Consider the following 72,089-nt stretch of genomic DNA (forward strand, 5'->3'; position numbering starts at 1 on the left):
GTGTAATAGTGACGTAACAAACAAATAGCTGGTAGTTAGTCAGAAAGTCAGAATTTAGTCAATCCAATCACTGACGTCATGGATATTTCAGTGTTTTCATGTCAACAATTGATTTATTAAGTGAAAAGTTACACTCAGACTAACTTGATGACATTTATTCTTGTGCACATAGTAAAATTAAACAAAAAAGGCTTTCCATTCTAATCTAGATGAAATAACACCATTGTTCCCAGAAACTGCTCAGCCCAGGTCTAGAGATACCTGTCAGATCAGCTACTTCCACTGGAGCCGCAGGTTATGTTAAAGTAAGTCCGAATAGATTAAATGTTTGCAGCACAGTTTATAATGTGCTTTTACTGGCTTTACAGCTCTGCTGATTTCTTTTGTCTCTTACATTCCACAGGTGAAGAAAAGAGACCGAGGCGGACACAGACAAATGAACAACTGTTTATTATTTGCTCTTAATAAAAACCCGTCCGCTGAGGCCCACAGAGGACGTCATGCTGGACACGTGGCTGTGACTCCACAGTGTTCAAGGAAGCCAGGAGCAGAAAACAAAACACGGCTTCCTGATGCTCAAACCGCCACCTCGGTTACTGCATCGATCACCGCGGCCATTTTTCTTAATCAAAAACAATTTTGTATTCAGCCAGTGTTTTGGCGACTGATGAATACGTGCATCGTATTGTGTTGTGGGTGCATTTGTATACAACAGCGATCAAAATGTGATGTGAGGAACTAAAGAGGTTCCTTTAAATATCCAGGCACACAGACAGAGCTCCACTCATGTCAGGCATTCCAAACACTTCTGAGCCTTCAGGCTGCACACCCCAGTGGCCCCACACCTCCCAGTCTCTGTATACTGGGAATGTGTTGCTTGTGATAATAAATAATCATTTAACCAGTAAAATGCCCCATGTAAGCCTCATATAAACTGAAAATACTTAAAGGAACAAACATTAAGGTAAATCCCCTCTCCCTCCCTGAGAGAAAAACGTGTAGATTGATTCCAACCTAATGTCTCTTAAGCAGCAGGTTAGCTTAGCTTAGCATATAGACTGTGAAGAGGTGGACACAGCTATCCTAGCTTAGCATAAAGACTGGAAAGGAAGTTAGCTTAGCATGGATACGGGGCAAACTGCTATCTTAGCTAAGCATAAAGACTGGAAACAGAGAAGGAAGTTAGCTTAGCATGGATACGGGGCAAACTGCTAGCTTAGCTTAGCATAAAGAAACATATGGAAACATCTAACCCAGCTCAGTCCAAACGTAATACAATTCCACTGTAGGGTTGCAACCATTGATCATTTTCATTATCGATTAATCTGCTGATTATTTTTGATTCATCGATTGGTCTATAAAATGTGACAAACACGTTCTCTGTGTCTCGTTTAGTCAGATAATCCAGTTCACTATGATAACAGTTAAAAGGAGGGCATTTCCATATTTTAGAGGCAAAAATCAACATTTTCTGGTATTTTTGAAAAATGACTTTCATGATTCTGATTAATCATTGCGGCTCCAGCTCACTGATTAACATGTTATACATCTGTGTTGTTCCTGCTCATTCCAGTTTATAAGGTGCTTTAATGGCATTATCAAAATGATTAAATTACCACAACCTGCCATCGTTTGATTTGTCTATTCTCTGCTGTCTGTGATTGGTTTCCTCTGAACAGTGTCCTAAAATAAAACGGACAAAGATGTCGGGATTCCAAATGAGTTTGAACAGATCAAGAAAAGTTCTCAGCTTCCAGCTTCTCAGCCACGTTTGCAGAATAACACTTCACTGGGATCGATTCATTCATTGATCAAGTTAAAAATAAATTAATAATTGAATTCAAATTATGCATTTTGGAAACCCAAAGTTAAAACACAATAATTACATTTGCCAATTAATCATGTTTCCTTATTCTGGCTTAAAATTCATTTTTGATTTTACATATTTTTGTTCTTAGTTGACCTGATTTCCAGTCTCAAATCATTTGAGTTTGAATTTGAATAATCAAAGTGAGTCATGACTTAATATCCTCAGTCATTTTCTAACTCGCCACTAAAAAACAACATAAGGAAATGGAACGTTTAGCACAATGATGTTTTTATTTAACTTAGAGTTTGATCACACATCATTTAGATGCCAATACAATAAACCAATTATTGATCCAATTATCACTGGATTAAACACAGTAAGTGCTTCTATGAAACATGCCACGTCTGTCGGAGAGCTGCAGGTTTTCTTCTTGTAACTAACTCAAAGACAAAACTCTCACATGGGTGAAACAAATGGTTTAGTGCCTTAATGCGAAGGAATAGCTTCTACAACAGTGAGGAAACACTTTGATCAAGATTGTTAAAAGCCTCAAATGTCTCGTTTCCCATTTTACATTTCTCTCACCTCCAATGTGACGTCAGCCGTTATTCTCTAGCATTAAGGCGAATCAATAAAAATATATTTTCTCTACATTTCCTGAGCACAATTAAGTACTTAAAGGTAGCTTTGCATGTCAGGCTGACAACTTTTACAAGAAAATGGGGAGTTTGCCACCCTGGCGTCAAAGCCGTGAAGCAGACATCGTTTAGGAGCAACAGACCAGGGTGGAGATCGAACCTCGCTGAACTTTTGTTCATTTTTAAACCTCTTTAAACTGCTGCGCTGAGACGCTGAAGAACATCAGCTGGAAAGTAACGGAAACAGACTGAGCAGTCCGTTGGTAATCCTGAAGTGCATCTCCATTTACAAGTTTTAGCTTCAGTTGAATCTAAATACAATCTCAGGACAGACGAACAGAACACAGCATTAAAAGTGCAACTCTAAACACTTCCTGTCAAATCAGATCAAAGAAACCATCGAGTCTTCAAGTACTCAACCCCCGCCAGGCCATGATGGCGTCAGATTATGCACTCATCACACCCGATCCTTCGTCACCTCAAAGAATATTGCCAGAAAACTATGTTGCTACACGCAGACAGCTAACTTGTATTTCTAGTCTATTCATAGAGGACATTTCTTCCTGTAGCTTTTAGCGGACAGTCGACCACTGTGCAGTTCCGCGGGATAAAGTTAGTGGTATTCAAAATGAGTTGGGAGTTTTACTGTAACTGAGGCCCGTTTGTGGTGAAATATGCTAAATTTAGCAACGTATAAATTAGTGTTTCATGAAGACACAGCCCGACAAACACATCAGCATACGGACCGTACGGACGAGTCATACCAAACATACGTACTGTATTGACCAGAAATAACATTTAAACAGCTTCTTAGAAAAGTGCAAACAAGGAAGATTTTAAACGCCCAAATTAAAACAAATCTCTAACAAAGCCATGAAGTGAAATATAAGATCCATGACGTTATTTGTATTTCCTATATGCTTACATGTCATAATTCAATGAGAAACATGTTAAGATCAGTAATTTAGTGTCAATAATGGAAAGAATCACTATTCATTATGACAATACATTTTGGATTTTCTCAACAAAAGAAAAATCATTATTAAAAAGTTCTTTTAACATGTTTTTCATTTTATTATGACACATCATGCATACATAAAAAGGAAATGCAACATTTTAAATTTAATTTGTTTTACTTTAGGCACTTTAGAGCTTCCATATTTATCTGCTGGGAGGCTTTAAGTGAGTTAAGGTTGAGGGTTAGAGTCTTCGTCTGTGTGGATTACACTGCAGCTCTAACTAACTCACGCACCTCTTAGCACCAGCGACCCATAAACAAAGTCAATCAGAAAAATGAGTGGAAAATATGAAAAGAAAGTGATTGAAATTTGACCTATGATTCATCTGTGACCCAGTTAGGAAATAACAACTCCCACGAAAACCAGTCGATTACCTGTTTTATCTGTTGACTTCTACCGGCGGCTTCCTACTCCAACGTTAAAGGGACAGTTACTATGTTTAATATGAGGTGCTTTACCATAGTCAAGTGTATTACTACAGTAGTTGGTCACAAAGCAATGTACTGCTGTGGATGAATTTTAAAAACCTAAAACAATCAACATCAGTTGGACGCCATATTAGCCCGCCCTTTCTGACGGGAACTGAAGCGGTCATCTGTGCTCTCTTCGGACACACAAAACTCAATTGACAAAAACGGTAATTCTACTTCATAGAACACAGGAGCCTTGATCAGTGTTTTTGGTGAATCCAAACTAACCCTTTAAACCAACAAATTCACACTAACACAAACAAATTTATACTGTGTTTACACTATGGGTGACGTGATTTTTCAATGGCAGCCAGAGTGACTGCTGCCACCAGGCACCGTTTAACTGCTCTGATCACAGGGTTTGGTCTCAGCTGTTCTGCTTCGCCGGTTCCCAGTGTGATTTTAAGAAACAACGTCAATGAAGCGATGGAGGCCACAGTAGACGAGCAACTGCTGTGTTCCGAGACGTTAAATTACTGTTTTTGTCAATGGAGTCTGCTGTCTTTGAAAAGAGCAGAGAGAACAGCTTACAGTTAGATTGGTAGCGAGTGTTTTAGGTGTCTTTTGCTTCCCTCTGCTGTAGGTTATACAAAGACTATGGAGAAGTACCTCATACAACAATACTACAAAACCTCTCAACTGTCCCTCTCAGATGTGAAAAGTCTTTACACTGTAAATAGAAGGAAACGAAAAGAAAGCTGCAGACGTTTGGGTGAAAGAGGATGAGCACGACACCGAAGAGAGGCGTGAAGGTGAGGGCTGGCTGGATGGACGTCTATGTTAATAGTAGAAAAATACATGTTAGAAAGGTGTGACGTTTGGTGCCGAAGTAACAGGATGTGCTGCTGTACACCCCCCCTCCCTCCCCCCAAATAAAGCTATGTGTCAGTCAAACAACCCTTGACAGCTAACAAAACATTATCAAATACAGGTTGAGGAGAGGGGCAGAGGAAATCATTCATTGAAAAACAAAGAATTTACTGACATCATCCCTCTGAAATATGACATTTATACATAATTATTTCAGCCGCCTGGAAATTATTTTGAGATCTAAAAGTTTGTTTGTTGTTTTCAGATAAATTGTGTCGTCGTTTCCACCGTTGTGTTCAAGCCGTCTACCCCCAGTGCTGGTGACAAATATACAACTAGTAGACAATCTTCATTATTTTAGTCAACGAAAAACTATTTCTTTTCCTTTGAAGCGTGAAGAAGTTCCACCTTCCTCCCGTCGAGACTACGCAGCCACTTTGTTGTCCTTCTGGAACAAAAGGGGGGAGAGAAAAACACATTTTATGCAATACATCTTTATCATCAGGCAGAAACAGGGGAGATGGCTGACCGACTTAAAAAAAAGCTGTTTCGCTGGTAGAGTGGTGAAAAATAGAGCCTGATTTAAAAATACAGGATTCAAAACTACCAGTATATTTTAGTGTTATTTAAGGGGGTTTTAGGCATATTTTGTGATTATCAACAATATCTTGAATGGCAATAATTTCGTCAAGGATAATATATTGTCACATGCCAAGTAGGCATATCGGCCAGAACTGCAGTATAAGTACTTGTGGTACTTACACTGTTATCAGTGCCTCCAACGGTGATGTGAATATTTAATTTTATGATTGAGTCCATTACATTTAATTGCATATTAATGTAATAAAACGAGTGAATATATAAAGTGAGCGTTTACCCTGTATGCTGATAAGTCGGCGAATTCCCGGCCGGCCTGGTTTCCTCTGTATCCTCCCCTGAAGCCGCCGCCTCCTTGTGGCGGTCCGAAGGATCCTCGGCTGGCCGAACGACCCCGACCTCCACGGAAGCCCATGCCTCCACGTCCACGGTAACCTCCGCGGCCTCGGCCATGGCGAAGAGGGATGCCGAATGTCTCGGCATTTATCCTCCTCTCTTCCGCCCAGGTCTGCCTTCGCTCCCTGCAGGAAGAGGTGAAGAGGAGGTGATGAGGAGTGGCAATGGATGGGAGATGCTCTCATATTCTACATTATGTAGCGCTTTATAACAATGACACTTTTCAACAACATTCAACTTGCGGCCCGCGGGGCTACTCCAGCCCCCGAGGAAAAATTCAAATCCCAAACAAATCTTGCAAATAAGAGATTTTGACACAATAAATCTTTTGTTTTCTCGCACAGTGACATACAATGCATGACTGATAATGTTGCGGCGTGAAAAGAGGCTTATCTACATCTTTGCTTCATGCATTTTCAGTACGATGGCTCATACATGTAGAACATGACACAGACAGACAAGGCAGAGCAGCGGCAAGTTATTTAGACCATCAGTGAAAGTAAGATTTATACACTGATATATTGAAATTCATTCCCATGTTGATCAGACATCTCAGTCAGTGTCTCTACCTCTCGTCTTACACCATGCACACGCATGCAGGAGTGAAAGTGACAGTTGCTATGGTGCAACGACTTGTCAAGCTATGTAAGAACATTGACCACAAGATGGCGGTTAACAAAGTTAGCTTCAATATTTAAAGGTGAACTTTACAGCTAAGTTTAAAAGTCATCTTAGTAGCTAAGATGACCAGTAGTGAGAATGCAAGGTTGAAGGCACTGGAGTTTAGGATTCACTTTTCAGTGGAAGTTGCCGCCTGATATCAACTATCAAAACTAGTTACAGCAGCAACATAGATTCATTGTTCCACCTAAAGCAGCTATCAATCACCAGTCATGTGACCAGACAGACACTTGCCTTGGGAAACCCGAGACCAGTCCAGCCTTCTCATTAGCTTTCCTGGTGAAAGAAAACAGAAGACAACACAGTTGAGTTGGAGAGACAGAAACATCCGTCACTCGTTCTCACAGTGGAAGGCCATGGAACAGTGATGGAAACAACTGTGTACTTTCACATGTCGGGACACGGACCTGGTGTCGTCACAGGAGATGTTGTCGAAGAAAGACTTGGACTTGTCGTAGTAGCAGTTGGGTCCGAGCGGGTCGCCACCTCCACCTCCGCCTCCGCCTCCGCCTCCACCTCCACCTCCACCTCCACCACCGCCGCCTCCACCACCGCAGCCCTCTTCGTCAGCGTTCCCTTCGCTGTTCTGCGTCTCCACACCTGAGTCACCTTTATCCTCTCCATTCACTGCTTTCTCAGACTTCTCTGTCTTCTCCGTCTTTTCATCTGAGAGATGAGGGAAGGAACAACATGACATGGTAACAAGCTGAAGTCAGGATGAAATGGGAGGAAACTAGAGGATGATGTCTTCATTTACTAACAAATTAAACTAACAAAACAATGACCTCATTTCAAGTTTATAAATCTTCCACGCTGATTTTTCTTCTCTCATCCATGAACTTTATCTTCAGCTCACAGCATCAGGATAATTGTCTAATACATTCTCACATTCAGTGTTACTCATGCATTTGTTTTTCTCTTCAGCCAATATTTCAAGTTCAGAAATAGAAAACTGGACACGATAACATGTTGACCTGATGATGGCGCTAGATGAAAAGTTATTTCTGTTCATCTTGAAGGAACATGAATGATGAGTCATATTTCATTGCAATCATCTAATAGGTGTTGAGATGTTTCAGTGGGGGACAAACAGACATTGGGCTTGTTGGAGATATATAAGATTAAGATAATGTATATAGCACCTTTCAAAACAAGCATTTACAAAGTCTTTTACAAGGCTGGCATAAAAACACCAAATGATAAAAGACGATGACAGATACCAACATTCCCACATATATACAATTACAAACTATCTGAAGGTGGTTGATGAAACTACAGGTAGCCCACAGACCAGACCCAACAGGACGTAATTATTTGGAACTTCCTGCTGGAAACCGTCCAACTGGATCGCAGCTTTTGGTCTCATCTACTTTCCAAGCGAGATGCAGTTACTCTCCAACGAGCCCATCAGCATCCATAGCGCCGCTGCTAATATGGCTAAAAAATATTATATTTACAGTAAATACCTTTCAACTTCAGCTTGCTCTGAAACTCTCGGTCAATGTCCTCTTTGTTGAACTGGGCGTTGGCGCTCTCAAAGTCGAAGTCTTTCTCAAACTTCATGGGTCCGTCTCTGCGAACATTGAAGCGTCCTCTGCCGCGGTGTCCGCCGCCTCGACCACGCCGGTTAGCCGGTGCTCCAGCAGCCGCTGAACAACAGAGTGAAAAAACACATTAGAGAAGAGACAAAACAAAACCACCAACGCACTACATGGCAACACATGAGGCAGTAAACCAAGGCACACATCCACGATGAGAGAAGATTCTCAATGAGTTAGCAAACTAACAGCTGGGCTGCTGATGTTAGCTTTACAAATCAACTAGAGAAACAAAAGTCACATCAAACATGGAGGAAATGCAGTAAATAACTCAGGTTTTCACTGAGCATGAAAACGAGAAGACGCGTCTCATCGCCTCGAGTCCATTGACATGAAGAGCATGTCAATCTGCACACATGTTGACTAGCAAAGAAAAACGGGTCAAAGGGAGATGATGGGGGTCGAGTGGTCTTAGAGGATGAGTGTATGGGCTCCACTGTCCCAGAGGAGCGCTGGACGGGCATGCAGAGTCTCAATGGGCTGTTGAGGTTGATGGTGTCAGAGCAGAGGAGGGTTTAACCTGAGGAACGTTTACTGCTGCTTTCGCCTCGCGCCTGCTCAGACTCTGGTTTGGGGACTTTCTGGACGTCTGGGCCTGGAACAGCAGAGTCTTTTAGTCTCCAAGACAATGTCCACAGACATGAGAGAACAGTTGTGCTGCCGTTAGACTCCTACCTTCACATAGGCACAATGCTTTCAAATGTGGGACCTCTGGAACAAAACGTCACACAGAGATGAACTGTGGAGATTTATCTGTGCCCAACTGCTGAGGTATGTATTGAGGATAGGGCTGGCTATCGTTTGAAAATGTTCCAATACCACCGATTCGATACCACAGAGGTACGTTTCTCGATAATTTGTGTGAATGAAAACCTCACTCGCAAGACAATATGTCACTTTCAAAGCAGTTTGTTCACAAGCAGTCTAGGATACGAAACAAATTATTGTTTGAAAAAAAATTGTTGTAGTTTTAAATGGGGCATTGCTCTCTCCACATGAAACACATCAGGGCTACATTACATCACTTCATGCAAACATCACAGAGAACACTGAGGATCTGATTTTAACTGAATATTCTCTGGTCTAGCTCAGATTAAAAACAGCTGAATCTGTAGCCACGTTAGCGTGTTGTTCACTACTGCTCACTACCATCACTTCACCTGTCTGTTCTCTGCACACAGAAAGACAGACATTATTTGTTCAGTTTAACGATACCCAGCCCTTATCAAGCAGAAAATAGATTAAATTTAAATATCCACTGTGCACTCAGGACTGAGGCATAAATACATTTCATAGAAGACAGCAGCACAGATAATACAAGTGTGCTGGTCTCTGGTCTGAGGTCTCACCTGGGTGGCTAAAGATAGAGTGGGTAAGCCCTGCGGAGGGAGCCCTATCTACAGCAGTGATGGTTCGGGGTGCAGACCAGCCATGGCTGCTGCGGCCTCCCCTGACAGTCTCACCCCTCCTTGTGTCCATGCCGTCCTGGTGCTGGACCTTCTGGCTGCTCTGACCAGCGGTGGGAGGGGCTGTGCGACCGTGGGCGGGGCTCCTACGACCCAGGCCGGGAGCCGGAATTGTGGTTGCGGCAGTCGGGGCCGATGGGGCACTTTGGATCACCTGCTCCAGGGTGGGACTCTTCCTCAGTGGGTCCAGGCTGGGGCTGCTGCGGACTGGGGGATAGACCAGGGCAGTGATCAGGGTTAGTAGTTCAATGCTCTTCATTATCGAGCATTGATTGAACCAACAACAGACAGAGGTCAGTCATGCTGTCAAACATCACCAAGCAGGCGCTGAACCTCTAGAAACTCATCGCTCTCTGGTGTGGACCACATGAACAGAGTTACAGGTCTCAAAGTGACCCTACAGGAACACAACTGATTCAAAAGGACATGCAGGTAATTATGAAGAGCATGCGTCGATCATTATAATTTACTGCTGGAGGCATTTAGCAATGATTAATCTCAGTCATTACTGGGGTTGGCCATGTAAACTGGGGTCCAACAGGTTTGATATAAAGTTAAATAAAATTATTTTTAACCCTTTTAGATCACATCCCATTGCGACACCTATTCAACAATATATGAACCCCCCCCCAAAGAAAAAGCACTTAAAATCTCTGGAATGTTGTGCGTTTCTCTGTATTTTTTTCATAGCCATACCCAATATATTTTTCTTTGTGCAAAACAACCAATTTCAACTAATATTATTGTGACATCCATCCAATTAACTAATCTGAATCTGTTAGCAGCACAGAGATAGAGAAGGTCATGAGTTAATCTTTTCAACTATCAAATCAAACCAACGTGATGTCCCACCTGACTATCCTAATTAATTTAAAATAAATATGTCACCATACGGCAGATAGACATGCTGGAGATGACAAACACCCGACTGGCTTAAAGTCCACTAGGTGTCTCACTCCTGAGTGGAATATTATGAGGTTGAGAGTCCATGTATGAGGCCTTGTGTCCACATTGTGTCTTTTTCTGGCAGAAAAGGGTGCTGGGGAGCGCTTCATCTCAGAAGAGGGAAGAAGAAGAAGGAGGAAAAAAAAATCTTTCCAATCTTTCCCCAATCTAAATCTTTCCGTGACAACAAAATCTTGACAATCACAACTATAGCGACCATTGTATGATACACTACTATTGCCACTTTGCTTTTAGTATAGAAGACCATGTGACCTAAATCTGACAGATGTTACGTTAGAGCGTGGAGCACAAAACGTCTACGGTGGTAGACGCACAAAACTCACACAATCAGTGTCATTCAGTGTTCGATCTGCTCCCAGTAAAAAAAAAAGAAAAGATTGGAGATAGTTTCCCTCGGACAACACAGGCAGTGATGTAACCAGTGCTTTCCTGAAAGGTTTAGAGATTTTCAACTTGAAAGCTGAGCAGCAGCTGCAAAAAAAAAAAAAAAGCACTTTTTATTGAGGTGGCCACATACGCTTTTCTCACTGGGAACAATTAAACAAAGATGCTTTCTTTCAGAAAAGAAGCTATGTGGACACAGACCCTGAGGGTGGAGATAATCCTTCAGTATTTGCACGGTGCTTCATCTGTTTTTTGTTGGCTTTAGATCCAAAACGTTGCCATATTGCTGCAGCTTTAGTTTTTTTGAGACCAACTCTGCCATGTCTCGTCTCCTCATGAACTTTGAAGGAAACAAACCTCTACTGGCATGTGATCTCCTTCATGCTGGCGGCTCTGGCTCACGGCCTGCAGACAGTAGTGGCTACATTTATAAACACAATATCACGTTCATCATGTTGTCATATTGATTATTACTGATGCGATACAAGCTGGATTAGCACAGTGATGGCTCAGATCATTTGCATATAATCAAACAGGTTTACCAGACATTCAGCCAGCTCTAGACATTACTTTGTGTCATAATGGAAGTCTGTCTGCAGGCTCTAAACTGATTGAGCACTTCATTTATTATTATGATGCATTAGTACAGAGTAGGCACTCAAGTGGAAATTATTGGATCAGGTGTAATTTAGTACCACACGGCGTGGTGAGCAAATGCACTCCTCATCCTGCAGGTCTTTACCTTCGGTTACAAACGTGCCCAGAGACAGAGAGTCAGAGGACAGAGCGTCAGAGGACAGAGCAGAGCCAATAGCAGTGCTCCGAGACTGGGTCGAGGCTGTGCTTGTGTCGCTCACAAAGGAGGGCACTGATCGGCCTGTATGGGAGGAACAGCAGGAACATTATTGTATTGAGGGCAACAACACTCTTCATTCCTTTAAAAGCACTTTGCTTCTGTGCATCACTGTGGACCAACAGAAATGGTGTAGAGTAAACCACACCCGCTCTATCACGACATCACCAGACCGATGATGACCAATCACAAAATCCCCTTTTTCTGTCACAACTAGGGCTGGGATGACTCGTAAAGAATAATTTGCGTCGACGCGTCATCCCAAACACCTAGATTAACTCTCGTCCCCCACTCCAGTCCACCGGTGGCAGTAATCGGTCCCAGACAGGCCACCAGGAGCACCGGGAAGTTTCCACTGGCCTGAGTTTTTGATTTTTTAAAGTAATATCAACAGGCATTGGTAGACGCAAGACATGAGTGGCGCCAACAAGCAATCATTAAATCCACACCGACTCTGTTCCATAAGCGTCTCTGCCCGTCTGCCCGGGACAGCCCCCCTTCTCCCCTCTGTGAGGGACTCGTCATGTCTGAGCAGCAGAGATTTTTAAAGTCTGTGTTCCGCTCTCAGGACTTTTGTAGCTTCTAACGGGAACTCTGTGGTCGGAAGTTTAGTTTCTCTGCGAGTACTTTCACAAAATGTCTTGTTTTTTACCGTCCCGTGTTCTTTCAGCTGAATAGGACTCGTGTTAAGTTACTGCTCATGGAAACCCGACATTTACGGTTTCTGCCCCTTCACAATAAAAGCTTCAATATAACAATGTAAGGGATACTTTTATTGTGAACACTTTATAGGAAATTAATGTGTTTGTTCGTGGTAGACCCAATCCTTCATAGTCATATACCATACCTTTGATTAATAATAATAGACTAATATCAAATATAAGAAGTATCAGAAGAAAAAACTGTTGTGATGTCTCCCTCTTTAATATGTACCTGTTTTATTTGAGGTTCATAATAATACATTTTTACTGTCTGTTTAGGAATGGGAGGATAAAGGATTTTATTACGGATCGCATTAAAAAAATCACTCTCAATAAGTCAATCCTGGTAAATTTCTGTCATCAGGATAATTGTCAATATAATTTCGAGTGACTTCAAAAAGTGGTCTAGCCACTATCATGTGTATTATTTATATTTCTCTAATTTATATATGCTGAGTGACTTCATACAACGATCATATGATTATTGGTCATCTGATTATCATTAAAAATTATGTTCAGTGAAAAAATTATTAGAATTATATAGAATTAAAATATGTTTCTTAACTAAATGAAAAGTGAATCCAGTATGTTTTAGTGCAATTTGAAGAGTTTTAAGCATATTTTGATGGTTATCGGGATAATGTCATCAATCGCAATTATTTTGGCCACGATATGTTCATATCATCCCATGCCTAGTCTGCTGATTGTGAAGCAGCTCTAATGCACATTGTGCCCAGTAGTTCACAGTTGAAAATAGAATTAGTTGTTTTCTCTTTTGTGTCCTGTCATCCATGTATTTGTCCAATCATGTAAAAACTTAAAAACATTAAAATTCTTAACATATACATATATTGTTTAACAACTCTGCTACAGCTCAAATGTACTGGGAAAATAAATGTTTTCACCAATAAACTATTGTGTCTGGTTAAACTATTGGATTCATCTCCAAATAGACTAAATATATATCAACAGAAGAAACTTTAGTACCAGTTACATCACTGGAGTTCACAGTTGGTGTCTTCTTTATAAGTGAACGCTGACGCACCAAACACAGGATGTATATAAGTATAACATAACATCCATGTAACTGTTACTGTACATGTAGAGGAGGAATGTGAAGGCTCCAACTGTTTCAAGTCAGACCGGTACCATAAATCCTCCCACCTCAGTCACTATGGCATGCTTTACGTGGTCCAGGAGTCAGAGAGACCCTGGACCTTTGGATGTCATGCCCAGCTGAGTCGCTGCTGCAACACATGAGAAGAACTTACCGACACCAACCGGTCCAAACTGAGGGGAAACCAGGGGGCTGGTGCTGAACTGGTTATAGGCAGGAGCTGGAGCCCGGTTGAAGAGGCCATAGGAACCAGCAGACTGGAACGGGGTTGGAGCAGCAGCAGCAGAGGACGAGGAGCTGGAGCTCATGGATGACTAAGGAGGAAAGTGTTAATGTTACACTGTGAATACTAGAACACTGCGTTGGGATCCGGGTGTGCATGTAGATGTGTACCTGGACGATGGCGGGGTCCTGAGGAAGAGAGCATGTTGGTTTTGGCGGCTCACACACAGTCAGATCCTTGATGTCGCTGCCTCTGAAGATGATGTACTCGAAGGTGTCATCTCGAGGCGGGATGGGCCTGTCGGTGGGCCGGTCCTCTGTACCAAAGGAACGCACTGAAAAGGAGGAAAACAACTCATTCACTCAGCATCACAGGTGAAACATAATGTGCACTCTTTGAAATGTATCTATGATATAAAAACATCTAACACTACCATCTGTGACCAGTTCTTTAACATAAATGTTCAATTAATAGTGCGAGTAAAATAAATATGCTCTCGTTGTAGCAACTTCTATTTTCTGTTTTTTTTTTTTTGTTTTTTTTTGTGGCTTCTATGATATGATGATCTTTGGGTTTAGGACAAAGACATTTAAAGATGGGACCAGAGGGTACAGGTTGGAGAAATGATTGTTAGTAGGAGCAGCCCTGAGGTATCCATGTGGAAATATCAAAATAGCTGCTGAAACCATCAGCTCAGAGGGTCCCGGGTTCAGGTTCCTTCTGTGTGGAGTTTGCTTGTTCTCCCCGTGTCAGCGTGGGTTCTCCAGCTTCCTCCCACAGTCCAAAGACATGCAGGATGGACCTGTCTGTCTCTACATGTCGGCCCTGTGATAGACTGGTTACCTGTCTGTCTCTACATATCAGCCCTGTGATAGACTGGTTACCTGTCTGTCTCTACATGTCAGCCCTGTGATAGACTGGTTACCTGTCTGTCTCTACATGTCAGCCCTGTGATAGACTGGTTACCTGTCTGTCTCTACATGTCAGCCCTGTGATAGACTGGTTACCTGTCTGTCTCTACATGTCAGCCCTGTGATAGACTGGTTACCCGTCTGTCTCTACATGTCGGCCCTGTGATAGACTGGTTACCTGTCTGTCTCTACATGTCAGCCCTGTGATATACTGGTTACCTGTCCAGGTGTACCCTGCCTTCGCCCAATGTCAACTGAGATCAGCTCCAGCGCCCCCGTGACCGTGAATAGAGGATAGGCGGTAGATCCCAGTGTACTTTATAGGTCTACCATGAATATCTATTTTTTTTATTACCAAATTTCCTCTCTTATTTCTTTAAATATATTTTATATATAAGACTTCCACATCCAAAAACGTATTTTCTGTAACTGTTGTGCATATGACAATTAATAACTTGAATTACCACCCTTTAAGAATTCTAATATTAAATATAATAGTACCAAAGCCATATTCATTATATGTACTTCACTGTCAAAAGGTTGATCCTCTGGCAGTCCATTAGTGGGATAAAGGCTGAGATGAAAGTGTCACTTGTCAACGTCATAATCTGTTGTTGGTGAACCAGGTGAGGTGAGTGCACTGACTGACCGCAGGTGTTCTGGCAGGCATTTTAAGCCTCTTCATTAGCATATGAAAGTCATGTCAACATTGCACCAATATTTTCTTTTTAGGTTTGCATTATTGCAGCGATTCTCAAACTGGGGTTCATGGCACTCTGCCTGCCGGTCTGCAAAAGAAGGTTCCAGGTTCAGTTATTTAAATTTCTGTTCATAGTTTATGTTCTAATCTAACAAATTTCTAATTCTTGGAATTCTGGGAATGTATTTTACATACGTCTAATATATGTTTTTATTGTGTTGTTATATCAGTAACTAAGACTATATAAGTTTAAAATACAGGCTGTCATGATTCCATGGGAAATACACAAGATCTTGTAATGGGTCCTTAGCTGAAAACATATCGAGAACCACTGCATTGATGTGTCTGCAAAGCTGAGCAGGTCTCCACATCTGTCAAATCACACTCCTAGACTATTGTCTTTGTGCATTGCAGTCTATTTAGCCTAATACTGTGAATATTTGTGTATATATGTTAAATAGATGCATGTTTTTATTGTGATAATTTCACTTCTATATTTAGCTTCTTGTCTATGCACCAATACAATAGGGCACATTATTTGTATATCCACTTGGCAAACCTGACAACATGTAGCTGCACACATAAATGTGTGTATGTGTGGCTAGCAAACATGCTAATGCTAGCTGACGAGTTGGAAAGCTGACTCATGTTGCAAACACCGATTAAAATCTCATGTTCAAATCTTTACAGGAAATAACCCAATTAACGTTTAAGTAATCGTTTACTTAATGTGATTAAATATAAGTTACGTTACCATTAGCTATATAAGTTCGTCCTAGCGTACCACTTGATAATAGAGACGCTAATGGCATTAGCTCATTCTAAAGAGCTAACGCTAGACACCTGACTGTTAACGTAGCTAATTTATTAGTTGGCTCATGGTTTTAAACTAAGCAAGCTCCAGGGTGTTTAATGTCCATCTGGTACTTAATCGCATGTTAACCAGAATTTTAAAATATGAACACACACATTCAGACAACAACAGATGCTAATGCCAAATGGTGTTAGCCGCCGGATACCTTTAGCCAAAGCGACAGTGGAGTTCTCGGTGTCTATGGTGTAAAGGATTCCTTCGTAGCGGATCTCGGCCTTCGAGATCAGGCTGATCTTGCTGCCCAGGTAGGGGGTCCCGCCACTCATGGTGTCTGCAACAAGTCGGCAGCCAAAACAGGGAACGAAGTGGACGGCCCTTCCGAGACGTGTGGTCGACAATCACAGAGTCTACACAGAGTGTGTCTGATTTGTGCTTTTCTTTCCACCGTCACCGCTACCACAACATGGCTACCTCATCCTCCATCGAATGGATGTGAGCGCGGGGGCTAACGGGAATATCGTAATATCGCGCGTTTACGCTCCGCCATGAGATCTGGATCTGTGCGAGATAGAAGAGCAAACACGACCAGAGTATTAACATAAACGTATCCTATCTACAGGCTCTTAGCAGTGGTTCAGTGTAACTAAGTACATTTACTAAGTACTCTACGGTCAAATATTTTGATCATGATATTGCAAAGGATAGCCTACTTAATAAAGTAAAAGTTTTAACATGGAACAAGATGAATGCAGGCTTTTCCATGTTAGACAGATGGTTGGATAGAAATCGTTGTTGGTAGCATTTGACTACCCTCGGAAAAGAAAACCTAAATATTTGATCATGAAGATGTCGGTGTACAGGGCATTGACTTTGTGTATGAATGAACCCTTAAAAAAGTTAAGATCCTTTCTAGTAAATAACAACTGCCTTTGGTATTGTGTTTTAAAAGATTGGCGGTATTGATTTTCTATTTAGTTATGACTTTTATATATATATATATATATATATATATATATATATATATAGTTTTAAAATGTTATATTACTAAAGAAAGTTTTTCAAAACAGAGCCAATGTTTTGGCTTTTATTTGAGACTCCTGTGGATATTAATCTCACAATTCACAAAATTCAACTTTTTCATTTTTTTGTATTTCCAATACAAATATTTATTAAATTAGGTTTACCTGCAGTACACACACCTGAACGTAGCGCCACAACGAACACATCTCTTTCTTCTATTTCTATGCTCGAAAACAACTCGTATCCTCCGCGCATGCGTACATTCTAAAATACGATTTGCACAACGGTCCAACATCAAAGATGGCGGGAGCCTCCGACCCACTGGAGGACATGCTCTTCAATGAGGTGGATGAGAAAGCAGTTAGCGACTTAGTTGGCTCTCTGGAATCACAGCTCGGCGACAGAAAGGCTCCCGCCGCTTCGTTTTCCGAAGGGAAACGGGAGGGAGCTCCGCCGGCTGCAGGTCAGTTCTCAGGGAAAGTGCGCGATCAAGTGGGGTCTCTGGAGCAGCCGCAACAAGGGCATCCAAAAGCGGGGTTAAACCAGGAACCCGGCGCTAACGAGTCGCTGTCCGGCAAAGCCCTCACCTCCTCTACCTCCTCTGTCGCCGCCGGGGCCGTGGTCACTGCCGGAGCTAGTCTGCAAACAGTTGGAACATCTCCTCCCACTATCTCCCCGGTACCGGGACCCGTAACTTTGACCACCCGGTCCGCCGCTGCTAGCTTCCACCGGGGTGCTGTCCTGGGTCCGAGCGCGGCTCCAAGCACCAACATCGCCCCCGCGGCGGACGCGATCAGGACCGCTTCTCCCGGATTACAAAGTTTAAACGGCAGCGCTGGAGCGGTAAAGTTGGTGAACTCGGTCCCTCCAGCAGCCGGGGCCAGCACGGTTATAAGTGCTGTCAGTGGCGGGGGCTCCACGATCATCGCCTCCATGGCTTCACAACCTCACTTCCCTCAGTCCACCGTGGCGTCTCCCGCTGTAACCCTGCAGAGGCACCCCAGCCCGGTGGCCAGCGTCGCCCAGAACGGAGTAGACCCCAAGGGTGCCCAGCTGGTGACCCAGGGCACCCCTTCCCCGTCAGCATCAGGCTCTCAGGTCGTGAACCACAGCACCCCTCTGATGCACACCAAGATGTTGGTACCCAGCCAGCCTGTCTCTGGAAACTCTGTCATCCTGGCCAGTACTCCTCCGCCTGCTGCAGCCCAGTCCCCCATCGGCCAGACTGGGACCAGTCCGGTTGCTGTGACCCTGAAGCCAGCGGTGAACGGAGTGGGACAGCCTGCGGTGACTGTGGTGAGGCCGCCGGGCGCCCCTGTAGTGGCCACTTCCATCCAGCAGCAGAGACCAGGACTGGTGGCAAGCACTACCAGAGCGGCTACTCCTCTACAGCCCACACTGGCTGTAAGACCCCAGCAGCAGACCACCATCCAGCTGCCCCCCGGCTTCTCCATGCCTCCCGGTGAGCAAATACAAGCATCAGTCACCTGTTGTAAGGTGGTGATGTCTGTCAGGGAACTCTGCACCCAGTTTGTTCTCATCACCTCCCAGTCACTGAGAGAAACATGTGATGTTTGAGAAACCCCGAAGGTGTTTTGTAATTAGTCCTTAAAGGCTCTTCTACATATGGAGGAAACTATACTGTCTGCTGCAACATGAACAAGAGTTTCAACATGTTGTGACTTTGCTTTTTAAACTAAACAAAGATGGCGTTCACAAATGAATTATGTCTGTGCTAAATTGTTTTCAACAATTTGTCAGCTGCCACTTAAGCAAGAGTTGTGACACAAGCAAAATGTGTGTTTTGAATGAAAATATATTATGTAGAGGAAAGAAGCATCAGTATATACTGCTAATAGAGTTATAAAGACTTGTCATTTCTGGCTGCCATCTTTGTTTGATTTAGAAAACAAAATCACAACATGATTGTTTGTTACAGGCGACAGAATGTTTTCCTCCAGTTGTTGTCTTTGAGGATTTATGTTAAACATCTTCTGCGTTTCTTAGCTGTCACTCGTTCTATAAATCACATTTGATAGGAAGAATGTAAATAGAAAATATTTCATTGTCTACTTTTTACAGAAGGCAGAACTTTGTCTTTGGTTTGCAAAATCTGCTATAAAAATGGTTGAAAGTGATCACATCAACGTCAGAGTCATTCAAACAGTGACATAGAAGCTGCACTGAAGGAGCAGCAGGTAAACTGGTTAAATTAATGGAGATAAAAGTGTCTATCCTGACTGGTGAAGATATTTTATGCCAACAGGGAGAACAAACTGGCACTAAAGGGCCTTTTACTCTGTTGTTTGGAGAGTAATGAGGTAAACTATTTGGTTGTTTAGTGAAAATGACGTCCTAAATGTGACAACAACCCGCAGCAAAATTCTGTCACCACGCGACTACAGCTGAAACATACAGGCTCAAAAGGAATCACACAACAGCTCAAAGTCAACATGAGTTCAAACCAATGGATGTGATATTCCAGCCAATCAAACTTCAGTTTCAAGGAAATTAAAATAATCCTTCTTGGGTGGGTTTTTCAGCTCTAAAGCTCCCTGGCAGTCATGACCAAATACTTGTGATCTTTAAGAATAGTGGAGATATTCATTGTCAAAGAATGATTCTTTGTCTGGGTAATTAATGAATTCATATGACTGATTACTGTATAACGTTCGGCAACAGCTCTTTACATTAAATTAAAATGATCCCGATGTTTCTGTGACTTTCAAAGTTCAACACAATCCAGGAAAAAACGAGCAGCTGAGGTTTAGAATACGAACCTGAGCCTCCGATCTGAGGCGCCGGCACTGGAAACTGTTTGAAACAATATGTGGCAGGTGATTGGATGAGCCATCTGTCAATCAAACTCTTACAGAAGAGGGAAAACATGTTTTCCATGTTGATAAGCCTTCAGTGTCGTTCTTTGTCCTTCTTTCGATGAAGAAATACTCTCCAGGTCTTATTGCAGCATCTACGCTTACCTCTTTAGGAGCCGCCATTGTATTTCAGATCCAACAGTCTCCTCTCTGAGGACCAATCCCAATCCAAAATCATAGGAACGGTAAACATGGGGTTACCATGAGGGAAAGCCCAGTGGCATAAAAAAGGTAAACAAAGAGTACGGCACACGTGACTGGTTTATAACATTCACCCAGTAACATTAAGGATTTAAGAGGGAACATAAAACACATTAAATTAGAGGAATGGACTATATTAAACACCTGGTTTCTTCATCAAACATTTATATTCATTTTGCTTATTGAAGCTGTTTTGACAAAAACGAGTAAATAGATTATTTGACAATTACCTCTTATCTGGTAAGACAAGAACCTGGAAGATGTTCAAATCAGGCAATAAAATAAAAACCCACAACTGTAGATAACAGGTTTTTGTGTCATCAAAGTAACCTGACGTTTCCAGTTCTTTCCCACTCTTATTAATATAATTTCAAGCCCTCGCAGGCTTTCACACTCAAACATTAGCCAGATGATCACAGTTAGTCCCTGAGGGTTCAGGGTTTTAGGTCTAAAGGTACGTTCACACCAAACACCAAGCAAATTTTCGCCTTGTGTTACTCGTGCGTTTTTGATCACAGGATCAGTTGTGTATTTCATGTCACCCAGGCTAGACACGCCACTACCTCAATGTCCTCACCAAGAAGGTTTCGTCCAACATGTTGTGAAGTCCCAAATACGCCAAACGGCATCCTGTCTGAGTTCCTAACATCACCCAGAGGTGAACTTGGTGAAACTTACCAAGCTGTATTCACTGTATCTAGCAAGACACACGTCGACTGGTTTAGTACAGTGGTATGAACCCAAAATAGACTATTTTGTTGTGATTTAATAGCAATAAACACTAAAAAGAATGTAATAATGGGGATTTTGAAAATGTCCTAAGTCATGGTTTGTTAGGTCTTTCCACAAGACGATAAGCAAATAACTTTTAACTTGTTTTCTGAACAGTTTGGATGGATGGGAGGAACACTGTAGCTGCTTCACATACAATAATGTAGCATTGGCATAAATACGGCACAGACCTTGTTGTTTGAACCATAAAAGAGACAGTCTCTGTTTCTCAAATAGTTTAATTGATATGCAATAGTGCCTTGCTAACACACACACTGAAGCCCCGCGCCTAGCTGCCATTAGCTCCTCGCAGGACGCTGATTGGTCCCAACCACAAACCCACAAATTCACCTGTAGCCTGACAAAGTGGATGTGAAACTGATTCTCACATGATCTTGTAGCCGAGTGAGACTCAAATAACTGCAACATCCGTAAATAAAACCGGGTTTGGAGCAGAGAGTTTTAGTTCATCAAAGTTTTTACACAAATCCTTTTCAAGAAAATCAACTGCATGAACTTAGAGATACTTTTTTAGTTGGTGTGGAATGATCGATTTAATGATTAGTCATCAATAGTGAATTAATTGGTAACAATTTTTATAATCAAATAATTCCATTTTATATAATGAGATTATTTGTCCTTTATCTCAGTGAAGTGAATGTATACAAGTTTTGGACGGGTGGTCGGACAGAACAATATAATGATGCTAATAACAATAATAGTAATAGGCATAATAGCAATAATAATAATTATGGTTATTACTACTAATAATAATAATGTTTATTTATATAACATAATATAACAAGATATTTGAAAGTGTTGTCACATTGGCCATTGTAACTCTAGTTCTTCATAATTTTTTGCACATTTTGTTGACAAAACAATCAAACTATAAAGAAAGAAATTGACCAATGACTCAATAATTAATAATAATTGTGAGTTGCAGCCATGCTACGAGCCATGTCTACAAACCAACCAATCAGAGTAAGACAAGAAATGAATGGACACACACAAGCAGAAAAGATGGAGGTGAAGGTTAAAAGTAGTTTAGCTGCTGATGACGCCTCATCAGGGCCAGACACCAACCTGTCTGTTCTCTCGGTCTTTAGCAGCAACGGTTGTGAGAAGCTCTGTGGTTCAGGAGTGAAGGTTGAGCTGTTTATTCTGTAGTGAAACATGCTGGTTAATAACATGGACTACTGCTGGGACAGTTCACTGCTCCACTGGACTTAAAGTCCAGCTCAAACATCCTTTCCAGAGTGTCTATCTTCCATGTGGTGACGTTCAGTGAAACAGGAAGCATTGAAAAGATTAGATCATGGCCCTCTCTACAAGACTTTTTTCACTTTTTTCAGACAAATCATTAAAATTAATAGAGTTCACATCAAATTTGTCAGTTTTTAGGCTATTGTCTGTAAAAGAGTAAATAAGATGTAGATTAATTTTTCAGAACGTGTAAATAACTCTCATCAGTATGTCGTTTTTTTCTGAATCGGCCCAATTCAAAACTTCAGCATCTCTTCAAAGTCCTCATACAGATGATGATAAAGTTCTTGAGAACCACTGATATTTGATGATTGAAAAATATGATTACAAAGTATAATGTGATAACCACAGGAATAATACGCAACATGCGGCAGCATCTGTGGTGTGACGACGTTGATGCAACGCTGCAAAGTGATGCCGTGTGGTTCCTCCAAAAACAAATGTAATCAGTTTTACTCAACCAGTAACTCAGTAATTATTCTTGTTTTTACCCACAATGGCTCTCAAACACCATCGTAGACTTCTATCTTTACTCTGTCAGAGTTCACTTCATGAAATCAAAACGGTGCTTTTCATTATCAATCAGTCTTCTGATTAATTTCCTTGATTATTTGATCAGTTAAGTGTCAAAGTGGAAAACAAAGTGGAAAAAACACAGTTTGAACCTGTAAACTCTACTACAACATCCGACCACCTGTTCATAATATTAATAGTTAATAGTTATTAATAATTAATATTCAGTTTGTTGTCGGAGAAGTCTAAGAGAAGCAGCAAATCATCTTTGACATTGTGATGAATCAGTGATCAAATGAATTGATTATACATCTCTCTCTGGACTAATTGATTTCAGCTCTGCACCCCTGAGGTTTTTGTGTTGGACCAACTGTTTCCCGTTTCCTTCAGGTATGGTCCTGGTCCGGACGGAGACAGGTCAGCTGGTGATGGTCCCTCAGCAGGTTCTGGCTCAGGCTCAGGCCAAGACCCAGCAGGGCCAAGCGGTGGCCAACATCACCCAGAGACCTGCCACACCGACAGCCGGGACCGCCATCCGGGTCACCACCGCCAGCACGGTAGGTCTGGTACCTGGCAGGGCTCCGCTCTGTTGATCAATAACTTAAATTGATCAACAATCAGGACCTTTAGCATTGATCAAAAATAATGTCAGGTTACTGTAATAGTTATTGCAAAGTGTCAGATACACATGCTGTGTTGTTGTGATGTGTTGTAGTGACCAGCAGACGCCACCAGAGGTCGTCTTTATAGTATAACTAACAGGAAGCTGAGCTCAGAAAGATGGAAATTCAGTTTGTTGCCTTAAAAAGCTTCTAGTTTATAGTCTGGAGTTCAGTTTTCCTTTGACTCCGGCGCTCCACTGATTCACTGTGCTTTGCTGCAACATTTGGAAGGGTTATATGCATGCTGTTTTATTGTTTTGTGTTGCACAGTTCTTCTATTTTATTTTACTTTTGCTTTGCTGATGTTTATTGCCTCAAGTGCAGCCACCGATCAGCTGATAAAATAGTTTGATCGGTGGCCTCTCTAAAAGCTGATCAGAAGAACTGATCAGATCAATGACACTGAATTCAAATGTTTTCAACACTCCTTTCAAGTCTGCTCTTTACTTCTGTCTGAGAGCGAGACCAAGGCAAGCTCTGTGACACCGAGCCTGGTTTGTGTGCGATGGGGCCGGTGAATGAGCGCATGACCAGCTGTTTTGCACACACCATCCAACTATTATTTTCATGACATTATTTGGGGACTTTTGGTGCTGGTGCTGCTATTTTGATAATCACAATTAATTTCTCAGTCATTTCTCATACAAAAATGCCAAATATTGGTGCTTCCATCTTCTTTTCTTTGTCTTATGTGACAGTAAAACAAATATTTTAGACATTTGATATCGTCAAAACATTTTATAGACCAAATGATGAATCAGTGAATCAGCTGTTGAATCGATAGTGGGAGTAATCAATAGTTGTGTCAAAGAAGAACTCCATGAAAATAACACACTCATCATAAGGGTTCCCAAGATGCTATGCAATTGTTTTAACATGGTCTATCCCTGCCTATTGTCTGCAGGCTCCTCAGACAGTCCGCCTGGCCTCCCCCGCTCAGACCAGAATGGTTCAGTCTCCCTCCACCACCACCGTACAGGTGTGTTTCCTGTCTCTTCCTGTGCTCCCTGCACTCGCACAACTTCAGATCATAGACACACACACACACGCAATACAGACTCGGTGTTATCCTTCTGCAATATGAGAATTGCAATAACGCATATTACTGTTTTTTTTTAACAGCTGCAAATTCTGCGGTTTGACATCTGTTTAATCTACTAAGATAAAGTTTTCAATAGGATCATCTCACGAATTTGGTTTGGTTGATACAATAATACACTAAGTTATAAGTGAATTATAAAGCCTGATTTAAACAATACAGGATACAAAAATATTAAATATTAAAACATTATTCTTTTATTTATACAGGGAGGCCTTATGATTTATGATAATCTTATTTAATGTTATTTTTTCTGTGTCGCAATAAAAATGTAATTTCTTGACAAAATGTAAATTGTTTTCAGAATGTTTAAAGGGATAGTTCAGAATTTTGGACATAAGACCTATTTTCCAAGTGAGCCGGTGTGTTTGAGACGTCTGGAGACGTTTTCAAGACATTTCATTCAGTTCTTCTAGTTGCCGAGTTCGCTTATGCTATGGCTAGCACAAGTCAACGGTTCTTAGCTAGACAGGCATTAAAAACAGTCTTGCCCACTCCACAGTGCACCCGAGGCAAATCAATTAAAACACTAGACTGTCGATGTACATATCTGTGTTGATAGAATAATATTTGAAACAAAACTAACCTCGCATCGCATGAATCATCCATTTTTTGAGGAACTAGTTTCTCAGCAGCAGCGGAACTTTACTTTGCTCCGTCGGACTCAAAACTCTAAGACGCGCCGCCCGAAATACTGCCCGTAAATAGGCAATCGAACCAGGAAGAATTGTCGGGACTCATGCCCTCAGAGCTGGGTGAAAAGCCCTTGGACCTCACGCAAACACCGGGCAGCCCACGGCCCCGCGAACCCACAATTACGCACCGCGAACCCGGACCTCTACTCCGTCCGTAGACCCGTAAACCCTCGGACGCGTTGCGGGGGATTCCCTCCTGGCACCACCAGTCTCTGTTTGTTCGGTCCCGGTTCTCAGCTCCAGCGGGGGCTATCTCGGTCTCCACTGACGCTTGTTCAGGTTCTGCCCTTTGAGCATCCCTCTCGCGCATTTCTTCCTCTGTATATTCAGGTTCGTACAGGTACGGTTGGGTTTGGGTGGAAAAAAAACTCCTCATCAGAGTCTTCAAAAGTTTCACTATGTTCTCCAAAAGTGTCCATTTCTGTGAGATTGAAGAAACTAGCACTGCAGGCTACTCTGCGTCTGTAGCAATGACAGCAGGTAAACAAACTATTATAGAACCGGTAACTTATAAGTGCTAGGTGATATCAGTCTGCCGCTGCCATAGCCTACTAGGAAGTATGACACGCTGCTGCTGCTGCTGCTGAGGCATAAATCCTTAAAAATGCAAGGTTGGTTTTATTTCAAACATTCTATCAACACAGATATGTACATCGATAGTCTGCCGTTACAATGGATTTGCCTCGGGTGCACTGTGGAGTCGGTATGAGTGTTTTTAATGCCTGTCTAACTAGAACCATTGACTTGCGCTAGCCATAGCATAAGCGAACTCGGCAACTAGAAGAATTGAATGAAATTTCTTGAAAACGTCTCCAGACGTCTCGAACACACAAAATAGGTCTTATGTCCAAAATTCTGAACTATCCCTTTAAGTGCCAACGAGAAGATAATATCATGAATGTTAATTACTTTGACCAGAGTAAATGTTCATATCATCCATGCGTACAGTCAAGCAGACAGACTACCAACAATCTTTGTTTTGAACAACTTCCTGCCAATCCTGCTGACTTTATCCCGGACTAGGTGTGGGAAGATATGAACATTTTATTTAACGATCATCCTGGTCAAAGTAATTGCGATTTACGATAATATCCCAATAAAAATCAAAATAAAACTGCTAAAATCATCCTGGAATGAATTTCCTTTTCGTTAAGAAACAAATATTTTTATTGCGACACACAAAAACACACAATTTCATGATAGTGAAACTTCTTTACCATGATAGTGAGCTAGACAGCTTTTTCAAGTCACTCATGACAATATTTGCAATAATCCTTATTCTTGAAATTGACAACGACCAGTTATTGTGAGTGTTTTTTAAAATAAAATCCTATATTGTCAGCAGCATCTAGTGGACTCTGGAAGCAATTGTTACCAAAAAGTTTAATTTGTATTATTATATTAATAGTTTCAATAACGAAAGGTAGATACTCGTCACACGTGTATTGATACAGTATTATCATGCAAAAAATGCAAACCTAATCTGTATCGCTTATTTTCTCCATCCATTAATTAAGACCACTGACCAGAAGAAACCCTGATCATACTGCCCATCCCTCATTAATCAATAGCTGTTTCAGTGTTGGACGATAATCTGATGATGTCGATGTGGTTTCTCTCCCTGACGCCGTTCAGAAGGCGATCACCGTGGCCCCCGGCGGTGCAGCGGTGTCGGTGAAGATGACCGCCCCTCAGAAGGCACAGACGGTGATCACGGCAGGGGGGACGCCTGTAGCCAAGCCTGTATGTGTCCCATCCTCCCCCATGACCAACACCACGCCCACCGCCACTCCCACACCCGCCAACAGAGTCACCGTGGTGTCCCAGGTCTGGTGCTTCAGTGTTTCTGTAGCCGTTTACTCTCAGTAATGAGGAGTCCTGCCTGACTCAGAGTGTTGTTGTTGTTGTTGTTAATGTGTCACCAGGAGATGCAGGAAAACGTCAAGAAATGTAAGAACTTCCTGGCCACGCTGATCAAGCTGGCATCCCACAACTCCCCCTCCCCAGATACCTCCAAGAATGTGAAGGCCCTGGTGCAGGACCTGCTCGTAAGACCAGCATTTATCATTGTCGAATGCATATTTCTTTTGAAACGTTTCTTCTTTAACGGGAGTGGTGTGTTTGTTCAGGATGCAAAGATTGAGCCTGAGGAGTTCACCACTCGGCTGCAGGCTGAGCTGAAGTCCTCCCCTCAGCCCTACCTCATCCCCTTCCTTAAGGTACGACTACTGTTACTACAGTACTACTACATTACTGGCTTCTTTTTAATCATTGGAAATATTATTGTATCAATGAATGGTGTTTGTAGCAATCCCTCACCAAGCGAAAACGCATATAAATACAATTGAGGTACTTTATTTGAGTATTTCTTTTTACTGCACTACATTTATCTGAAGTTATTAGTAACTTGGATTGTTGAAACAGGTCAATGAATAACTGATGATCTATTATTATGGATAAAATGGGTTATAATGTATGTATGTGTATATTTTCTTACCCTGTAGTCGTATTGGAAGTTTTACTGCAGTAAAAGAGTATTCCCGTAAGAGTATTAGCGTTTCTTCATCACGTGTTGCTGCTCCACAGAAAAGCCTCCCCGCCCTGCGTCAGTCTCTGCTCAGCAGCCAGCAGTCTCTGGTGACCCCCAGCACCTCAGCACCCCCCCTGGCTGCCCCCGGCTCCGTCAACACCACCGCCATCAGGCCGAGACTACCCATCAGTCCGGCTGGCGGCGCCGTGAGACTCAACCCACCGCTCACAAACACCATGGTACCATCATTCTCTCTCGCATGTTTAGCCCTCGAGTCTCACAAAGTTTACTTGTTAGATCACTCTGGCTGTGTCCATGCCTGTTGAAAGGCTGGGAGGGGTTTTTACATTTTGGAAGTTGAACCACATCTTAAACTTGAAGCTGATGTTGAGAAATCAGACGATGCTAGATTTTAAAATGCCAGCCCAGTGTTGCCAAGGCTTTTACAATGAGAGTAGCTCCACCTCCACAAGTCACTGCATCTAGTAAGAAAGTCTCCAGAGTCCTGTACTACGCATCAGGGTTTGGGGTTATTGAGGTAACTTCAGGTATAAATGTTTTTTAATTAGTTATATGTGTGTATTTTGTATATGTGTTGTTTTATATGTATTCTTATGGCCTTATTCTCTCTAATCCAGCTATTTAAATCCTAGATATTCTCTCGTCATATATTTATGTCATATATTCACTTATGAGTATCATCTTCTTCAGATGTATGTTGCAGAGTGTCTTGGGATGTGTCTTACAGTCCTGGTAATTTTATGTTTGCTGTAGGAGATTATATGATATGAAAGACGTCTTGCTGCCTTATGTTTTTATATTCATGCTATTTTTGATTAACTCCAAGTCTGTTTCACACCACCACATTGATTTAATAGAGAGGGTCCCCACGGGTCAGGGAGTTTCTGGAATATCAGGGAAATTTAACAAAATGTGATGGTCCATGTCATGGAATATCAGAGCATTTTGTTTGTATCATGTTTAAATGTAAGTTGCCATTCATCAAAATGTTAACTTAATGTTAATTTCACTGGTAGCCCTCACAGCTGTCAAGATATTAGCTGGTGGAAGAAGACAGTCGTGAGTGATGGGTAGAGAGTTAGTTTGATAAGAAGTTGGAAAGTGAGTCTAGACTCATTTCATTTTTGGCCGTGTGAAATAATTGGATGGGCTTATTCACCTCCTACTGCAACAGCTACAGATGCTGGATTTTTCTCTTTTTTGAGAGCATTTTCTTTATTGATTGCTACTGGAATGTAAACAAATCTGAGAGACAATGTTTATAAAATACATAATACCTAGCAACGTTTTTCCTATGGAGCAAATATATATTCTGTTCTCCTGCTGTCCACTAGGGGCATCACTGCTGTATTATGGAGCACTGCTGTGTTTGATGAAGTATATCAAAGAATAATGTTGATAATGATTGACTTATCATTGAGTAAATAGATATAATGTTTTTTCATAAAAACAACATTGTCATCATGTCAACAAACTGTAATTTAATGGGTTTAATATTCAGAATATTTGGTCATTATGATCAGGGTTGAAGTTTGCTGAAACATTTAACTTGGTGAAAGTGGAAAATAATATAAATATGTATGGTATTTTTTCACATTTCTGTCCTCTTAAGATGCCAGAGCAGTTTTTTTTAATTTGAGGCACAAGAGTTAATACAACATCAAACATTTTAGTAAAACTAACATGTTATGTTATGTAATGTGTGTACAGGCTGTGGGCAGAGCAGGAGTCCAGAGTCGTACACCTGTAGTCTTCAGTCAGACCATCAGACCTCAAGGTGAGTCTCCTTATCATCTACTATTCATCTGGACAAATCCAGAATCTTCTCTCATTTCTGTCAAAATCTCCAGATTTGGTGGAAAACTTCTCAGCTGATGATTATTATTGAAATGAAATGTTTTTCTCTTCAGGTACACTTGTAAGAGGACCCACAACTATAATTGGCAAAAGTCCTATGAACATGGCTGCTCAGGCCAATCAGAGGAAGCTGAGCGACCCAGGGGGCGGGACATTCAGGTGAAGTATAATCTCATTGGCAGGAATTCCTTTTGCATCAAAAATTGAATCAGGTATATTTGTATGGAGAAGATTGTGATTTACAGAAAGTGAAGAATTGCTTTTAAAGCAAAAAGCACAACTTCTACACACAATACAAACTAAATAAATTAAATTGAAATACAATAAAATGAAGATGAAATAAAAGCAACCGAATAAACGCAAACACGACAGAGTGGATCAAAGGAAATATCTGCCCTTTAAGATATTATCAACAAACTCATTAATTATCTATTATTACTCATATAATTCTTAATATAATCATGAAGTAGCAGCATTGGAAAAGCACACGGTGTATTTACACAACTTTTTACATCACCGATGTGAATGAGCAGCAGTTAATCAGATTTTTTTTTTTTTTTTAAAGAGCTGTTCAATAACATCAGCAGTTCAACAGTTGTTGAACTGTGTTTGTATTAAAGTGTTTTTTGTTCCTGAAAACTTTAAAATATCTTAAGGAGAACAAAACTGTAGGAGCTGAAGTGACAAAAGATCAGTGATTGAATGACTCGTATTGGCTCAAAGCTGGAAATGTTTGGAAACAGATGAACCATAATAAAACACTTAGTAGGCACTGCTAGGCCAATTATTGTCCAAACTGTGAAGTTCTGTAAACAATGGATGGAATTATAATACACCCACTGTTAGGTATTGAAAACACAGCAATCCAGTTCTCACAGTGGCAAAACCAGGAGACAAAGTGCCTTAAACTGTCATTCTCTCTACTGGCCACCAGGGGGCAACAACTCTCTTTGTATGGAAGTCAATGAGAAAATTACCCTACTACTCACTTGAATTATTATCTCAGTTAATGAGTTGATGGTCTAAATATCTAGTTTCAGGTCTTCTTCATACAGATGTTCATTTAGTAGATTATGGTCCATTTTTTCCAGTAGAGCAACACTTACAAGACAAAGTCCACAGGAGAGCCACCTCGACTGCAAAATACCAAAAGCCATCCGACTAGGGCCCTATGAAATCCGTTTTGATTTTTTCCAGATTCAGTTTAAATTTTTCCTAAATTCTGTGTTTTCCGTTTTAATGTTTCTAAATGCTGTGTTTTACAATTTTAGAGCATTTTTTCCCATCAAAAGGTGTCTAATCATGTGGTTGATGAATCCAACTTTAGAAATGTACTGAAGAAATATTCTAGTAGTTCTAATTCCTTGTCATTCAGAGACCAAACACATGTGCATAAATATGTAAGTGTATGTGCAATAATTTATGGAGGAGTCGCAATATACCACCCACTTTTTCAAATCCCAAAAACAAAAAACTACATGTAACATTTGTATACATGTAGCATTAACATGTAACATTATACAAAAAATGACACATTCTTTCACAGATCTGTTGTTTCTCTGCGTAAATACTTTTTATCTATAGTATAAATAAATGTGATATAGTATAATCAGTAACTTTCTGACAGTTTTGAGTGGTGATTTATCTGCTGATATACCTTGAATTAATTTACTTCCTCTCATTTTTGTGCCTCTGAAATAGAACGCCTTCAAATTACTAATTCATGAGACCAAACACATAATTTTCTTTTCTATTTTACAAAACCTAAAGGTGCTGACCTTTAATAACAACTCAACACAGTTGAACCTCTCATGATTATGAACGAGAAGATGGAAGCAATGACACAACTACATATAGCTTTTTTCAACTGTGAGATAAAGAACTCATTACAACAACATCATTTTCTTATAAAAGTAACAGTGTTGCGTTTTTGACTGAACGCTATCAGTGTTGTCATTCAGCGAGCAGCCAATAGGGGCAGCATGTGTTCACAGTGCTGAGGCCACCACACATTAATATCAAAGCATGCCATGACCTCATCAGATCCAAAGCCACCTCATCATAGTTTCACTGTTTGGCATTTATTAAAAGTGTTTGTCGGTGTCCGTCACCAGCTAGACAAGAGCTGAGAATCTTTATTCTGTATCCATGTTTAATTCATCGATGAATGCGGGTTTATTTGTTTTCTTCAACAACGAGGGAAACCGGACCTGTTTTTGTCTTTTTTTAGGGGGGGGGGGGTATCTTTAGAGGGAGTCAACAGTAGATGCCACATAAAGTTGTTAACCTGAAGATTCATTTTTTAGGAATCCATTAATTGAATAAAATACATTTTAAAAGTGTCAAAGGTCTTAGAACATTATGATAGAACTATAGGATGACCATCTCCGTGCTCTATGTCTCATAAGACGTTGCAGACATTTTGGATTGATATCATTTATTACACAAATTTGGTGCTAAATTTTATATATATATTTTTTTACCACTCAAGATAAATAACAGTTCCCTCGAAAACACCACATTAACACACCAAGACCTCGAGGAACACCATAGATGTCAGGCTGTGATTAGGTTCTGAAAACTTCTGACATTTGGAGATTTCTGCAAGAACGGCATTTTTGGGTGTCTAGATGTCGAGCACTTCTGTTGTGGAAACTGTTCACAAACCTTTTCATTCACATATCTTAAGGTCAGAGGTCAGTGGACCCCATAGAAAATCAGCATGTCAGTTTTCACTCATGAAAAATTAGCCTCAATTTGGAGCGTAGTTCAACTCCCTTTGCAACAAGCTGTCATTTTTTGGCAATTTTAAGATTCAACAGTTGCTTGCATTCAATCAGTTTAATTTGTGTACAAAACTGTTCACACGACAAACATCAACGTACAACATATTATGCCTTTCCTGTCCTAAAACTGTCCTCTGACTGGTCTGTGTTCTGTCTCCTCAGAGATGACGATGACATTAACGACGTGGCATCCATGGCCGGGGTCAACCTGAATGAGGAAAACGCCCGTATCCTAGCAACCAGCTCGGAGCTGGTGGGAACAAAGATCCGCTCCTGTAAAGACGAAGCCTTCTTGCCCACTGGCCTGCTGCACCGCCGCATCATGGACACAGGTACCGTCCCCGTCTTCTGTCAGGTTGTGCCTGTCTCTGTTCAGTATCAGGGGGTTGGGCCGGTACAAACGTGTAACTATCTCCGTATAATCTCCATCCACACGTGAGTAAAGAGCAGGGATGAGGCGATATAGGATTATATCGCAATAACAACACTCACAATAAGTTGATTGTGTTGAATTTCCATTATCAGGATAATCGGTAATCGATAATCGGTGTAACATCACCTGTTGTGTTACACCTGTATAATGTTCTCTCCTCTAAATCTGTGGCTCACATGTCCTAAAGTTATAAAAGATGGGTTTTTTGTGTCCACAGATACGACCTTATGCAAATTTCTTCTCTGCAATTTGAACACTCAGTTTTGTCTCCTTGCCGTCGGCTTCTCTCTTGACCCTGAATAGACTTCATCCCCTGAAACATTTCTGCCCGTTTTTAGTAAAAGCACACACAGAGTTTGAGTCTAAAATTAGTCCAAGGACAAAAGGTAGAGCCCCGGGGGGCTCATAAAGGGAACAAGCATCCACCTCGCACACAAAACCAGACAAAGTATTTCTTGCTTTTGTGTCCATTCTCACAATGAATCTCATTGAATTAATCTATTGTTGAAGGAGCTCAGGGATGAAACTGATGGAAGAAAATATGCATCATGAGAAACTTTCTCTAAGTAATGACTTAATTTCTCAAAATGATTACTCAGTGTCTTTAAATAATGACTCAATATCTCTTAAAATAATGACTTATATCTCAAAATAAAAACAGAAGGTCGAAATAATGACATGGTATCTTTAATAATTACCTACTATTTGTAAGTATTTGTCTGAGGCGGCAGTAGACCAGAAGTTGTCAGTAGACCTGATGTTGTCAGTAGACCAGGGGCCCGTTTCACAAAGCAGGTTCAACAAACTCTGAACCTAACCCTGAACTGAGTTGATCAACTCTGAGATGGGCAAATCTGAGTTTTCAGTTTCAGAACAGCGGTTTTGAATTAGTTCAGTCAACTCTGAGTATGTAAACTCTGAGTTACGCGCGTGCCTGCCGACTCTATAAAGCCATCATCAATGGAGCTCCGATACTACGATTCACCATGGCAACCGGGAGAGCGTTATTAGATATTACTGAGTGTTTATGTAGAAAACGAGCTCATCCTGAGAAAGCGGAGCAACGTAACTGCAGCAAAGTAGCGATAGTTGGCGTGGCAGACAATTACTGCCTGATTTAATGTGTATAACTGAATGAAACAGTCTATTGATCTAAAGGTAATAAGTGTTCATTTTCAGCCTTGCAGAGCGACACTGTGGTGTAATGGTTAGCAACGCCGCCCACGGCGCAGGCGACAGGGGTTCAACTCCCGTAGTTCACAAAGTAGCGCACTGAATGAATTATCATTTTCATTGGGTGTAATCCCCCCAGGCACAGAAAGAAAATGGTGTCAGTTGAAAATTAAGCATAAGAATATTGTGCAAATACGTTGACTAAGGCATATGATTTTAATCATATTTCACATATTAAACAGTAAATATAAGCAGGTATTTCAACACAGAAATGTACTTAAACATTTCATAAATCTCCCGTTCGCAAAAACGCTAGCTCTGCAAAGAATCTGGTTGCGGATTATGTCCGCGATATGAAATGTTGAAAATGTCGGAGAATATTGTTTAGATAATATCTAATGTGATTGGAAGGAAAGGTAATCAAAATCCTCTCCCGACGCAAAGCTGCTAGCGAGCAGGTTAGGTTCACGGAGTATGTTACCCGGGTAACTGACTCAGATTTATGCTGAACTGGCTTCGTGAAACCGAAAAACCAGAGTTTCCCTCATCTCAGGGTTAACTAACTCAAGGTTTTTACTAAACCTGCTTTGTGAAACGGACCCCTGATGTTGTCAGTAGACCAGATGTTGTCAGTAGACCAGAAGTTGTCAGTAGACCTGATGTTGTCACTGATCTGTGTCGTCTGTCCTCTGGTCCTCAGCTAAGAAGCTGGGTGTGACCGAGGTGCCACTGGAGGTGGTGAACTTCATCTCCCATGCCACCCAGTCCAGACTGCGCTCGCTGCTGGAGAAGGTTTCGACCGTCGCTCAGCACCGCACGGATGGGGGGAAGGCAAGTACACACTGTCCCACACTGATTCAGAGAGTCCGATTCATGACAGGATGATATAATAATTCTACTTGTGTTTATCCTCCATCAGGATGAAGAGCAGCATGAACAGACGTCAGACGTTCGCACTCAGCTTCGTTTCTTCGAGCAGCTGGAGCGAATGGAGAAACAGAGGAAAGATGAACAAGAGAGAGAGATTCTGCTCAAGGCTGCCAAGGTACACGCACTTATACACACACACACTTCAATGATCCATGAAACACTCCAATAATAACTATTAATGTGAGGAAAATCAACTGACCATCAGTCTGTGTTTTTCTTTCAGAGTCGCGCCAGACAAGAAGATCCTGAACAGGCTCGTCTGAAGCAGAAAGCTAAAGAGGTACGGTGCAGCTTTGTGACGTTTATTCGTGTCATCTATTTGTGTCGTTTATTCATGTCGGATATTCATCAATCACCTTGTAGGCCTTTAGTGTGGGCTTATTATCATGACCAGAAAACGGCGACGGTGAATTCACCTTCGGCAAGTTTACTTTTCACCAACTCATCTACTTCTCCAGGCTAAAGGCGTGCACGCAGCGGCGTCAGGTCTGCCCCGCCCCTCTCCATGATGTTGAACAGCAGCGATGATTAATACTTTTTTTTTTTCACAGAGCGGAAAAAATTAAGCCCGAGGTCCAACCCGACCCGAGCCACTTGCTTATATTTTAGACCCAAACCCGGCCCGAACCCGCAGGTCCCTTCGGGTTTGTTGGGCCGACCCGACCCGTTGAGAACTCTAATGTACACCATGTTCCCTCCTTCTCTTCTCATTAAAGTCACAGTGTGTTAATGAGTGGAGATTAGAGGTGTAACGATTCATTCGATTAATCGATGAATCGATTGTCAGTCCTATAGATTCTACTAAATCCATCTGCTAAAATAAATAAATAGAATGACTCGTTTTGGCTTCACCAATAATCGATATAAATGCATTAAATCGAATGAATCGTGATTCTTACTTATGATAAATGTTTTAATACGTTTAAGACACTCTCTCCCCTGCCAGCATGTAGTCTACTGAAAATGTTCAAAATAACTGAGCAATGTTTAATTACATTTTTGTATTCAGCATAAAATATTATGCAGGACTACTTTTTTATAGAATAAATATGTTATTTTTCACCTTTCAGAAGAATACAGATAGTCTCACTTGCATTATTGCATGTTTATTTCATGGATATAGAATTTTGGTTACAAGTTACTGAATCGAATCGAATCGTTAAAAAAAACTACTGTATCGTTAATCGAATTGAATCGCTGTGAAGCCAAAGATTCACACCCCTAGTGGAGATGTTACCTCCAATTACACCTTCTGTCCACTCTGCTCTTCTTCAACCACACACACACACACACACACACACACACACACACACACACACACACACACACACACACACACACGCACACTGTGTCTGTCTGTTGTTGTTCCTGAAGGACAGTATTAATATGAGGAGTTGGTGATGATATATTTTGATTCTTGATTCATTTACCAATTATTTTCCTGATTTATTCAATAAAGTTTTATGAAATATCAGTTGTCACTTTCATTTGCACCAAAGCAGGTGAAATTGATTCATAACCACTTGTGCTTCCTAAATGGACTAATTGATCCCCCTGAAGTTTAACTGACTTGGTGTTACACAGATCATTAGGCGTTCCCTTCACGTTGTTGAGCAGTGTAAATACATCTAATGTGTGTTTCTGCCTTCGTCTTCTGCCACAGATGCAGCAGCAGGAGTTGGCTCAGATGAGACAACGAGACGCCAACCTCACAGCCCTCGCCGCCATCGGGCCACGCAAGAAACGCAAGCTGGACTCGCCGGGAGGATCCTCGGCCAGCACAGAGGTAAGACTTTCACCGAGCGGTGTAGTGTCTCTAGTGGCAAGAAGACTGAGGACACGGCAAGAACATAAAACATCACACATAGAAGTGCGTTAGTTTAGTCAGGCCATCTTCTCTGCTGGAATAAACATGAAACACACCTGTTTTAAACCAAACAGTACTTCTGTTTAAATACAATGTTGTCGAACAGTTCACAATCAACTGTTCTACTGATTTGTTGTTCTCCTTCAATGATAACTATTCTAAACACAGTAGAAGCTACAAGATGTTTTAATTGCATGTGAAAACCAAACATCCACAGTTGCCGTTACAGTAATACTACAGTTTTGAATGCAATCTGATTGTTAATATGTTCATACTAGGCAGTATTACAGTACACCAGGTATTTAGTTAACCCAATGGTATGATTTTTAATAACATCATAAATCCAGACGCTGCTCTTTCTATGACGCTGTCTTGATGTGATGTGAGACGCCACTAGGGGTCAGTGTCTCTTTAGTGTTGCAGGAAGCTGAGAAACTGAGGTTGCCATCCTTTGTTGCCTTAAAAAAACGTATTGTTTATTGTAGGGATGTCAGTTTTAGTTCATTTTGCTTTAGAAAAAACACTTTTACTTTACTTTTCTTTGACTCGCTGAGCTTTGCCGCTGCATTTTAAAGGGTTACGTCCATCGAGTTGAAATGCTTAGTCTTTAATTCATTGACACTAAGTTGATCTCCCTGATGCCGAACTCGCTGTAGTGCGCCCACCTATGTTACATAAAATTATTACGTAAATACTTTGCATAATCATCAAGTCTAATAGCTATTTCCATGAAAACACCCGTTTTGTCGACAGCTGGATGCGGGACGACATTTTGACGGGAAGCGGCCGTCTTGTTATTCTGAAAAATATCTGGCTACGGTCAAGAAGTATTTTTTGCTTCGGAAGGTTCCTAACTGAAGAAATGACCCAGAAGTAAATTAGTGGCCGCCATGATGAATTCTCTAAATGTTAAGGAAAGGAGCTTCAAAGCTTCCTTTCATATCTCCTTTAGCATAGGAAACAAAATTCCTTGCAACAGCAACATTTACATTTTTACAGTGAAATAGATCCAACCCCTTCTCCATAACTCAAACAATGAATAACTTAATAATCATTTAAACTCTTGTGACTGGAAGTCTATGTTCCTTTTTTAATGTCAATTTCCAACCTTGGAAATGAAATAATAGAAGTTACCTGGCTGTCCACATTTATTTGTTTTGTTCCTCTACTTCTTCTACTATGTTTACTGGCAGATTATAGGCATGCGCAAAGCAAAGTCTAGAGCGCCAACTACTGGTGAAATTACGCTAGTTTATCTACTCCAAAGCAGTTGAAATGCGATGAAAATGCGACTGTCTCGCCACTGAAGCTCAGACTGTTGAAAGTGAAATGACTTGATGTGGTGACTTTAAGTTACAGTGACTCAGCTGTTTATTCAGACTTTAAATCCCCATCAGCTTAATGTAAAGAGGCTGTGTTGTGTGTTATTTGTTGTGTGTTTTGTGTGTTATGACCTTTTCCATCAACACACACACAGACACACACTCTCTCCTGTCATCCAGTGACTGTGACCACAGTTGAGTGAAGGGGGTCAGTGTCTGCCTGGAGGTTTGTTGTGGGTGTGAATCCCTCCTCTACAGCCCCTCCCCCCCTTCTTCCCCTGAGGGCAGCCATAGATTTCAGCTCTGCAGAAATGAGCTTGGGGCTGGTTGTTGGAGGGGTGAGGTTGAGGGGTGGGGTTGGGGGTTGCCCCACCCTCACCCACATGCTCTCTCTCCCCACACATCCTGCCTGAGGCTTAACCCCCAGCAGTCCAGACAAATGCAGCACAGTGATGGTGGTGGGGGGTGGGGGGCAAAACCCTGTGGAGAAATCCAACATTTTGGGGGTTGCTGAAGCCTCTGACAATGAACTCTGGGATATGTGAGCTATGTGCTGGCCGGTGTTAGTGAGGTAGAGCTGCATTAGTCTTCACTGAGCGACTGTTAGAAACATAAAATGTCAACAGTTATGATGATAAAACTAATAACAACAGCAGCATTGAGTTCAGCTTCCTAGAAGATATTTTTCTTTGAACCTGTAGTAACTGATTTCTTGGTGGCAGCAGAAACAAGTTGTGAACCCAGAAAAAACTCAGAATAAAAGCTGACTGAAGTCTTCCTGCTGTGTGAATATTAGTATAATGTATCGAAACAGCTGGATTAGAAGAGCTCCAGTCAAAGGTGTTGGTCTCAACGGTTACGGCCTCATCATCATCTCATGTTTTCCCCTCTACATCATTTATTCACTCGGTCTGCTTCTGCTTTTCTCCTCACAACATTTTTTCTTCAGACACAAATGGTTTTGTGTTCTTTCTCTGAGCCTGTCTTCTATGTGATCTGGCCTCAGGCTGCAGCACTACGCCCTTTAGCTCCCGTCTGCAGGCCTGATCAGGCTTCAGATAGTCCCGTCCTCCCCCGCCCTCCTCCATGGCCCCAGGGCTGCAGCCTGTTATGAATACATGCTAGCAACCCCACAGCTTTGTGATCCTCGATAAAGATAGTACAAATAAAAACCTACACTAACTACTTAACTCCTGAGGCCAACAAGAGAGGTTTCAGACAGTTGGAATACAATGTCTGATTATGAAAATATGATTAAAAACCTGTTATTTGCAGTTTGTTCAGTCCTTTCCAGCAGTACTTGTAAAACAGCTATAATTAATATTTTAATCAACTGATGTACTGATGGCTGTTTCTCAAAGTCAAGGATCCCTTTTTGTCGGGACGGGTCCTTCTATGTCGGGTCCTACAGAGTCTCGACTCCTTCCTAGCATTCAGAGACACACACTGGAACAGCCTAGCCTAACCTTTTTTTTCAATTTCAACTTTATACAGAATAATTCAGTACTAGTTGGAATGTCATTTTCAAGGTCGACCGCCCAGACTCGGGTTCCTAATGCTCCTCCGTCTCCTCCCTCAGGTGGCTTCAGGCTCGGGTGGCGGCTCCTCGGCGGCGTCCTCGTCCCGCCAGCAGCTGCGCCAGCGGATCACAAGAGTTAACCTCAGGGACTTCATCTTCTGTCTGGAGCAGGAACGCTCCACCGCTCGCTCTCTAATGCTCTACAAGGCTCTGCTGAAATAAGGAGTCGTCCCACCTGGATGAGCACCGGGGCCACTGCAGATCACAAACTGGACTGCAATTCAGCCTCCTCTGGTCCTCGTGTCCTCACAGGTGTCTCATAGTCAGTCGCTCCTTCAGTTTGTCCTCTTCACATCAACCTCGACTCGTACAACTTCTCCATGTTCAATAAGTCTCATCGTAGATCGTTCAGGGGTTTAGTTTAAGGCTGCACGTCACCTTGCAGCTCCATGTTTGTTAAAGAGAAACTCCACTTGTATCAAGTCCAGGTTCTTTACCAAGTGTTTGGCTCTGGACCTTAACTTTTAAAAGCAAAGCAGGACATTTTTTCATAAAGCAAAAATCATAAATAAAATATATTAAACATACAAAGTTACCATTAAAATTGCATTTAAAAGACATTAAAAACAAAGCGAGAACAAACGGTTACACATTAAAAAGTAATGTATCTAATATTGATACCTCAGGTATCCAGGTCCATTAATGAGACGTGACAAAGCTCCAACTGTAGACACTTGGACACACGTGGAGTTCTTCTTTGATATAGAGACTAAGCCACGCCCCTTCCAGTGTCCACCGTGGGACCTTATTTCAGATCAAATGTGTACGTTAGTCAACGGAGTCCTTGTTTTTTTACATTTGTTTTATATCTTGTTTGAATTGCAACATGAATGTCACACATGTGATGTTTGTCAATTTAAAAGATTATTTTTTTCATTCAAGAAAGTTTGTTGTAGGTTTATATAATTTTTTTTTTTTAAGTCTTTTTTTTTTTTTTTTTTTACAAAACAAGACAAGAAACGGAAAATATGACGATACCACAGAAGCAAATTAACATATTGAATGAATTCCTTTTTTTAAATGTCTGACAGGACTAAAACAAACCCAAGGAAAACTAAAAGGAAAAGAAAAAACAGGAATGGGGTATGAGGTCAGTTAAAGACATAAAATTATAATAATGTATTCAAATAAATATATATATATATATATATATATATACACACGCACAAATATACATACATACACTAGATATAAGTCATAGTCACATACCATTAAAGTAAACAATTAACCAAAGAATTAAGTAAAAAATGAATAAAGCTGTAGTTGTGAAACTGCCCACTGAGCTACATCTCTCGTCTCACACAGCGTACGTTACCAACACGGCCACTAGCTTGGCTAGCTAGCTAGCTAACATGCTACGTTCCATCACCAAATGCGTTTGATCCAGAGACTCCGGTACCAAACACACAGGCTTTGCAGTTTCAGAGAGAAGTTACTTACCACACTTTTTTACAAGTATGTATTTTTATAGTCTTGTACTACAAAATGAGACTCTTGATGTGAAAAATCATCTTTTGAATTGACAAACATCATGTGTGTAATTCATGGTACAATTCAAACGGGATCAAAAGATGATTTGGCTCCGATGCTTATTTACATCCATATTTGATCTGAAATAAGGTCCCATGGGAAACACGGGGGCGGGACTTAGCCTCTCTTTAAAACATGTTGCCCTGAATGAGATGCACTTCTGAGGCTAGACTGCCTCTCTGAGAGATGACACCTGATTATTGACTCAGCGCTGTACCTGAACAGGTTCCTTTTGAGTCTGTAGCCCACTCAGGATCCCACCGGGCTCTTTGGTTTGCTCTTTTAAAGTTTTCTGAGCATGCTCAGATCGGTCGCACATTAATTTAAAGTGGCTCACAATCAATCAAGTTTTATTTTTGAGCATCGTGTTGTCAGAGGGAAGTGCACCGTTAGAATGAGCGGAGGTGAGACAGCTGGTAGATCATTTTAATGTAGTCAGTGTTAATCATCGTGCTGATTAAAAGAACCGTTCAACATTTAGATATATCGTCTGAGAGCTGGATTGATTCCACTCTCATGTTTGGTAGCTTAGCTTAGCATCAAGACTGGAAACAGCTAGCCTGGCTCAGCTCACTGACCAACACGTCACTTTCCTGTTTTCAACAGCTGTTGAGTCATTCAACAGTTGGCTGTTAAAACTGCACATAACCTCTTTAAAGAACAGTGAATTGTAGTTTTTACACTTATTTTTGTACTGATTAATAATTGTTGTTTATCAGTGAGCTTTCGAGCTGCTGGTAGGTGGGTTATGTCACTTCCTGTTTCCGGTCTTTATGCTGAGCTAAGACACTGCTGGCTGGAGCTTCATATTCAGCGTACAGGAGGAGGATGATTTGACTAAATGTTGAACTGTCCCTTTAACACACATTATTGAGTTTTTAAGTAAACGATCATAACGGGGAGCTGGTCCTCCTACAGACAGTGAACTCACTCAGGCTACGTTCACGAAGGCTAACAAACAAACGTTCAGATCCAACATTCCTGCCGTTTCCTCCTCCTCTTTATCCCGCCTGACATGTGATTTCACTTTTAGCTCAACATGCGACTACGAAACCTTAGAATTCACAGTCTGAAAATATCGACCTTGTACTGTTGAACATATTAATTTGTCAGATTAGTTGAATATGCAGTTTGGCTTCACGGTTTGCTGTTGGAAGTTTTTAAGAAGACTTTTTGGAAAGGGTGTGTACATTGAAGGTTTTTAACGCTTTAAATGTCTTTTCCCCTCATATCGGGCATTTGGTTTGTATCGTCTATAGCTCTAACTGAGAACTGTGGCGTTTCTGCTGTATATTCAGTCAGACTCACCCTGTTTAAGTACCATCTGTAAGAAGGACACAATTTTTGCGACTATTTATATTTCCTACATTCTGTATTCAATCCTGACGCATTTCAGGCAATGCAATTTTACAGTTGTTTGTACCTTTGCAAAAAAAATGAAATAAAGAAAATGACAAAGAAGACAGTTTGATTTTTTTGTAGAATTTGATCCTTGAAGTAAAACTCAAAGACATTTTTATCAATATGTACAAATGAAAAATTTTGACACAAGCTAACAGACATTAAATATACATTTTCAAAAGATCAGTTTTATAAAAAAAAAAATGATCCGTACACACTTATAAAAATGACCATTCATTTGTATACACAGAACAACATTCACCAAGCAAGCAGAGATTCAGGTTATTACAAATATTTACATGTGGCAGTTTTATCATGTCGTCATCATCGGGCTCAAAGTGGAAACATTCGATCAAAATGGGAACGTTCAAAGTGTAATTTTATTTCCAGAAGTCTGCTGAGGTGACGTCAAAGGTGTTTTAAGTTTGTCTTGAGGTCTGCAGGATCCAGATGTTAGTCCAGAGGCTCCTGTTTGATCCGGATCGGGGTGCTGGTGATGGACTGGCTGTGCCGCAGGTCGCGACACAAGACGTACTCGCTGAACTGGGACGAGTCGACGCCCCCGCCGCAGGACCCCTTCATGCTGAAGCCCTTCTGGAACAGACGCTCCAGGACCTGCAGAGAGACGCAGCAGCTGCTTGAGTACAGGCGTAGGACAGGACACGTGTGGACAGCAGGACCGGGTTTAAAAAAATCTCTTAATTTGAAAGATCCGAGATCAGAAAATGAATATCGATCGATCTTTTAATATGTAATTTCCTGTATCCTCTGCGTTAGTCTCACGTGACAATGAAATCCGTCCACGTGAGAGACGGTGAACCAAAACATGACCGAAGCCGCTCCGCTGAAAGCAGCGTCAGGCCTGAAGGCAGACGTCTGGCAGCGCTTTGGATTTAAACCGTATGAGGACAGCAGAGCCGGACTAAAGCAAATGTGCAAGATGTGCAAACTAGAAGTAAAATGTTCTAAATCTCCCAAACCACGATCACCTCTAATCATGTGACATGCTCCATAGTGGATCTGTTTACCTATTGAGAGTTGCTCTCTCAGCTGTTTTCACATATTATTGTCCTTTCACTGCTGAGATGTTGAGCCATCACGACCCTACTGTAGAGTTGCATTGGGGCCTTCTGTACTTCATATTCTCTGGGTCATGTTGCTTTAAAATGTGCCTGAATGTTACTGCTGTGGGCTCAATTTTTAATGTAAACATTAATATTTATAATAATGCACCAGGTTAGAGAGTTCCATATTTGTAGAATTTGCAGCATTCTCTTTCATAATCAAGAAAAAGTGGTGTTGTAACTGAAATCTCTCTTAATATATCTAACAAAAATTTTATCGGGGAAATCTAGGACATATGTACTACAGTACTACTGGATGGATAGTACAGGTGTATAAAAGTGTAGTACAGATGGTGTACAAGTGTAGTACAGGTTTAGATAGGTGTAGTACAGGTCTAGTACAGGTTTAGATAGGTGTAGTACAGATAGTGTACAGGTCTAGTACAGGTTTAGATAGGTGTAGTACAGGTTTAGATAGGTGTAGTACAGATAGTGTACAGGTCTAGTACAGGTTTAGATAGGTGTAGTACAGGTTTAGATAGGTGTAGTACAGATAGTGTACAGGTCTAGTTCAGATTTAGATAGGTGTAGTACAGGTTTAGATAGGTGTAGTACAGATAGTGTACAGGTCTAGTACAGGTATAGATAGGTGTAGTACAGGTTTAGATAGGTGTAGTACAGATAGTGTACAGGTCTAGTACAGGTTTAGATAGGTGTAGTACAGGTTTAGATATGTGTAGTACAGATGGTGTACAGGTGTAGTACAGCTGTAAATATGTGTAGTTCAGATGGTGTACAGGTGTAATACAGCTGTAGATATGTGTAGTACAGATGGTGTACAAGTGTAGTACAGCTGTAAATATGTGTAGTTCAGATGGTGTACAGGTGTAGTACAGGTTTAGATAGGTGTAGTACAGATAGTGTACAGGTCTAGTTCAGATTTAGATAGGTGTAGTACAGGTTTAGATAGGTGTAGTACAGATAGTGTACAGGTCTAGTACAGGTATAGATAGGTGTAGTACAGGTTTAGATAGGTGTAGTACAGATAGTGTACAGGTCTAGTACAGGTTTAGATAGGTGTAGTACAGGTTTAGATATGTGTAGTACAGATGGTGTACAGGTGTAGTACAGCTGTAAATATGTGTAGTTCAGATGGTGTACAGGTGTAATACAGCTGTAGATATGTGTAGTACAGATGGTGTACAAGTGTAGTACAGCTGTAAATATGTGTAGTTCAGATGGTGTACAGGTGTAGTACAGGTTTAGATAGGTGTAGTACAGATGGTGTACAGGTGTAGTACAGGTGTAGTACAGGTTGAGATAGGTGTAGTACAGGTTTAGATAGGTGTAGTACAGGTTGAGATAGGTGTAGTACAGGTTTAGATAGGTGTAGTACAGATGGTGTACAGGTGTAGTACAGGTTGAGATAGGTGTAGTACAGGTGTAGCACTGACCTGCACAGAGTTGAGCCTGCAGTACCCGTTGAGGGGGAAGCGGATGACGTGGGTGGGGTCCTGGTTCCAGCCGGCGTTGACAGAGTTACACATGACGTCTCCCGTCTCGGGGAAGATCTCCTCGATCAGGACCTTCTCTCCGCTCAGCGCGATCCTTTCGCCCAGATCGGGAGTGACTCGGACCACCAGACACTCGCAGGGCGGCGTCCGCTGGGCCTCTCGCTCCGCCTGCCAGCGGTCCAACTCCCGCACCATCGGAGTCAGCTGGTAGAAGCGGGCCTCCTCGTACAGCTGGGGGAAATCCTGACGGGGACGCAGAGATGATGTCATCAAACAGTGAAATGGACACAGGTGTCGAAAGACAGAGAAGGCATGAAGGAAAGAAAAGGAGAAGGATTCTCGTTTCTCTTTCTTTGTGTTTTCTTTCCTTCAGTTCAATGTGCTTCATTGGCAGGAATGTCAGGTGAACAATGTCGCCTGCAATTACAAGTATTCAAAAATGTACGTTTTTTTTGCATGTGTGTATACGGTTAAATAAAATAATAGCAGTCACACAACACTAAGCAGATAAATCACTGTTTTTGGCAGAAATTATATTTCTACATGCCAAATAATTTACTCATAGGTGTTTCTTCATGTTTTCTTTGTCTCTCTTCCTCCACATTTTCTTTCCTTCTGTTTCTTCTACATCTGATCTGAAAGCAAACTGGAGCGACAAAGCTTTGACTCAACAGCTGACTGAACCCTGGATCCTTCACCTTCATCTGTGCTCTGACTTCTTCATATGTGCAGATAGAAATCTGAGCTGTAATTTAGCATCTCTTTGCTGCGCTGCTCTGACTGAACTGATCCGAGTGCATCTCCTGCAGAAAGAGAAGAAGCTTTTTACTCCACACTGCTGCCGACAGAGCTGCTGTTGGCCTGAGGCTTCATGCTGGAGCCGCCTCCCTCCCTCACCCCTCCCTCATCCTCCTCACCCCACATCTCAAGACTGGGAGGGATAGATGTGTTTTATAAACAGGGGTTGTGCCTGCGGGAACTTTTAGTCACCCTGAGCAGAATAACAGCGGCAGGACTCGCTAACTACAGGGAGAGATGAAAGCGATGCAATCAGCCCACATACACACACATTAACTTAGTAAAACACACAGTGGCCTGTACTGGAAGAGACACGGGACAGATCCCTGCAGCCGCTGGCAGTCATTAAGTGTCAGGATGTGTTCCAGGGCTTGCTGTTGTTAGTTCAAATAAACGAATATAAATCATATGTTTGACCTGATGGTTGCGTTATCCAACGTCTCATAACCGAAGAAGAAGAGTCATTAGGGCCGCTGACTTACAGCTCTTTATCACCAAAACACACAGTATGTTCTTTTTATGAACAGTCACAGTATAGCATGTCAAAGAAGGCATAACAAAGTGATGTTAAATTATGACGTATATAGTATACTATGCTGACAAATAATTGTATAGTGTCTTGAAAAAGATAGTTATTGTGTAGCATGTCAAAAAAGTCAGATCATAGTATTAAAAAAGTCATATTATAGTATGTTATAAAAGTGGTCCAGTGTTAACTCTCCTTCTGTCAGCATCCTGATGGAAGAAACACCATGAACTACACGGAGGACACATCACCTTCTGCTCCGCTGTGATGCTCACAGTTTGGTGGCGACGGACTACATTTCCCATCATACCTAGTGCTGGTCTGAGTAGTTTGTCACTTCAGATCATGATGCCTTTACTGACAACTGTCAGCTTTAACCTGAGGTGGCTTCTATATGACGCCCATTGTTTTCTTGGTGTTTCCACACAAACACCAGTACGATACTTCTTTGACAGGATAATGTCATGAACGTGGCAATGCTCTGATTACAGTCAAACAGTCAAACTTTTCTTTCTGGCAGATTCTTTTTTTACCTTGAAGTCTTCGGGCAGCAGCAATTTGCAGGTCCGCAGGAAGCTGAGGATGTAGCGGAAGATGTCTCCGTCTCTGTCGATGAAGTAGTGCTGCTTCAGACTGTCCAACACGATGGGCTCAGTGCCGCTGAACAGACGGCCGATCCTGCAGACAGACGGAGAGTGAACCTCCACTCGAATACACAAACACATCTGAACTGAAATATAGAGTGAAAAAATACGTTTTACTACCATCGGTGGGGAAATGTAGTATTACAGCAGCAACTACAGGAGACCGGGTCTACAGGAGCGAGACCGGGTCTACAGGAGCGAGACTGGGTCTACAGGAGCGAGACCCGGTCAGACCAGGTCTACAGGAACGAGACTGGATCTACAGTAACGAGACCCAGTCTACAGGAGCGAGACCCGGTCTACAGGAGCGAGACTGGGTCTACAGGAGCGTGACCCGGTCTACAGGAGCGAGACCCGGTCTACAGGAGCGTGACCCGGTCTACAGGAGCGAGACCCGGTCCAGAGGAACGAGACCGGGTCTACAGGAGCGAGACCAGGTCTACAGGTGCGAGACAGGGTCTACAGGAGCGAGACCGGGTCCAGAGGAGCGAGACCCGGTCAGACCGGGTCTACAGGAGCGAGACCGGGTCTACAGGAAACAGACCGGGTCTACAGGAACGAGACCGGGTCTACAGGAGCGAGACCCGGTCAGACCAGGTCTACAGGAACGAGACCGGGTCTACAGGAGCGAGACCGGGTCTACAGGAACCAGACTGGATCTACAGTAACGAGACCCAGTCTACAGGAGCGAGACCCGGTCTACAGGAGCGAGACTGGGTCTACAGGAGCGTGACCCGGTCTACAGGAGCGAGACCCGGTCTACAGGAGCGTGACCCGGTCTACAGGAGCGAGACCAGGTCTACAGGTGCGAGACAGGGTCTACAGGAGCGAGACCGGGTCCAGAGGAGCGAGACCCGGTCAGACCGGGTCTACAGGAGCGAGACCGGGTCTACAGGAAACAGACCGGGTCTACAGGAACGAGACCGGGTCTACAGGAGCGAGACCGGGTCTACAGGAGCGAGGCCGGGTCTACAGGAACAAGACTGGGTCTACAGGAGCGAGACCGGGTCTACAGGTGCGAGACAGGGTCTACAGGAGCGAGACCGGGTCTACAAGAGCGAGACCGGGTCCAGAGGAGCGAGACCCGGTCAGACCGGGTCTACAGGAACGAGACCGGGTCTACAGAAGCGAGACCGGGTCTACAGGAGCGAGACCGGGTCTACAGGTGCGAGACAGGGTCTACAGGAGCGAGAGCGGGTCCAGAGGAGCGAGACCCGGCCAGACCGGGTCTACAGGAGCGAGACCGGGTCTACAGGAAACAGACTGGGTCTACATGAACGAGACCGGGTCTACAGGAACGAGACCGGGTCCAGAGGAGCGAGACCCGGTCAGACCGGGTCTACAGGAGCGAGACCGGGTCTACAGGTGCGAGACCGGGTCTACAGAGAGAGATCAAGGTCCTCTTGTACTCCTTCTGTGGTTGGAGCGAGAGGCACCAGGTCATGTGACTCCGGTGTCTACTCGGTATTGGTCAGCGGCTGCAGACTGTTGTCACGTCCCACCACTTGTTGTTTGTGTACATTGTGTTTATGATGCGTTTATGATGTGGAAACTATTCTGCTACATTTTGTGTTTTTAATCCAGATTGATAGTTAGACTCACATTACTCATGTAGGTGTGCTGGGGCAAACAGGACAGTATAGCAACATCATGACAGCAGTGAGAGCTGACTAATAGTCCTGTGTACACTAATGTAAAAAAACAAATGAGTTCTGTTTGATAATAATTATACTTAATAAATAAATATATTAATAAAAAATATGTTTTTCTTTCAAATATTTATGTTTTAGTCACTTAAACTAAAAAATGATCTTCTAATACCACTACAATTTAGTGGAATTAGAAGATAATTTTTCATTATAAATGCCTCTGATTATGTTCTCATGAATTGATCTCTGCGTCTGTCATTAATGAACCTGATCATGTGACACACATCACATGCCCCTGTGGTCTCACCTGGACTCGGGGTATTTGGTGAGCGTCGCCAGGCTGCTGGTGTACATGTGACCCCCCACGTCGATGTGCACGGGGGCGTTGGTCTTGGTGAGCTGGGCGGGTGACGGGATGCCCTGGGTGGTCATGGGAGACACCGGGGAGCGGCTCAGAGACATCCTGGACATGCTCCGCCCCTCCTGTGACAGGAAACGGGAAGTCAGAACACACCTCAGATCCTGGTGAAGGTAATAATAATAATAAAACCAGGGTAGCACACAATAAAACACCATCAACATAATAATACTAATAAAAATAATAATAGGAAACATTAGAGACATGACAGAATTATTTTAGAGAGTAAAATGATAACTTCATTGTTTGCGTCTCTTTTATTTTATTCTACAGTGAACGCGCCGCTTGACTACACACCACGATCTGCCAGAAGTGACCATTGCAGTGATTTCCCATCATGCCTTTGTCCCGAGTGCTGGACGGAGCAGTTGGTTACGATGATACTTTGTGTTCGCAATCTGTTTGTTCATGTTGGTAATTGTCATTTCTGTGCTGTGTACTGTGTACATGTTTACTACATGAAGATGATAATACTTGTGTACTTTTACTGCTGATACTTGTACTCCATGAAGCCGACAGCTGATTACTGCAGTAGGATTTAAAACAGTCTCCAGACTTGATGGATGTAATATTCATGGGGCTGTGGCTGATGAGGGCAGCAGGCTCTGGGGGGGGGGGGGGGGGGGGGGGGGGGGCTCACACTCTGGGTTAATTGACCCCCCCACCATCACAGAAGGTCTCCGGATAAAGAAGAGCTTTGAAGCATGAAAGGTGAATAGGAGGCGGCTGCAGCTTTCAGTGTTTCTGCCCCGCGGCCGGTGCACCGCCCCGGGCCAAACTGACAAGCACTGCTCCCCTCCCTCTCCCTCTCCCTCTCTCTGTGTCTGCGGCCGTGTGCACCAGACTTAATGTTAAAATCGCAGTGAAAAACAGACTGCATTCCTGTCAGGAGATCTCTGATCATTACAGCCTCAATATACAAAGCCACACCGATACTCATTTTGCTCATATCAGAGCTGAGACAGTTGATGAGCTCTCTAATCTAAATGTCTTTAAAAGGCACAATAGACCAACCAATAATAGCAAATTAATCAAAACACAAGTTTGATTGGCAGGTCTTTAAATTAACAGTAAACCTGAGCTGATGGTGAAAGTTTCAGGGGAAATACTGTTGATAAAATGCAGATTTTCAAAATGAGATTGAGTAATAAATGAGTCGACAGATCTGTCAACATCAATAATTGTAAACTGTGTCGAGACCTGCTTTAGGGAAACCACAGTAGCCTACCAGTTTCACGCATGTGCAAGACTTCATTAAAAAACCTGAACATTTAATGCATTCTCGCTAATGTGCAAATGTCCCGTATCGCTTCACACTGATTTCGAAGATTTCTATCCAGAGTAAGGTGTTCTGGTCAATTCGGCGTATGAATTGCCCATAAACTAAAACGTAAAGTCCATTATTTTCACCTCGACCCCAGAGTCACGTGGATATCTTACGCCCAATAAGGCGTATTTGAGGGGAAAAGATGGCCGGTAAAACAAGCTAGCCGGCAGTAAAAGTTCATTTATTGCTAAAAAACCTTCCGTTTTTTGAAACTTGATGTATGCCGAATTAAGCAGTGTTCCACACCATTACAGAAAATATCAACCGTTTTTGTATATGTAAGCTATACGTGGTCCGACACCACAAAGACTTAAAACTGTCATATTTTAAATGGAAATTAGTAAGACGCGGCTAGACGAAACCCCGGGGAACGTCGGGCTTTCTTTTTTTTTTTAAACACAGTAAACTTTAAAACTTTTCGTGCACATCCTACGTTAGCATATATGCGTGGCTTGCTCGGCTGGAGGCGGCGTGCTCGTACCTGAGAAGACACCGACACAGAAGACATGGAGACCGTCTGCTCCGTCCGGGTCTGAATGCGAGGATACCGGTCCGTCTTCCCTTCACGTCCTCGTCAGCCTGTCCTCGGCTCGCGTGTGTGTGAAGCTGTGGGAACTCAACACGCCTGCCCGACAGAATACAAGTAGAGGAGGGCTGTAGGAGAGGTGTTGCCCGGGGCCACAGACCCCCGGGGGCCGGGATTAGGTTACAATAACGCGGACGGTTTGTTCTATTCTCTCGCTCCAACTTGTTCCCGTCAGCCGCGGAGAGAGAGAGAGAGAAAAAACAGATCCTCCGCCTGCTTCAGAAATATGATTTACCAGAAGAATTTAATATCCATCAACAATGCGAAGCTTTAAACACAACCCCGTCTTCTTCCTCCTGTCTAGCCCGCACATCCACGTCTTCCTCATATATTTTAGCAACATCAAACATCCCTCTGGCTCTGGAGCCAAATGACGTCTATCGTCATGCATTATGCCCCTCCAGCAGCCCGGGGCCAAATGCGCCATTTCAATTATTGCGCACTGGTAGATGGAGATGTGCGCCGGAGGGCTGCGCACACAGATCCGTTTAATTCTTTCTCTTCTCCAGCCGACATGTCTTCGTGCTGCTGCAGCTGCTTCTGAGATGAGGAAACGGCTGAAAGTGAGCGGAGCTTTGGTTCGTTCATCCGCAGGAACCATTTTGTGTTCCGGTTTACGCGCCGCTTTACGCAGAGGACGCGTCCATGCGGCTGCTGCTGGCACATCCATCCACATGCAAACACTCTGCTGCAGCAGGCGTGCTATTATTGTCTTACCCTTATTTTCATAAATATGATCTATCTTTAGTTGAGCCTTTGTTGTTTGTGTTGAGACTGAAGTCTGGATTGAACCTCAATGATGAATCTGACCATCATAACTGTAGATGTATGAACTTATAGTACACATGTGTCCTCTGAGGTCCCGACTTTAGGACAAACCTTGATGCATCCCTAGGGACATTTTCATAATTTTAATGAAGGTTGCATTAAAGGTCATATTGATAACATTTTTATGTAAACGAATAATTAAAAAAAACATCCATAGAGCTTTTAGAAAGGTGCAGAATCCAAAGTATCACTTCTCGTGACTGTGAATTAATCATTTTAAAATATGTTGTCGTGTTTACCTCTGTGTAAGTACCATACTCTATATTTTTATATTAACCTCCGCTCCGATAATAAACATAACTAAATAAAACCATACATTCTAGTAGGCTATATCAGGTTTTAATCTAGGGCTTCTAAATGGTACACTTTACAATTACCACCAAATAGTCATTTTCTCCTGTTTATCCTGTTTGTCCACTAGGGGCATCTCTACGTTGTTATGGAGCTCTTTATGGGGCAGTGGCACTGAGAATAATACAATGTTTGCATATCAACAACAGTGTCAGGTTCAGGCTCAGACCCCCTCAGAGGGTCTCAAAGGGGGGGGGGGGGGGGGGATGATAACAAACACATATTTTAATGTTATGCTTGACCTTATATGTTTAGCTGAAGGGATCAAAGTTCACAGTCTCAAAAAGACTTTTTGTTTTGTTTCAGGGGTCAGAATATAAGAAGAGATGCTGACCTGCTGCTGCACTACGAGGGGTTTCCCTCTGTAATAACACCGTTGATGGGAAATGAGTGTGCACACACACACACACACACACACACACACACACACACACACACACACACACACACACACACACACACACACACAGTAGCCTCGGGCAGCACCTTTACAGAGCAAACCAGCAGAATGACTTGATTCTCTAATTAAAGAGACCCTGCAGTTACTTCAGTTAGATGAAGGACGAGGGAGCCATGTTAGAATTTAAACATTTAAATATTTCCTCAGCCTGCCCGAGGCGGTGGCTGCTCTGCTTCTCATCTATGATTTCTCTTTATGCACGGAGGAGGAGGGGGAGGAGAAGGAGGGGGAGGAGGAGGAGGGGGAGGAAGAGAAGGACATCTGTCAGTCTCCGTTCACATCAACTCTCAGTCATTTATTGGAATGAAGGCAAACGTTTCATTGATGGAAAACAAAGAAATGTTTCACAAGTTGCAAAAAATTATATTTACATGCCAAAGTCAATAATTCAATAAAAAGTGGCCAAACTAGGTGGAAGAAAAGTCCAGTCTGACAAAGGTAGCCCGACGGCCTTTATCACGCAGCTGACATCACTGTATTTCGTCTCACTGTCTCCGTCATCACATCCTGCTCAGGTGTCCTCACCTGCTAACTTCAGCTGCTGTGACGGCACCTTGCCTGCAGTACCAGATGATGCCACTAGGCGGTAGTTGAGAGTCCTATTTGAATGTAAAAGTTATATCTGGTAGTTGTATGCATGACTTTTTGTATGTTTGTGTGTGTTTTATGCACCTTTGTGTGATTTCCTTTATTATTATTATTATTATTATTATTATTATTATTATTATTATTATTATTATTAGGTGCCGAGCACCAGCGAAGGCCCTGTTGAAACTGTGTTGATTTATCATTTTTTTCTTATTATTACGCCGATTGAACTTTGGGACCTGAACATTAAAGAAATGTTGTTGGGATGAATTGGGAGGAGAAGAGTGTAGAGAGGGTGGTTTTATGTGTTCTATATTGTAAGGTCATTTTGTATTCTGTATACCAGAATATTTTTGAAAATTCAATAAAGAAATGTTAAAAAGAAGATACATCTGATTGTCTCTATTTGTCTTCTCACCATGAATTTGTCATGTTGAATGTGACTCTAACAAATATTGTTCTGTCCACAGAACTCCAATAAAACACATCAGTGAGCCTCATTCTCCTTCACCACCATCAACACACACACTGGAGTTTATTGTAACTCAATCCAAAGAAATTCTCCCGAAATGTGGATTAATCCACTGCTGAAAATAGTCCCCAACAAAGTCACTGTTTCACTATTAAAAGGTATAAAACTCACTGCTGTGTAGCAGTGGAAACACTGAAATATTAAAGAGAATCATTGTTGTGATAAACGTTTTGATGTAGCTTCATGTCATCTGTCGTCTTTATATATATATATATATATATATATATATATATATATATATATATATATATATATATATATATATACACATATATACACACACAACATACACACACACACCAAAGAGTTAATGTGAGAATATAAACTCTTCGTGATGTGTAGTATTTTTCATTTTATTTTATTGATCTGAGACTTAAATAAATAATAAGAATAAAACTATATATATAACTAAAATATAAACTTAAATGTGCTATATGTAAGAATGTGGCCAAAAACGATACTACACTCAAATTCAAAACACTGTGGCGAGTGGTATCCGTCTCCCCCTCCACCCCCTCCACCCCCTCCCCTCCAGACTAGAGGTTGCCAGAGCTGCTGATGTATCCAAAACGCGCCGAAGGCGGCCGGACAGCGAGACAACGTTATTCGATCATAGAAACAAACGTTAGTAGCTCGTAACAGGACAGTGCTAGACAGTGCTAGAATGCTGCTAGCGTCCAGCCGATGTCCGGCCGGCCGCCGTCCAGCCTGTAACAGGACAGTGCTAATCCTGCTAGCGTTAGCTGTGCTGCTAACGTTTGTTTCTATGATCGAAATGAATAACGTTGTTACTCGACAGTTCAAAGTATTAGAAATGTCCATCCCCGTCAAGCTGTGATGCTAACTTAGTTAGCCAAGCTCAACTTACCTGTCTAGGAGAAGAGTAGCCAATCCTGCATCCGATTTCAAATTCCTCTTAGCTTTCTACTGTCTCTACCGTTCATTGTCTCCCCTTTATAGACCCTCGCTTTGCCTCGGTTTTTATCTTGGCGTTTTTGTGAATCATAACGAGCTCTTTTGGGTTTCGCTGCAGCTGAGACTCTACTGACTGCAATGATTTGTAGACGCCGGTGGGTGGCGCCACGTGCCAAAACATGTTTTCAAAACATAAACATGATTTGCGGTCCGCAAAATATTTTTTTTAATGCAAATATTTTGGCTTTACTGTTGTTGTTGGTGAGTTCAGTATGTTATATGATCATTATTCCTGAGTCTCTATGACATATGAGGATGATTTTACGGCCAGTTGCTTTAGATTTCTTACATATTGTACCTTTAATTTCTTTTAATAAGTAAAACTAATAAGTAAAGCTCTACTATAGTAAAACTCTCTCTCTCTCTCTCTCTCTCTCTCTCTCTCTCTCTCTCTCTCTCTCTCTCTCTCTCTCTCTCTATATATATATATATATATATATATACACTTATTTTCTTTCATAATCTCAGATCAGTAAAATAAAATGTAATACATGTGCTGTTTGAGACCCATTATGCTGTGGAGACAATAACAGCACAGATATGTGTTATTAAAGGACACTCATTACAACACCTGATAACATTTATATTCCATTCTAATAAATGATAAAACCTTCCCGATACCTGTCTGAGATTCATCACACTGTGGCTGCAAGTATGGCAGAGGAACCCCGCCGTCTGCAGTGGATGTCAGTGGTGGTTGCAGCTCCGTTTCTGAAGTGGGGCACTGGGTCACTGCAAGGACTGGCTGGGTCAAGGTGGCAGAAACTGGGAGCTGGGGTTTAGGAGTACTGGGTGAAGTGGAGGTTGAGGAGTGGGGAAGACAGGAGGTTGGGTGACAGCACAGCTTGCAGTCGGCATCTGCTGCATCGTAAGTGGGTTTGCTGCAGAGAAAGAAAGCCAGAACAGTTACAATGATGCATTTAAATAGTCAGGATTGTCAATATGAAAGAAAATGTTACCTTTATTGTGTTCAGCAGGCGCTGTGTGACACAGCTGCATTTTTTATAAATTGTATTGGACAAAGTGAGGACACAGATGGAGTTACAGTAGTCCAGCTGGGAGGTAATAAAGGAAAGAATAACTCTCTGCCCACAATTAAGTGGTGCAGCAGCTGAAGAAATATTCTCCTCGAGAAACTCCCATCGGTCAGGTACGACTGGAACCATTTGAGGCCTTTAATGCCCACACAATGCTTAAGGCAGATAAAAGGAACCTATGATCCACAGTGTCGAAGGCAGCGGTCAGGTCTAAAAGCAGCAGGATAGCAGAGATCTCTGAGCAGTTAAAACAAGGTCATTAAAACCTCTTCAAAGAGCTGTTCGGTACTGTGGTGTGATTTAAAGACTGAAACAAATCAGGTCAAAACCTGAACTCCACTTTTTATATGAGAGGATGCAATTTGTTGGGGAACAGATGCTGCCAGTGTGGGGTTGTTTGCACAATGCCATCTGTGTCACAGCCCCTCCCTGAAGCAAAGACTCTGCTGTACAATCAGATGACACTGAGGAGTCTTCCCGAGCCGGAGAGGATCAAACACAACCACGCCTTTAAGATATGCAAACATTTCCAGGTAACGTACTTAAACTGCTGCCCTGCTTTTAAGTGTGTTTTCTGACCAAAAACCGTACAGAGCGCTGCATTGATGTTGTGTTTAACCTTATGAACCCCAAAACCTGCCGGCTTATTTTCCTATTCAAAAAAGCCAAAATTACACAACCTATTATATACCAGAAGTATTGTCGGATTTTCATGGCTCTTAAACACGTGTCGCAAATGCTTCTTTGCTCAGCAACCAAATGGAAGCTTAAAATGTTACTTTTTATTCTACATATTTGATTAAAAAAAATAATATATATACTATAATTCATAATAATAAACTGCTATTAACCAGAACCAGAAAAAACAAACATTATATTCTGCACCCTTCAACGTAACAGTCACGTGACAAAAATATATAAATATTCCTGTTTAGCACGTAGAGCCTCAACTGTGTGTGTTTTATATATTCTCTCTCATATATATACAGTGCTATGCATAAGTTTAGGCACCCCATGCCTAAGTTATGCTAAAGAGGGGGGGAAATCATCTTTTGGGAATTGATCTTAATGCCTTAAATCGTAAAGAAATAAATGTTCTTCATTAAAATACAGGGTGCATAAGTATGGGCACCCCTATGTTAAACTCCCATAGAGGCAGGCAGATTTTTATTTTTAGAGGCCAGTTATTACATGGATCCAGGATACTATGCATTCTGATAAAGTCACCTGGACCTTTGGAGTTCAAATAAAATCCAAATCCTCACATACCCTTCACAAACCTAGAGACTGGCATGGTGCTTTTCAGATAGCCTATAGCATGCTAGTTAGCCTAATGATTTCTCAATGCAAAGCAAACCAGCTAATAGGCTATCTGAAAAGCACCATGCCATGCCAAGTTGTCTCTGCAGGTGTTGGTAGACCTCGTGTGATTGTTGGTATCACTGGACAGTACTACCTGTTGTCATCCAGGCTGTGCTGCAAAGTTTGCTGGAAGAGGTGGTATGCTGACAACCCACTGTGGCTGGAAAGACTTCCAAAGAGGTTCACAAACATGTTGCCAGCAATACTGACCTACAAGAAGGCCATCTGCCAGTCAGTCATGGATGAGCTCAGGCTCACAGGTAACTCACCCACCGACATGGCAAAGCAGATCATGGAGATGATGCACCTAAAATACAAACGTGCTCACCTGGTCTACCTCCTCAGCTGCCAAAACATCATGGATGGTGAGGCAGGAAAGTATGACCAAAGAACCATGACTCAGTTCATAAGACAGGAAACCAAGCCAGCCCCCTTTGGAGAGTATGGTGATTCTGATGGCTGGAATGGGATCTCTGTCTGCACACTGTAGACTGACTGCCTGCCTACTGCATCAGTACCACCACCAGGAGGGTGCCACCAAAAAGCTTCTGCAGGGCACCTTTGGACATGCTTTCCGCTCAGACCACACGCGTAAAGTTGCTAGGAAGGTCACCTTTTCATCCGGTACCATGTCGTCATATGCTGTCATGAACGAGAACTGGATGATCCTTTCGTGGGGGATGGTGCAGTCTGAGACGGAGAAGTCACTGAAGCCCATGTACGAGGGACTAGCACACCGCTACAGCACTGCAGGCACAGAGAAGGCACAATACCAGTGGGTAGATAGGTTAGTTATGTAATATTCTTTGCTTTCACTGGTGACACAAACAGCTCATAATCACAACATTGCTTTTCATATTTCATATGTTCAGTTTGATGAAAAAAAGTCCCTTTGCATTTATTTAGCTCATATGAATAATTGTATTGTCATGACAACACTGGACAACACATGGTGACTGATATGACTGCTTTAACATTCATGGCTATACTTTGTGTCTATTTTTTCTTTCGGGGATTGCTGCACAGCATTTAAGGTGGCAGAATCTTCTTCAGGAGAGCATATGAACTGGAATGCTTGGAGAACAACTGATGCAATGGTTGCTGAGGCCACTACTGGTAACCTGCTGAACACCTGTGCATCAAGATCCCACTACATGGAAACATGATAATCAGGCTGGACTTGTTCCACTGTATGAGGCGGTTCCTCCGTGAGTGTGTGTCAGAGCATCATCCCCTACAGTTCCTTTGCCCAGTTCCTGTCTGCAGCCTTTTCTGTGGTGGATCAGGAAGACCTGCAGAGGCTTAAGGACGCCTATGCCTTCTGTGGAATTCAGCCTGCAAATCCAACAAAGTCACACTGGCGAGCACTGCAGGACCAGGATTCCACAGCCTGAGGAGCTCATCAAGAGAGTCGAGGGAGTTTTCCAGCACTTTCACCTTGCAAGTGATCCAAATGGTACTCCTCTCTTCAAGCCCTCTATGCTGAAGGCATGGCGGATTCAGCCCATTCACATCCTGCGTGGTTGCGAGTGATCCTGAGGTGGACGGTGGGATCTTGTACAGGCATGGAGGAACAGTGCAGCTGAATCACATGCAGGGTGAAGGCGCGAAAGTTCCTGTATGGATCCCCATCAGAGGCACATCCCAGCAGGAGGGCTATCATTTCCATCAGGCTCATGGGTCACTGGAACTCACGTTTCCACAGAGCTGTTTCAAGCTCAGGGGATGACGGGGGTGGCGCGGTGGAATAACCAACGCCTGGTGGACTTGAAGCAGCTAGGTGTTCAACTTCCAGCTCACACCCGTCGCTATGGGCGGGCCATAGGGGGCCGGGCGCCCCCAGAAATGCCCCCCCTCCCCTCTTGAGGCACTGATCTCTTAAAACATTACTTTAATTTATTTATTTTTAATATATTTTATCATAGTAGCTAATTTTGTGCTGATAAATACTAATGTTGCATTCTTTATCATTAAAACATTAATAATGTAAAGAAACAATGGCGTGTTTTGTTTGATTGATGGGAATACACTGCAACAGCCTATCACGGCTTTACTGAAAAGAAAGTTAGCCTACGTCACTGTAGCCGCTCAACAGTTACCGCACATTTTTTAAAGTGAAGCTGGATGAGTTTTCACCGGCTTACTATTTCATTTTCTAGTTCATTATGGATATTCCTAAGTGGTTGAAAAGGTGGAAAACACACGAGGCGTCGGAGCGGAGGTTCGCGTCGAGGCCACGGGGCTGCTTCGTGCCATTACGCAGCGCAGTTTTCTTTTCTTTGCACACCTTGTTATGAAACTGTTGTCACTTTTCGAGCCGCCCAACAGACTACAAGCCAAAGATATGGACTTGTTCACCGCGGTGACACTTGTGAACAGTGCTTCTGACTGCGTGAAGACACCGCGCACAGAAAAGGAGTTTTCTGCACCGAGGCTGTGCCGGTGACCGACCCCGGTCCAAGCAAGAGAAGACGCCCAAGTAACAAGAACCTCCGCGGATTTGCAGTTGAAGAAACAGTTGGTCAGCCACAAAGTGACATAGACGAAAAGACTGAGTTTAAGAGAGTATTTTACAGTGTTATCGATGCTGTGCAAGAAGAGATGGATGCGCGTTATGGAGAGCGCAGTGACGAGCTCATTGGCGTACTGGCTGCTTTGAACCCAGAGGCCGGGGACATTTCCTGGACCCATCAAAGGTAACCCCCTCTGTATTAGCTGTTACTGATGTGGCTGAATCTGAATATACTGTGGCTCATGAGTTCCTGCTGAAGAAAATGACTGACATCCCGGTTCCCCCTGAAGACGGAAAATGGACAACAGCCAACATCCTGCACATTCAACTGTGCACTCCAGGCTATGCCGACTGTTCTCACAGCCTACACCCTTGCCCTAACTTTAGGAGCTTTCACAGCAATGTGTGAAAACTAATTTTCCACGCTCAAAAGCGTCTTCTCGGATTCAGCTTGCTTTTGAAAATGACCTCACTCACAAGTTTAAGTCCGAGTGGAAGGATACGTTGATGAGGAGGTTCAGCTCGGAGAAACGGGAGAGAGGGCAGCGCTGCCTCCTCTACCGGTAGGTTCAAAGTCTCTGTGCGTGTGTATGTGCGTGCGTGTGTGTCTAATGGCAATGCTTTCAAATGCAATGTTCGAGAGATGCTTCTGGTGTTACCTGCTTCTAATATGTTGTATAGTCAAGTGTTTTATGGATATTCATAACATTGCTTCTATAATAGTTTGCTTGACATTATTAGGACTGATGTTGGCTATACCTGGTCATATTGCTGTTGGTTATGTTTAACGTGATGCTTACGTGCTGCGCGAATAGAGTAATGGATTATTAAAAATATACGCACTGTAGGCTAATAATAATTGACTGTTAATATATAAAGAACATATTTAATTCATACACATGCGTTCATTTTTGTAATGATTAATATTCAGTAGTCAGTCATTATAGCCTAAGCAGGGGAAGCAACATGGTACACTGCAAACACATGCATCCAAGTGATTTTTTAATTTCATCCATATGAGAAAATAAAGACTGTACTTACCCTCATCATGACTGGTATCAATTCATAGTCACGAGGACAACAGGTAGAACGCCAAACACAAACTTACCAGAACATGGTCAACATGAGACGGAAATCATGCTTCATTTTGGGATAAGAATTCATGGTCCCAGAGTTGTCTGAGATGGTTGAGAACCTCTTTCTGTTCCTGAAGCCTGTCGTGGTCTGGCAGTTGATGGTGATGGTGGTGCAGAAACTGTTAAGCACAAATGACAAAAATGATATGTATATATATATATATACACACACACACAATATAGAATACACAATTAATAGCAAACAAGCAGAATTCTAAACAAATGTTTACTCACAGCTCTGCTCATGTTGTTTTGAAGGAGAGATACTCCTCATCAGCATCATCCTCTCCAGCTCTTCATCTTCATCCATCATGTGATGCACACCAAAATTAGAAATAGGCTACCTTGTGACCTCAACATACAGGTAGAAGGTGAGGGTCTAAGTGCTGGACCCGAGGCTTTCTGAGCTTTATTTGTCGGCTACTCTGGTAGCAGTTTTGGGTTTTCTCCGGGTGCTCCGGTTTGTCCCACTTTCAGTGAATGAAAAAAAAAAAACATATAGGTAGAAGGTGAGGGTTCATATATGTGTGTATGTATGTAAATAAAAGAAATGTGCCAAAATCCCCTGCAATGTTCTTCTGTTGGTATTCACTCTCATTTTGAGCTTCAAAGGCTGGCAGGTGTATGCCAGTCACAGGTCTGTGACCTGATTGGCACCTTATTGACAGCACTTGTGTGCATGGGTCCTTCAACTTTGTTGAGTTTGTGTGCTCCAAGCATAAACATGCATGTTTGTCCCTTCAGGATGAGGCCCGTTCAATAGGGCAAGTGGAAGCTGGTGTTCCGGTCAGCATTATTTGGTGTCAGCCCTGGTACCATTTCCAAACTTAGGACCAGGTGAAGTCAAAGACAGCCCACGAAGTGCCTGTCCCAAGAAGACAACACCCAAAGAAGACCGATCTCTGGAAGAAAGCCTACGGTTCCTCAGTGAAGCAAGGGTTTGAGCACACAGAAACTCAACAAAGTTGCAGGACCCATCCTTTGGAGTCTACGTCGGCCAAGTCTGGTCTACAGAGGATTTCCGGGTTGTGGTTTCAGGCACGAGTGTGTTCAGCCGCAATAGAGTCCTGCCTTTCTATGCCCGGTACATGGGACCTTAGAATGAATAGGCTCGTTGGAGATGAACTGCGCCTCGCCTGGAAAGTAGACGAGAGCAGGCGGCGGAGCAGCAGGAGGCGGAGCAGCATGAGGCGGAGCAGCAGGAGGCGGAGCAGCATGAGGCGGAGCAGCAGGAGGCGGAGCCTAAAAGCTGCGCTCCAGTCGGACAGTTTCCATTGGTTTTCGAAGATTTGACAGGAAGTCATAAAAAAAGTTTCATCCTGTTAGACGCGATCTTAAGGCTATCTGTAATTTGCGACCACATTCGCATTTATTTATATTTGTTCATAAATCAGAATCAGAATTTCTACAGCTCTTCGCTGCTCTCGGCGTGAAGGATATCTGTCAGTTTGAGTCAGCGATTCCTCGCGATCTCATCAGACGGGAACCGAGAGCATGAACAGTCGTACCTACTGGAACGGAACATTCAGGAACAAAACACACCGCCTCCTCATTTGATCGGCACTGAATCGCTGGGAGAAAGGGTGATGACGTGACGTAACATACGCAACGTGTATTCTTTCTCATTGTGTTTTCTCTTAAACTGAACAATTGCACAACAAACGGTCAAACTCTTGACGTGAAAATGTTTTTTTTTAAATCCACAAACAACATATTTCTAATTCGGGGCATACAACGACTGGGACCAGCAAATAATTATTTTAGCTCCATTGAGACCCATACATTTTTTATGATCTCAGAGGTCCCATGGGCGGGACTTTGCCACTCAATAGGCTCGTTGGAGATGAGTCAGGCCTGCGCAGAATCGATCGCTGCACAATGCATGCCGGTTAGTTTTGTGTCCGACTTGCTCCGACGTCAGCACACGTGGGCAACAATAATCTCACGAGATCAAGACGGCCGCAGTTCTTAGAGACACTTTTAGGTACAAATCTTTGTGAGTTTGTGTGCAATATGCCACAGGGTGATGAGAGGCACTTCAGGTCAAAAATAAAAGTGGAAGGTAACCTTTGAAAAGGCATTACCTATTGATTGAAGTGCCTCTACATCACCAAGACTTCTGCTGTGCCTCCAAGTGGCAGCTCACGGTAACTGGGTTCAAGAACCCAGGCAAAATCAGCAGGGGATCGATGATCAGTATTCTCAGAGGCAGTCACAGCACCATTATACATTTTAACCACCACTGCTAATGTAGCGTTGCAGTTGGAGGAGATCAAAAACACACAAAAATATTTGAACATTTGCGAGGTTGGCCTCTCCTGTGTGACTGTGTCGTTGTAACGCTCCACGTGTCCAGCAGGTGTCGCTGTTGACTCATCTTCTCGACAGAAACCTCAGAGCCGCCACCACTTCCACACCTGCAGACAAGCGACAGAGGAGGCCACGAGCCTCTGAGCTGAGCTGATCTGGAGCCAGTGTGACCTTTAGCATCAAAAGCAACAAACACTGCTTCATCACAGTATAAACAGCATTTGACTGAATTATTAAGGTCTGAACCCTAAATCCCATGTGACACTCACATAATCAGTCACATAATCAAGATACACTATATTGCCAAAAGTATTCACTCACATTTACATTTAGGTCATTTAGCAGACGCTTTTGTCCAAAGCGACTTACAATAAGTACTCACCCATCCAAATAATTGAAATCAGGTGTTCCAGTAACTTCCATGGCCACAGGTGTATAAAAGCATGTTTCTACAAACATTTGTGAAAGAATGGGTAAAGTGAAAAATTATTTTGCCTGAAATTTCTCAATTTTCTGCAGCAAACTTCACAAAGTTTTGTAAAAATAAAGTAAATCACAAAATGTCCTCGTTTTAGCCCCTCCCCCTCTGACCTCTATGGCGACCCTTTAGAACAAATTGGCATCGTTCTGTAATTCATGGCTGCAACCCCCCCCCCCCCAAAAAAAATCAAAATGAATGCAAAACATGATGGAAATCCAGATGTTATCCTGCCATGGCCAAGGAATACAACATACTCATTTTATGGCTTTCTATGAGTTTACAAAAAAAAAAAACTGTATGTAATCCTTATGTAAAACATTTTTTACATAAGGATTACAGTGTCTGTGGTTTGATTACACACAGACACACTCCTGGAAAACATTTTTTCACTTCAACCATTCTGACTAAAAAAGGTGATTCTTCTCACTTATTATTCAGATGGGTCAGCCAGTGATATTAATAATAGTCAAAGTCAAATTGTTTTTAGAATATTGAATAATAGTGTATTTTCAAAAAGCGGTTATAGTAGGCCCTATATGATAAAAAACTGGCATCTAAAGGGTTAATTTTTGATTGTGATTAATTAAATCATAAAATAAATTAAACAACAACCCCTTCAAGAAAACAATGGAGAAAAAAATGGGGAAAATATTGATCTTTCTTCATTTTATTGCAGTAATTTTATTTTTAACAGGGCATGAGGGTTCATTTAATTAATTAGTTAGTTTGTTTCTTTCCTCAGTCTCTTACATGAAAGCACAAGACCCGTACACATAACCAGACTGGAGAGGTTAGGAGTGGGGAAAACTGAGGCTGCTGTCGAATAGTCAAAAAATGAGGTCCTAGCTCCTTTTCCTTGACCTCGGGGTGAAACGTCACAGGCTTAAGGAAAGTTGGAAGGAGAACTCATCAGGATTTAGGAAAAGTTGTGCTCAGAAAATCCGACCGGACTTTCACTAAGCTACGTCATTATAATGCTGCTGATGATCGGCACCAGTGATTGACGTGGGTCTTTCGAGGAAGGTCCGTTGTATCCAATGCTAAAGGAGCTCTGAAAGGAAGCATTGGAGCTCCTTTCCTTTGCATTTAGAGAATCTGAACGGCTCTTATCATGGCGGCCACTTGTTTACTTCCAGGTCACTTCTTCAGTTAGGAACCTTCCTAAGCAAAATAGACTATTCCACCGCAGCCACAGACCATATACAGCAGGAGGCGGGGAGACAACGAGGTGAGACACATCAGGGCAGGCAGGTAATCAACCAGGAGGGAACACTCGTTAGGAAGTGAAGACACCTGAAAGAGGAGAGAGGTTAGGGAACAGGAAATTACATAATAAAACAGGAAATGGAAAGACAAGAACACAGTAGGCTTGTTTGGAATCAAGCATGCACATGCATTTGCCTCGCAAAACAAGGCATTCTGGGAAAAAAACGTCACAAATGCTGGTGATAACTTCCCTTTGCGACATGTCACATGACTTTAAAAACTCGCGGTATCTCCAGGGTACCTCCCTTCGCATGCTTTTCTCTGCAGATGGTCTGAAATAAGTGCGGACATAAGACACTCCCCTCAACGTTGCCCTAGTTGGTTAGAATTATCACGTGGTATTTCCCACGTGAGAAAATTCCTCAGCCTCCGTCAACAACAGGACTTCAAATGCTTCGGCTCGAGTTCGTCAGCGACGAAGAAAGCCAGCGCCACTGGGTAGACCATATTCTTTGTGCAAAGTCCGTGAAGTTTCCCCTGGCGCGATAGTTTTTGTTATGTATACAATTATTAATAAAGTTTAAATTAAAAAATTAAAAAAAAAAAAAGTCCGTGAAGTGCACCTGTGTCCGACTTGACGTGGTGATAACTTGGCGTGTTTATGACGAGTTCCGGCGGATCCTCTCAAGTCTCGTGCATGCATCGGCGCAAATGCATGCGATCCCAAACGCGCCCAATAACTGAGGAAAATGACATGATTTAAGAAACAGAAGCAGGCATGGGAAAATAAAGTGTTTTGTTGTTGTTGTTGTTTTTAGCTTTAAAGCATTAGAGCATCAAAGGTCCTCTTTAATCGTTACTGATAGTTTATGAAGTGCTACATGACAAAGAAAATCATGCATTAAGTCATTCATGAAGTCATGATAGATCATGCACTCTATTGATATACTCTTTTGGTTTCTATTTTTTTCACATGAGCAACAATTAATTCAATCCTCAACGTGTATTGACTCTGAGTGCTTGCGTTAAATGAAGAGCCCCTCACAAGAGAGCCCTCCGGAGCACGTGGTTAATAAAGCTGCTGGGTGGACCACGAGGACATCATGAAGAAAAAAAGCTCTCTCAAGATTGCTGGTGAGCGTCTCACTTGTCTTTAAATCCATCACAAGTTGAAAGGTGGCCTCCGTCCTGTAATGAAAAGCTCAGATGTCTTCAGAAGCAATCAGGTCTAACAACATAGAAGAGATCTACTACGACACTGATGAGCCTCTTAAAGGGGGAATTGGTGGCGAGACAGCCTTCGGGGGACTGGAGAGACTGGAGCGTATTTTCTTCAATCTATTCCATAGTCAACACAGCACCCGCGGGTGCCTCATCGCCAGCAGGGAGCCAATGAGTTTCCCGCTGGCACTGAAGCGGGCATGAGTTGTTAGATGAAAGGAGTTTTTTCCCTGAGGTCAATGTCTTTCCTTGTAAGTCTTCACAATGGAACGCCAGCTGCGTGATGAGACGCTGAGGACTGCACATTTGGCTTTTTTTTTCGATAGTTGAAAAATGTTCAACTGAAATCTGCTGTGCACTTCACTGTCACTTTTAATGCAGCCATCCAATCCTAGTGGAGGAGAGGCGGGACAAATGCCCCAAAATGGCCGACTCCTTGCACCGGGCTCCAAACAACTTCCTCTCTGGAACCGAACAATCGCAGCCTGATTATTTCCTCGCCCGTCCTCTCTCTCCCACACACCCTTCACCCAGGGAATCTATGGCGTTATATTTGTGCCACATTTATGAAGGAGCAATGTGAGATTTTGAGCGCAGAGAAATATATTTTGCGAGCACAGAAATTGGAAGCGTTGTGATTGGAGACGAAACAGCCAATCATAATTGAGCTTCTCCAAGTCTCTGATTGGTTGCTATTGTGTTTGAGAGAGGGCATGAGTAAAACTGAGTGAGAGTAATATATTTTTGCCTGCTCAAATGACATTATGTTTTGCTCGCGTATCATTTCTCTTCAAAATATAATTTCTGTGCTCGCAAAATATATTTTTCTGCACTCAAAATCTCACATTGCTCCTTCATAAATGCGGCACAAATACTGTATAACGCCATCAGAATCAGCAAGTAGGTCGACTCTACCTTGTGCCAGCATTTTTTTGTACTTTGGTGGATATAAAAAAAAAAAAATAGGAGACCTGACGAGTTAAAAGTTAACTGAAAAGAACCAACCAACCACGAGTGAATGTGTCTGAAAACGCACACAGCACCTGCAACCTTACTGGATCTGGATCCATCTGGATTCTGGTGTTAACCTGTTAACAAAGTCAGCTTCATAATTCAAGGTCAACTTTACATCTAAGTGTTAAAGTCATTTTAGTAGCTAACTCTATTGGTAGCAAGCAGAGTTGGCAAGTACCAAATACAGATACTTTGTTACTGTACCTAAATTCTCAGGTGTACTTGAGTGTTTATTTTTCTGACTTTTCACTTTTACTCCCTATATTTTAAAACAAATATCACTTTCTACACCTGAGTTTCAAAACAGGCTTGTTACCAGATTTTAAGCATTTGTGGAGAATTATTGGTTATTTTTTCTTATTAATATGACGCCAAATTCAGTTAGCCTCGCAAAAATACAGCCACTAGAAATGTCCTTCATAGTGATACTTTTTTCTATATATTTTTTTACGAGTATAGATGTTAAATCCATCCTTCTACTTGAGTGTATTTTTGACACCTCTGAATTGTGTTAACAGCTTCACACCAGAATCCAGATGGATCCAGATCCAATAAGGTTGCTGCTCTGGTGCCGCTTGTTCATCAGATCCACTCGTCGCTCCTCTGCAGTCCAAATATGGTCACTTCCTTCACTGATTGCATAAAATTTTACATTTTCTGGGGAGAGTTGAAAGTTAAAATTTTGATTTCCACAACAAAGGAAAATATTGTTCAAGTCTGTGTTGATATGTTCATAGAAACTAGGGGAAACAACTTGCTTTAAAGAAAAAAGAAAGACCCTAAAAAGTGAAGAGTTGCCCCTTTTCCAATCTTTGCATGTCATAGTCCTGAACAAGCAAAGGCCAACTGTGGGATGACAAGCTAATGACTAAAGTCTTGGCTTCCCGCATCACTGAAGACAAGGTCTCCTCTTCCCTGGCCTGGACAGTCACAGATCTAATTACCGGACTGAAGACACTCATAATGTTGTCACAGTGGCTTTCTTGGTTTGGCAGAACACCGTCATTTATCTGCTTTTCTCACCGTCTCTGCCGTCAGTCGCATTGATTGTGTTCAAGGTTTTTACCCTGTGATTTTTGCCCATTATTTTGCCCGCACATTGTTCTTCAGACAGCGATCAGATTACAGCGTACGTCTGGGCTCGGGCTCACGACAAAGTGCTTCAAAACGCCCTTTTCATCTCCAAGAAAAGCTCCACGCCACCCTCCGGCACATAAACACATTTATTGACAGCGTAATCACTCAGTGCTCTCAGTCTGATGTAGTGCACAAAGATCCACACACAAACACACACTGAGAGTGGAGCGGGGTCAGAGGTCAGCTGGGAGTCATAAGGTCTATGATTGGATGTTTACAGTGAAGTGGGCGTCCCCGGTTGTCACCCCGCTACACATCGACCTGAAGAGACACCTCCACTAATGGAGAGAGGCAGACGGACAGACAGTAGACACACATGGATCATTCATGCTACATATGGATGTGGCTTCTTTCTAATGACATATTTTCAGTCTTATACTTCAACAGTTAAATGACAAAATGTGACTTTCTTGATGTGTAAAATCATCTTTTAAATTCGCAAAATATCATGTGTTTTGCAATTCATGGCACAATTCACACAGGATCAAACACTATTTGTCTGTCACCATGACTACTGTACATATTTTTTTTAAGGCCTCATGGTGGTCCACCTGGAAGGGTCTCACTTAGTCTCTTTATGTAACAGCAGACAACATCCTCCTCTGAGAGGGACTTAAGCATTGTGGTGTACAGAGAAGAAAAACAAGACTAGTACCCATCCTGACCTGAGCTAGTTTATTGAATGATGACTATTTTCCAGGTGAGAGGCCTGGGGTGCAGTCGAATAGTCAAAAAATAAGGTCCTAACTCCTATTCCTATCTCCTATTCCTTGACCTCTGGGGAAAACGTCACGGGGTTAAGGAAAGGCTAGGAGAACTCAAAAGGATTTAGGAAAAGTCGACCGCGGTGCTCAGAGAATCCGACCGGACTTTCACTAAGCTACGTCATTATAACGCGGCGGCTGATGATTGACAGCTGATGATCGGCACCGGCGATTGACGTGCATCTGCGCTGGATAAACTACAATAATGGACTACAAAAAGCGCGTCGTCCACTTCTCCACATGTTGGTTTTATAAACAGCTGGTTCACTGACCGGCTTCAGGTCCAGCAGCTCCTCCTTCCTGTTGTTTTATTTACTTTTCATTTGTGGTTTTAGTTTAGTTTTTGTCAAACAGTTGTAACATGATTGAAATAATAATAAAAATTTCAATTATCACTGTCCACACACATTTATCAACACTATTCCAATTACTATATGTCTGCTTGAAAGTAATTGTTAAATATGCAAATAGGCATATTGTTTGTTTTCATGAACGGCCGAGGTGTGCGGCACTTTAAATGTTGCTCTCGCTAAGAATTGTGGGTCGGCGTGATCTCCTTTCCTTTCACATAGGAAGGTCCGTTGCATCCTATGCTAAAGGAGCTCTGAAAGGAAGCATTGGAGCTCCTTTCCTATGCATTTAGAGAATTCGAACAGCTCTTATCATGGCGGCCACTTGTTTACTTCCGGGTCACTTCTTCAGTTAGGAACCTTCCTAAGCAAAAAAGACTATTCGACTGCACCCCTGGTCTCTATTAGCAGACTCGGAGGAAAAACTGAGAACTTATGAGAAACAGAATTAAACATTGAAATATATACATTTTATACAATGTTTAACTAAACATATAACGTACTGCAGTTCTAACCTGGAGAAACAACACTAAGCTACAAATACAGAGACCCCAGGTCATGACCCCTGCTCAGGCTCTTTAGGCTGGACGACAGTCTCAGTCTCTTTAGGCTGGACGGCGGTCTCAGGTTCTTCAGGCTGGACGGCGGTCTCAGGTTCTTTAGGCTGGACGGCGGTCTCGGGTTCTTTAGTTTGGACGGCGATCTCAGGTTCTTCAGGCTGGACGGCGGTCTCAGGTTCTTTAGTTTGGACGGCAATCTCAGGTTCTTTAGTTTGGACGGCGGTCTCAGGTTCTTCAGGCTGGACGGCGGTCTGAGGTTCTTTAGGCTGGACAGCGGTCTCAGTTTCTTCAGGCTGGACGGCGGTCTCATGGTTCTTTAGGCTGGACGGCGGTCTCAGGTTCTTCAGGCTGGACGGTGGCTGGTTCTTCAGGCTGGACGGCGGTCTCAGGTTCTTCAGGCTGGACGGCGGTCTCAGGTTCTTCAGGCTGGACGGTGGTCTCATGGTTCTTTAGGCTGGATGGCGGTCTCAGGTTCTTCAGGCTGGACGATGGTTTCAGGTTCTTTAGGCTGGACGGCAGTCTCAGGTTCTTTAGTTTGGACGGTGGTCTCAGGTTCTTCAGGCTGGACGGCGGTCTCAGGTTCTTCAGGCTGGACGGCGGTCTCAGGTTCTTCAGGCTGGACGGTGGTCTCATGGTTCTTTAGGCTGGATGGCGGTCTCAGGTTCTTCAGGCTGGACGATGGTTTCAGGTACTTTGGGCTGGACGGCGGTCTCAGGTTCTTCAGGCTGGATGGCGGTCTTATGTTCTTTATATTTATGCATATATATAAAATTATGTTTTCCTCCAAAATAAAATGATAAATCAATATTTATAATGAACTTTAAAACTAAATTCTACATCACTTGCCCGGGGGTGTCTGACCTGAAGTTGAAGTTGAAGATGAAATCCTAGCAAAAGTAATAGCTTCTGGACGATGGCCGATGACAGCTGTAAATGTGTGTGTGTGTGTGTGTGTGTGTGTGTGTGTGTGTTATAGATTGGGAATGATGATGATGATGACCATGATGATGATGGTGGTGGTGATGATGATGGAGACGGGGAATTAGTTTTCGATTAGCCACAGTGTCAGGTCACGGTGTCACGTCCCACCTCTCTGTCTGTGTGACTGATCAATACCAACATCACACACACTATTAGCAGCTCTTCTTTCTCTCTCCCTCTGTCAGACACACTATTATCAACTCCTCCTCCTCCTCCTCCTCCTCCTCCTCCTCCTCCTTCCCCTCTCTATCTACCACTCTTCCCCATGTTTCTTGATTCTTCACTTTTCTATCACTATTTCCCCTCATGTTATATCACATTATTTGTTCTTCCATTCTCCCTCACTCCATTCCCTGTATGTGCCCTCACAGTGTTCTCACATCAACATTTTTCTTCTTCTTAGAGCAAGTAGACCAAAAGACCCTTTAATAGCCACCATGGTCACAAATATATTATAAATAATTCTAAATTTAGTTTTTTAAAGTGATTGAAGGCTTTTAGTAAGACAAGTACAAACTGTCTACAAACTGTCTACAAACTGTCTACAAACTGTAAAAGGGTCTATAATATCCACTCGGGATGGGAAGGTGACAGTTTTTGCTGAATGCTTACATACATGTTGCAGACTTTGGCTCACTGTGTATAACTCAACACACAGGCCGAGTAAGACACAGCACATGAAGATAAACTTATACGGTGAAATGAATCTCTTTAAACAAAACCTAATAATCTCATTTCAAAACTGTTTTTAGCATCAAAACGTTAAACACATGCACCTTTGAATGACTCTTTCTGAGCAGCAACAACACACAGATGTGCTTTATGCAAAACACAGCTGTATTCAGCACTTTAGGTTTTTGCAAATGTAAAAAAAACAAAAAAGCACAAAAACATAGTGTTGTCAGGGAATGATTGGAAGACATTCAGGCTATGGATCCTGTCTCCTGTAGGCTTTTGGCCACATCACCTCATCAGCATCACAGGTAATGTCCTCCATTGCCAGGCAACGGGGGGAATATGGCCGTGCATGCCGTATCCAACCCTGTATGGACCTCACCTCAATGTCGCCGCA

General features: G+C 42.4%; 3 protein-coding genes across 4 annotated transcripts; 1 reads left to right on the forward strand and 2 right to left on the reverse strand.

Annotated features, from left to right (window-relative positions):
* Positions 1–3,213: 3,213 nt before the first annotated feature.
* Positions 3,214–16,658, reverse strand: lsm14aa (LSM14A mRNA processing body assembly factor a). Its single transcript, XM_084017760.1, has 11 exons — positions 16,360–16,658; positions 13,900–14,063; positions 13,661–13,820; positions 11,578–11,712; positions 9,369–9,692; positions 8,540–8,614; positions 7,888–8,070; positions 6,829–7,087; positions 6,656–6,697; positions 5,625–5,865; positions 3,214–5,195 (listed from the first exon to the last, which is right to left on the reverse strand). The coding sequence occupies exons 1-11, from the start codon at positions 16,478–16,480 to the stop codon at positions 5,172–5,174; spliced, it is 1,728 nt and encodes a 575-aa protein (XP_083873886.1). The 5' UTR covers positions 16,481–16,658; the 3' UTR covers positions 3,214–5,171.
* Positions 16,659–17,419: 761 nt separating this feature from the next.
* On the forward strand, positions 17,420–42,746 carry LOC311018897 (transcription initiation factor TFIID subunit 4-like). 2 transcript variants are annotated; one of them, XM_084018005.1, is made up of 15 exons: positions 17,420–18,636; positions 23,192–23,358; positions 24,368–24,442; positions 26,896–27,084; positions 27,183–27,305; positions 27,387–27,476; positions 27,844–28,026; positions 29,519–29,585; positions 29,719–29,824; positions 32,614–32,783; positions 34,758–34,888; positions 34,977–35,102; positions 35,211–35,267; positions 36,651–36,773; positions 39,756–42,746. In XM_084018005.1, the coding sequence occupies exons 1-15, from the start codon at positions 17,475–17,477 to the stop codon at positions 39,915–39,917; spliced, it is 2,931 nt and encodes a 976-aa protein (XP_083874131.1). In that variant the 5' UTR covers positions 17,420–17,474; the 3' UTR covers positions 39,918–42,746. The 2 variants fall into 2 exon arrangements, with proteins under 2 accessions (XP_083874131.1, XP_083874130.1); XM_084018004.1 differs by having other exon boundaries at positions 17,421–18,636; positions 26,893–27,084.
* A 67-nt stretch (positions 42,747–42,813) lies between these two features.
* LOC311018898 (BTB/POZ domain-containing protein kctd15-like) lies at positions 42,814–51,708 on the reverse strand. Its single transcript, XM_084018006.1, has 5 exons — positions 51,108–51,708; positions 49,189–49,364; positions 47,122–47,266; positions 45,205–45,507; positions 42,814–43,301 (listed from the first exon to the last, which is right to left on the reverse strand). The coding sequence occupies exons 1-5, from the start codon at positions 51,132–51,134 to the stop codon at positions 43,140–43,142; spliced, it is 813 nt and encodes a 270-aa protein (XP_083874132.1). The 5' UTR covers positions 51,135–51,708; the 3' UTR covers positions 42,814–43,139.
* Positions 51,709–72,089: the final 20,381 nt, after the last annotated feature.

Source organism: Eutrigla gurnardus (genome assembly GCF_963514095.1).
Source record: "Eutrigla gurnardus genome assembly, chromosome: 9".
Classification (NCBI taxonomy): domain Eukaryota; kingdom Metazoa; phylum Chordata; class Actinopteri; order Perciformes; family Triglidae; genus Eutrigla; species Eutrigla gurnardus.

Coding starts and splice junctions, on each gene's coding strand:
- lsm14aa (XM_084017760.1), bottom strand. CDS start 16,480: ATGAGTGGCGGGACCCCCTACCTGGGCAGCAAGATCAGCCTGATCTCG. Junction 11,713..13,660: donor GTTTGGACCGGTTGGTGTCG/GTAAGTTCTTCT, acceptor CCTCCCATACAG/GCCGATCAGTGCCCTCCTTT. Junction 5,196..5,624: donor CCGACTTATCAGCATACAGG/GTAAACGCTCAC, acceptor CTTTTGTTCCAG/AAGGACAACAAAGTGGCTGC.
- LOC311018897 (XM_084018004.1), top strand. CDS start 17,475: ATGGCGGGAGCCTCCGACCCACTGGAGGACATGCTCTTCAATGAGGTG. Junction 27,477..27,843: donor ACCTCATCCCCTTCCTTAAG/GTACGACTACTG, acceptor GCTGCTCCACAG/AAAAGCCTCCCCGCCCTGCG. Junction 28,027..29,518: donor CACCGCTCACAAACACCATG/GTACCATCATTC, acceptor ATGTGTGTACAG/GCTGTGGGCAGAGCAGGAGT.
- LOC311018898 (XM_084018006.1), bottom strand. CDS start 51,134: ATGTCTTCTGTGTCGGTGTCTTCTCAG. Junction 47,267..49,188: donor ACCAAATACCCCGAGTCCAG/GTGAGACCACAG, acceptor GTCTGTCTGCAG/GATCGGCCGTCTGTTCAGCG. Junction 43,302..45,204: donor GCAGGCTCAACTCTGTGCAG/GTCAGTGCTACA, acceptor GTCTCTCTGCAG/GTCCTGGAGCGTCTGTTCCA.